Source organism: Lolium perenne, chromosome 4, assembly GCF_019359855.2.
Source record: "Lolium perenne isolate Kyuss_39 chromosome 4, Kyuss_2.0, whole genome shotgun sequence".
NCBI lineage: Eukaryota > Viridiplantae > Streptophyta > Magnoliopsida > Poales > Poaceae > Lolium > Lolium perenne.
Genome location: NC_067247.2, coordinates 148,050,359 through 148,121,199, shown reverse-complemented (window position 1 = coordinate 148,121,199; position 70,841 = coordinate 148,050,359). Strand labels below are relative to the sequence as shown.

Here is a 70,841-nt window from a genome sequence, read left to right as displayed (position 1 = left end):
GGCGCGGCAGGAGGCTCAGCCCGCAGTGGATGTCGATGCCCTGGACGGTGCACAGCGTGAGGAACACGGCCGTGGCGCCCGGCGGCGAGGACGTCAGGCCGGAGGCGAGGACGGCGAGCGAGCCCCCCGCCGTGTCCGCGATCAGGGCCTCCAGCGGGTGGCCGTAGATGGCGCCGAACGCGTAGGGCACCACGATGCGGTGGTGCCACGAGTGGAGGTGCCGGTAGATGAACCGGCTGCGGTGCGCCAGTCGGTGCCACGCGTACCGGTACGCGTCGAACACCACCACCGCCACAGCGATCTGCCGCGCCGCCGTCAGGTACGACGTCGGCGGCGCCGCCGTCACTCCTCCTCTTCTTCCTCCGGTAAGCTGTAAACATATAGGTACGTGACGTTCAGTGCCTGTGTGCACAACATCATAAGATCAGGCTGGGGCGGTGCCGGCGGCGAGGTTACATACCACGGTGAGCACTGCGACGGCCGCGAGCTGCATAGCGTGCTGCATGAGCACGTTGGCGAGAACGGCGCGCTTGGACACCATGTTCTTGCTGTCTTCTTCGTCCTTGGAGTTCAGCCTGTACTTGTCTATCACCCGAGCGTGGCCGAGCGCCATGTGGACGCCGGAGTAGGCCCAGTACACGACGATAGGAACGACGGCGGCCACAGCGTCCTCAACGGTCACCGCCGCCATGTCGATCGATACGTAAAGGTCGATGTGTTTTTCTTGATATCGAGTAGCAATTGCTAGCTAGGGGCTTGGCTGTAATGCACGACTGTTTGATGTCTTTTAGTTTGTCTTGTGAAATAACCTAGTACGATCCATTCTGTATTTATACATGCATGGTCGTGTGGATGACATATTTTGTATGGAGTTCAACTGTTTGACCGCATGTAAAGTCGTCACTGTACGGGTTGCCATGTTTGATCGATGTCAAGCGTGGCGTGGATGCGGTTATAACTAGGGTCCATTTCTAGTGTTTACCTTCTGGAGAACTTGTCAAGGTAGAAAGACATCCATTCGCCAAAAAAAGGGACAAGTAGCCGATGGGCCTAGAATTAGTAGAATGGTTTTGCTAATTTCCAGTGGACTAAGAATTCAGTTACCATCTAGTTTAAAAGCCATTAGATTTGCATCGCGTGTGCGTTCCTGTAGTTTGCAATTAATAAATTAGTAGTTATAACTGAAATTTTTGGTTGCGAGTGGGTTTCAACTGAGATATATTTTTTAAGATCCAAGTAAGGTTGCCACTAAGATTGAATGTCGTCATGTGATCGAGAATTAGATGCACCCTTGGTTTACATGAAATTTGGGGGGAAATAGAGGAACACTACTTCCAAAGCAAGAAAGAACCTTACCCTTCTGACAAAATTGCACCAAAAAAATTCATAGGATTGAAATTAGGGTGTGACTATTTCTCAGTCGACTGAGAACTAACTTCGTTCTCAGTCAGATGATGTCATCAAATCTCATTTGCAAATCATGTTGCAACTCATGACAAACTCGAATCACGATGCAAATTAAATGACGTAAGACTTGACTGAGCACGAAGTTAGTTCTCAGCTAGCTGAGAACTAGCAATTAAATCCCTTGAAATTATTAGCACGGAGTACAAATTTTGTTTAGGCGAAGATGAGCTCCAGCCTCATGATTTTTTTTTGTTACAATCACGTGTTTTTCTTCTCCCTGTGTTTCTCCTCGTTGCCGGTATTGAAGAACGGAAATACGGTTTGACGTGGCAAACAACAAAGTCGTACGGGGAAGCCAGTTCTCAAGCATGGATTGTCAAAGTCCACGTCTCCATCCGGAAAAAGAAGTCCATATCCCATCGGTCAGGCGTGCCGAGAGAGACTTCAAAGCGCGAAGATGGATCAGTCGATCGATATCCCGGCATCCTTCCTGGTTGTATATGAACGTACCAGTACCATCGACCATAGCGGCTGGATTCATCAACACTGATGTCAGACAAGAAATAGATGTCCTAGAAACCCACATATCAAACTTGCGGAGCAGCTTAACAACGCTATCCTATCAGGAACATTTCTGTACACACCATCCACAATTGTTTCAGTGGCGCATCTACGATTCCATCTTCTCGCACAGACCAACCACTATCAAAACTGCGCCGTCTACAAAATTGAACAGAAGGAAACAGGAATGCAGAAACCATGTTTAGCAAAAGGACAGCACTATACATACATTGGCACATCTCAGGGTGGGCATTCGGTTTTAACCGAAATTTCAGTTCGGTTTTTGCGGTTTTTGAACAAATTCGGTTTTCAAAAATGGTAACCAAAATTGGTATGAAAATTTAGGAAACCGAAGATTCGGTTAACCGACAAATTCGGTCCGGTTTTCGATTAGAACCGAATGAACCTACTCAATTGAACAAATAATAGGCATCACCGAAGAAAGCAAATAGTGATTGACATATCAACACAAAAAGCATCAACTGTGCAAGAAATAGACAAATGAGCACCAATCGTGGAGGGATGCTATTTGGTAGGCTGCGGCACTCGTGGTACAAGTGCATCACTCGTGAGCGATTAAAAGGGGTAGCTAAGACTTCGAGCGACGTGTTCTATTATGCAGGCTTCACGCTATATTCAGAAAAAGCTAGTACATCAAAGACCAAAGTCATACATTGAATGAATAATTTTTGGAACATCAAACGCAATTGGGTTTCTATGGAATGATCGGTTTATGCACAAATTGATGGTAGGTTACTCAATTCAGTCTATTCGGTCTTGTTCGGTTGGTGGGGCAAAAAACCGAATTCTACCGAATTTAATTCAGTTAGTATAAATGGAAACCAAAAAAATAGCGGTTAATGGAAAAAAACCGAGATTTCGGTTAGTTCGGTTTCAGCTTCAGTTCGGTTTTCGATTTCACGGTTTTTATGCCCACCCTGAGGCACATCTGTGCGGGCCTTTCACTCTCACTAATACAGCATCAAGTACAAACTACAAAGCCACACTACTCAAGACAATAGAACCGGTACAGCAAACACAGTAGTCATAGTCTCACAATGTCTTCTCGGGAAAAAAAAAAACCGAAGCAGAACACTTTAGTCGCTATACAAAACTGCGGTACAGACATACATTTCCCAGTGTCGTTCCATGATGATCTTCTGGGCAGTTGTGCAACCGGCACATGATGTCCCATGCGTAGGAACAACCTCCATAGCCCATCCTACTCTTCCACCCATCTGACTGACGACAACAAGACAGGGCAGGCAGATTTGATAATGCTTCTTTCGATTACGCGTGTCGGGTCGTTGGGTGGAAGATCCCGCTGCAGTCAGCTAGATGTATGGGGGGGTCTATGCCTAACTCGAGACAAGCAGTCTCATTTGATGGAGTCCCATTGATGCCCTGTGCCTGAACTGTCAGTCATCTTCTTTTGAGAACTAACTCTGTCGATGATCTTCTGCATGCCAGTCCAATCTTCCTCGTAACCTATGATCTGCATCACAAACCATTGGTTACATGAGCAGGGCAGCCGGACCAATGGTGTGACCTGCCAAGTGGATAAGTGTTGGTTGTAAGGCAGAATGTGCACCTGGGACTCTGTCTGTGTCTCACTAAAGGGTGCCAAGTAGGGAGTGGGGGCAGGGGCCGGGGCGGTGTTTCGGCTCTGGACCTTCTTGGCAGGGGGGATGTGTTGCTTCTTTCGCCTGAAGGGAACACAGGGCAGCACCAGTAAAGGGAATTATTTTAATGTGCAGGTAAGCAATACCACATAAGATAAGTTTTGTGTACGCATAACAATTACCAGTTGTCGTTTGAAAGATTTTCCATGGATGGGGAAGTGAAATTTGACACAGATTGAGGCTCCTCCTCTTGACCAACAACAGTAGCATCAGGTGCAGGATCCTGCATTAGCAGCGAAAAAGGTGCCAGGTTACCATTTTTATTCAATTTCATCTAAACATGTCCACCTCATGGGAACAGTGAAGTGCATGAGTCACCGTACCCTGGATGACTGGACCAGTAGGTCCTCTATGCAATCTGCAACACCAGGAATACAGCTGTTGTCCACATGCTTCTCAGTTCTTTCGTTGTTGCCAGATGTATCATTAGCCATGCCCGTTTCGGGTCTTCTTCTTTTGTGAACAGAAGGAGAAGCAGTTTTCTCCTTGGAAATAGAGGAGCCTGCAAAGCAAACAGGGTGAGAGTGTGATAATAAAATATTTTCACAAGTTGCGCAATGGACAATTACCAGAGCTGTGTTTTGAACTGCTTCTTGGTACTTGAAACTCACTAGGTGACTCAGGGCAGTCAATTTTAGAGGTTGTATCAGAAACAGAGGAGCCTGCAAAGCTCACATGGTGAGATTATGATAATAATATATTTTCACAAGTTGTGCAATGGACAATTACCAGAGCTGTGTTTTGAACTGCTTCTTGGTACTTGAAATTCACTAAGTGACTCGGGGTAGTCAATTTTAGAGGTTGTATTAGCAGCTTGTGTAGGAAATTGACTAACAGTACACAGACCAGCATCCCTGTCCTGAGAAGTAGGTGGTTTTGGTTGAAACTGATCATAAGGTATAATTGTGTCCTGCAATGACATTTTGTTGTACGAGTAGTTAACCCCATACTCACAAGCAATGATCAACAAGACAATAATTGGCAGGCAAAATTTGGATATGCTCAGAACTATGCATGGCATATGTATACCTGTCTCACGCATTCGAAGAGCCACTCTACAGTAATGGTTGGAATTTCCTTATGAAGGTAAGCCTCATACTTTGGACCGCTTGCGAATTTACAGATAAGATGAGTCACTCTCTTTGTTGCTTTGTCTGTAAATTTGGCTCCTAGAGTAAGGCAGAGGTTCTTCAGAAGAACTCTATCTTTGTCTTCATATTGTGAAACACAGAAACGAAAGTTCTCAAACCCTGGGAATGGGATGCGACAACGCAAAGGAGAGAAGATTGGATGACTTCCAACATCTTGCAAGTAGCCCACCTGTATAAGAACTTATATGTAAGAACTGGAAGCTTATAGAAATTTGCAAGTACAAGTGCAGGGTATGATGGACAATCGGCTTCTTGAATACACAGTAAAGAAGCAACCATGACAACATAAAACATATACCTCAAAACATGAGGCAATCCATTGAGTTGAAACAACGGTTGAATGAGAGAAGTCACATTGCATGCCTTTCTGTCCATGGCACTCGATTATGAAATCCGCAACAGTAGCTTGTGCGTCATCCACCATAGTGCCTCCCCCTTTTCTCACCCAATCGATAACCTCAGCTCTCTGATTAAGATGGACATAGGCACTTCATGTATAGGAAAGCAAATAAAGTGGCAAATAGAACACTTTGCATAACACTAAAAGAGAACAAGGCACTGCAAACAATGAATATGATTAGGCATTTCTTAGGTCTCATGTACTACACCGAGCATCTTTCATGAACAGCAATGTCTTAACAAGTTGATGGATCAGCCTCTGATATTATAAAGTTTTAATAGTATAATTTAAAGTTGGCCTGCTTGTCTCAGTCATAAGATTTAGTGAAGGTTGAAGGAGAAGTCATCTAAGTGGATTTTTTTTATGGCACAAATGAACTAGTGATAGCAGTAAAACAAACTAATTAAATAAATACACCTTAGCATACCCGATCATGAGAAAATGAATTTGAGAAACAAAATGTTCTCCCTTTGAAAGTACTTGAAGAAGCGCAACTCTGAGAATTCACTGCAGATGAAGTTGCGTTGCTGATAGTGCTCAATCCATTTTGTTGGCTTGATTTTGCAGACCTGGTTGCTGCTCGGCTATTATTCACATTTGCAAGTTTGTCCCTGGCTGGTTTTCTTTCAGATGACAGATCTTTCCCAAGCTGCTTATCATGTGAATCATTGACAGTTGGAACATGAAACATTCCACATGAACTTTTGGCTACCTTTGTCTCACGTGTAGCAGATGGTTTGTCCATGCCCAGAAACGAAAATTCTGAGTTCAGAAGGTAGAAAAATGATAAAAAGAAGTCAGCCAGGACAACATGTTTTCTCGTAACCCATTCAGCAATCTGAAATACAACTAGATATGATGTGTCCATACCTTTTGATAGTAAATCGTTAGCCAAATGAGCTGTGGATACTTTAGCTTCCGTTTTTGTTTTATTGCACTCTTCTAACCATGTTACCTTTACCACATTTATCACACCCCAAGCAGCCAGGCGTCTTACCTCCTTTTTCTCTCTGCTAAGGCAAATGAACATCACTAACTGCAATTGCAACCAGTTCACACCAAAGCTAGAATATGCAGAAGAAACAGTAACATGAACTTACTCCTCTGAAGGTGCGCCTAGAATAATATGAGTAAGCCTCTCACTTAACATAACATGCCGGGATCCACCACCATCGCGTATCATCATGACTAACCTTGACAACTCTTTCTCCTCAAAACCCACAAGAGAAATTCTGCAATTTGATAAGTAAAGATCATCATCTTCAGCCTCTGAGTCCTGAGCTACATGACTATCAACCTGCATTTCGTTTGTCTCTTCAACACCAGTTGTGCCAGCAATATCCGTGCTGCAGATTTTTGAAGCATAAGCAGAAGAGACTGGCGCATACTGTGATGTTGATACTGAATCATCAACTGATGCTGCTGGAACAGATTGAAAACTTGCACTACTTTTCTCTGGGTTTCGTTGCTCCTGGAGGGAACTTTTTATGCCATTATAATTCGTAGAACGCTGGCGAATGACATAGGCATTCTCATCTACGCAAACTGTGTTCCAAAGAAAGAAAATCACAAAGTTAGCTTTTAACCTCACTAACTTGTAGTAGTAATTTCTTTTGCATAAACAAGCCAAGAAAAGCATCAAAGTCAACGAAAAGCCCATGCATATTGATTGTTTACCTCTTCGAGCAACAGATTGGTCAACCCATCTCCGATCCACGATGTAAATGTTACCCCATTTTTTAGCTACAAGATACTTGTCGCCCCCAGGTTCGTAATAACATGTTAAGAAAAGTTCCCTCAAGATTTGATTCTCTGATAACTAAAAAGATACATGTAGCAAACCAGGTGGAGTATTTTGGAGAAAGTTGTAAGAGAATTGGAGAACATTTATCGATGTGAAGCAACATGTGCCTAACAAGTAACAATAAAGCCAAAAAAAAATCTGATAGTCTGATGTTTTATATCAGTGTGTCATCATTTTTCATTGTGGGAATAAATACAAACTGGCAAAAGGAATTTAAAGCTGACCTTTCCAGCAAGTTATATGGTGAGTGTGTTTGCATTCCTATGAAAGAGAGACTATGTATGCATATACTTTCAGGTTCCAACTACTTAAATTGGTATAACATTTTGCCTACTGAGTGCCTACACAAACCCTTGATAATAAATTTTAGTCACATTTCCATGGACGTGTCAACTACTCTCAAAGGTGCCTCACTCATAAATCATCGTTGAGACATCTTTACATGCTTAAATGTGTCATACAACAGAACCACTTTTTTTTGTAAAGCAAACAGACTGAAGTGACTGAGACATGAGCGGCATTGAAATTTACATCCCTGTTATGCTATATTCCCTATTTCATAGCAGTGTGGAAAATAAATACAGGGTGAAGGATCCCATCATTGGTCAATAACAAGGAGGTATCTCAAGGTCTATTCCACTTACAATCAAAAAGAGAAGAAGCCAGTAAAAATAATTTGATCAGATGAAATCTTAAACTTGGAGTATTAAAGGTCGAAAATACCAAAAGGATATATTTGCAACTAAATGAGTGCACTTCTTTGTAAGAGTTGCTGAATACTGGCCACCATTCTGCTCTATTATTTCCATCAACTCCTTACGTGTATCTGATTACATAAAAGAAAATGAGGCAAGACATATGAAGTAAACAAACAGAAAGATATATCATGTGGCCATGAGATATTAGTGATAGTTTCTTCATAATGTCACAGATTTTGGAAGTTTTACATTGCTATGGCGACTGACGAGCAGTTCAGTACCAAAACCAAGACCAGTTCATACTAGCTAGTTAAGAGGTACAACTGTTTCCATAGTGAAAAACTACTGTTTTTTCAAAGAGACGCAAGAGAAGAGTATATATTGATTAAAAGAAGCTCAAAGTTGCTTCCATCGATGGGCTAAATACCTGCATCTACTTTGGTAGCATATCTATTCAATGATTCAACCAAAGAACAAAGGTTTGTGAGGCACCTACCTGCCTCTATTTTGGTGATGCATATGCTCAACCCAGTAAAAGGAAGAATCCTGTATGGTTCATGAGGCACAACACGATGTTCGATCCAGCATTGCTCCAACCAGTTCATAGTGACAATAGGCTTCTTCAGATTATTCACAGCCCACTGCAGTACACAAAAACAATGAAGCATGTTCCCATTAGTCAGCCCAACAGTATCGATTCCCGCATGACATCACATGCAAAACGATTCTTGCTTCTGGGCCAGATTTACAGTAAAGGAGCCTCCAAATGTAAAGAAGCACTATATATAAACTTGCAGTAGGGAAGCTACACAAATCTGGCATGAAAAAGGCAAACAGCAAAAAAAATCTAGAAAACGCGAAGGACCTTTGCGTTCCATTTCATTATAAAGGTAGAGTTTTGGTTACAAGCTCTTAAGCAGTACATTACAGTACAGAAAAGGGAAAACTAGTGTACATCCTATGTCATCGGCATGGTGTCCCTGAGCCCAGTCGCGCCATGTCGTCGGCAAAAATATTAAAATCAACCCTAAGAAGATGAACGAAACAGCTCTGCTAAGCACTCAAAGTGTCAACCTACAATGAGCAATTAAAATAAACAGTAGTTTCATCTAAGGTTTGCAACACAGATGCTAAAATGCCAACAGCCTAGGAAAACATTTCCTTTAGGTTGTGGACTTGTGGGGAGCTAGAGATCAAATAAAGTGACTTCCATCAGATTTACGGGTTGGTTTGGCATGGTAACGCCTTATAATCTGCGATCTCAATTTACAATTTCAGTTATTTCAATAACTTAATTTTCTAGCAAAGAAATAACTGTCCTACAGAGACCCTGACAAAATCTGATTTAAATGCATTTGGGCTGCAAAAGCAATTCCAAATGATAACACCTGCTATGAATACACACAGAAGAAATATCAGAGGAATCCATAGAGGCCCAAATGGAGGAGATTAAAGAACAAGTGTGAGCAATGATTTTCAGAGTCATAAGAAATGTATGACACTGGGTGCTGTTGCAGAAAAGGCTGGCTATAATGGAGGCTGTGTCTGAACAAGTGTGAGCAATGATTTTCATATCCATAAATAAAATGCACGATGTTGGGTTCTGTAGCAAATTAAAAAAAAAAGGCTGAAGACGACTACATGCAAGGATGACTGACTTGTGCCTCTCAATATTTTTTCTTAATTTCTAATTGCCATCTCACATGCTTTGGATGCATATTGCAAGATGTACTGTCGGTCATCTACTGATGTGTAGGTGGAGCTAAACTGTATCCCCTACTTGGCTTGATACCTCTGTAGTTTTTGCGCATCTTGAGTGAGGTGTCTTCAGAAGGTGAACTATGGAGAAGTCAGTTTTTATTTTTCAATTTTATTATCAAAATTGGGATTAGCTGCAAAATATACAGCTTACTCGAGGCTTCTTTTAATAAGCCAGAGTAATTGTTAGGCTAGAAGACCTAAGAGGATAAGAGAGGAGACATGTGCAAGGAAAATAACAAAGCCAAAAGGGGAGTAAGGACAGTAGAATGATGACAGCAAAAGGACAGCTCAAATGAGTACTTTTAGAAGCACCAAGATTGCTAATAAACTAAACTACCACTATGTACAGCACAAAGCAGTACTTGTAGCCCTAGACAAAAATGAAGAAATTTTATGCATAGTACATAATACACTGGCCATTTCCGTGATAACACTATGAAGGAACTACTTGAGAACTTCTGAGGCTTCACACTAGATGGGCTACACAGCAAATTAGTAATCCATATTACCTGTTGGGTAAGCATATTTAACTTCTCATAGTAAACTGACTGCAATGGAAAATACTACCTCCGTTCCCAAATATAAGCCTTTCTAGAAAGCCAAACTGGCTTTCTAAAAGGACTTATATTTTGGAACGGAGGTAATAACAAATAATTTCCATCCCATATTAACAGCCTATGGAGCAACTTACTTTATATTTGGCAGCCAATACATCCTTTGCAATTACAAAGTTAACATCCATGGACACTTTAGCCTGCAGAAGACCTCCCATAGCTGTCACTAAGTGTTCGATCTTTTCCTGGAAAAAGAAAACCAAACTTGAGATAAATGCATGATGTGTTGAAGTGAAACGAGATATGGTGATATACCCTCTCATCTTTTTCGAAGCCTGAACAGAGTATTTTAACCCCATCCATTGCAAGACAACAAGTATAGCCTTGCTTCGGCAGGGAACGATGCTCCTTAGCACATGAAAGAATGCATTGTGGTCCTGTAAAAAAAAATTAACCTGGTCTTACAACGAACGATACACAAAATGGTTGTGGGAATACTTTGACTTGATTGACTACGGTTCCGACCAAACAAAAATGTGTACTACATCACTAGAAAACGCATCAAATTGTGGCTAGTATTAATCCAAAGCCTGGCAAAGTAAATGAAGCTCCATTTTAGGAGAAAAAATTGGTCTTCAATATTTTTCTGGATCATGGTCCTCAGTAACTGATGGCAACGTACTAGTAACATCGACACCATTGCAACATTGAGGTACCAGACTAGTAAATGATTCATCCACCTAACGCGGGTTCTAGCTTGGCATGAAAACTTTGAAAACCACAAAATAATTGGGGCCCTCGACTACATTAAATCTAAACTAGAGTAATAGATGGTGAGACTCTCAAACATGAAGGCACTAAAACAAGCGTGTTCATCCAAAAAAATTCTATGAGTGTTATTAATAGAGAAAATAGTGCACAGCAGAACAGAGTCCCAGATCTACAAAAGATTTGACAAAACTAATTTTTATTCAGAGGCCAGCTTTGCTGCAGTGTGAGTTGCAAACAAATAGTACTACTTATATTTGAAAAAAAATAGCTCAAAATTGCAAAATCCGATACGCCCCATAGAAAATCGCAGACTCTAGCCCATATATCTGACAATATCTCAAAACGTAGCGAATGGCATGTAGTGTTGCAGCATGTAACTAACAACAAATAGGTAATTACAAATTATCGTGTATATGAGCAACTAGCACGCAAAATCAAACATCGGTATGTTATCTGTTTACGGATTAAGGATGTGCAAACTCTAAAACCCTACCCACGAGCTCGCTAATTGCAGGGCTGAAACCCAACTACCTCTAAACTGCACTGGCTCGTGAGCTAATTCCACGGTTTCCACTGTAGATAAAATTCACAGTTTACAATTAAACGCAGAGATTAGCGGTCCCACCGCCGAACTGATGAAGTAAATCAGGAGCGCGCTTACCGAGTAAATTGCACCCTTTGGCCTTGAGATCCTCGAACCTCTCCTGCAAAACGGAAGGAAGGGGGCCATTTAGGGATCCGGTAACCGCGGCGAGATGGGGGAGAAGGGCAGGGGGGAAAGGGGGAGCGTACGTGTGCGGAGGAGGAGATGACGTGGTAGTCGAGGGGCCCCGAGCGGTCGGGGTCGGAGCAGGGGAAGACCTCGGCGCCGTTGAGGCGGAGCGCGTCGTGCACGGCGTGGTACACCTCCGGGGCCACCAGCTTCCGCGACATGAACACCTTCGCGCCCGCGAAGGTGGTGGTCCTCCGCCCGCCGCCGCCGCCGCCGGAGGAGGAGGAGGCCGGCGCGGCGGCGGGGGAGGGGTGCGACGGCGTCATCTGCGGGCGGGCGGGCAGTGTAGTGACGGGCGGGAGGCGGGGGCGGTGGGGAGAGGAGGCGGGAAGAGCTTCCTTGGGGGAATTTTATTTCGGGGACAGGCAGTACCGCAGATGGGCAGTTTCGTTGGCAGTCAGAGAAGTTTTGCGGCATGTTTTCGGCCGCGTTTGGTACCATGCATGCTCCTTGGTTCGCATAGCTTAGCTTTTTTCGGCCGTTTAGGACGTGTTTACTTGCTTGGGCCAAAAATCTGCATGCATGCGTCAGCGAGATGGGGGCACTGCGCGTTGCGAACGGCCATGGATCACTTTTGGCGGGTCGTTTGGTAGGCTTTGCGGCTTTTTGCGCGCCGGAGAAGAAACCTAGGCCCCATCGTTTGGTTGTCCGTTTCCAGCCCATTTTGCACGCAGGAAAACATGAATCTGATATTTGGTTGCTCAAATCACAAGTCCATATTCTTACCAGAATTCAAATAGGGTGAGATTACCATGCCATGACATCTTACATACGATCAGAGACCACTCAGAAGAACAAGATCCTGACAATCAGCACGATGAGGAAGACGATGATGTAATCTTTCAACCGACTAGGACGTACCTCCGGCGGTGCTCCTTGTAGAGCATGTACTTCCTCCGGCGGCAACTGTGCTAATGGCACTGCCTCATCGATGGCATGATCTTCATGCAGCTCCTCTTCCAGGAAGTTGAGGTACTCTTGTTGTGCCTCCTCCAATGTTGTATATCCTCGGTAGCTGTTGTTGGAGTAGTCATTGACCTAATCTTGACAGAGTCTCCATGAGCTGTAGATTCCTCGAACCCGCCCGCGAAACACCACATACCCCTAGCATGGCAAAAGAAGAAGTTAGCAATCACAACAATGAAGCAATTCAGAAATGAGCAATAGAACAAGACAAGTGTTGACAGCAAATCTGAAACTAACAGGGGCATGCATATCATTCCAAAAGTCATTCAGAAGTTCATCCTACACTACCGTGGTGTCGTCCTACCACCACAACAAAAGTGGGTGTCTCATCGTAACACCGCAAAGTTCACCATCACCTGAGGGGTTAGTATATACCACCTCATCATACTTACAAAAGGGGGCCAAATGTTTTTCATCCTAGCTACTGCCAGAATACACATCATCATCATCATCACCATCTCCATGCATGCAACCCTGATCCACCCCCTCAAGGGCACCACTACACCTTGTCGTGGTACTTGCCAAGGTAGTTCCTCAGCCAGAGGACGCGGTGTGGCTCGATCATGCCGACGAAGCTGGATCCCTGGGCCTTGTGGTCGACGAGGTGGCTGAGGGCAACCATGAGATCATCCTCGGTGAAGCCAAGCATGTCCATGACCGCATTGTACAGGTCTGGGTGCATGTCCGTGGGCTTGTTCGCCCTGATGGCATGTGCGACCTCCTTCATAGCAGCAGTCATGTTGGTGAAGGCCACCAGCTCGTCGTCCGCGAAGGCACCTCTCTTCCTCTTGCCGGCGGTCGGCTTCTCAAGCGCGTCGGCCGGCTTGTCAGCATCGAGGTTGACCGTGTCGGACTCCTGGGTGTCAGCATCCTCAGGTGCAGGAGATGGTGCAGGCAAGCCCAGGGGCTCACTGGATCCCATGGCGTACTTGCCGGTGGCGAGGCCGAAGGAGAAGATGGTGTGCATCTTGTCGTAGTTGGCGCTGGGCACATTCAGGAACTCCGCGTCCTTGGGGTGATCGTATGATACGAAGGGACAAACATGTTAGTTCTGCTCGTGGCTGATCAAAAAAGTTAGTGAGGAGGACTGGGTTAGTGAGGTGCTCACCGCGACGTGCCCGCAGTAGTGCTCACCCTCAAGGACGATGCATTTGGTGTCCTCGCACTAGTGAGCACCGCTTAGATCGCGGAGCCTGCTAATGGTGAGCCACCTCTGCCTCCACTTCCTCAGGTGGTTGTACACCTGAGTGGAGCAGACGGTCACACCACAGTGGTCAGCTAGGCCCTTCGCCACAGTATTGAGATGGACTTCCTTGAAGCCTTTGTAAGTTCTCACTCCGCTCTGGATCAAGCCGCACATCTTCTCCAACACGAAGCTGGACATGAATGGGAGCCATGTCATGGTGGCATTCCTTTCCTGCCCGGTCTTCAAGGCCCTCTCCACTTCCATGCGGTTCTTGTTCTTCTTAGAGGTGGCGAGCCTAGCCGCCACCTCTGCCGCTACCTGAGCCACTAGGTCAGACACCGGCAGAGGGGTGACCTTGGACTCAAACGTGGGCTGCGAATCAGGAACTTGGGATGGGATATGAGAGTCCCCAACGCAGACAAGCGCCTGGCTAAACTCATCGCAGAAAGAGTCCTACACACATCGTAGTACAACCTAAATTAGACAAGAAGTTCATTGCAACTGTGAATAGCACAAACCATACCAACAATCATCCTACATCAGACTAGCAGTTCATTGCAATGTTGAATAGCACGAACCCTTGCAAAATCGTGGCAGGTGAGCACATTTTGGACTAACCCCTGCTACTAGAACAAACCCTAGGCAAGATCATGGCAGTAGCATACGAAAATGTCGAATCCTAGCTAGATCATGATAGCTCACTACAATCCGAACTAACCCCTGCTACAAGACCAAACCCTAGGCAAGATCTGACAACTCCAAACCTAGATCCAAGCATCACCGCGGTACGGGGATAAAGGATGGCTTACAGTCATGGCCGGAGGTGAAGATGCGTTGGACCAGGAGGTAGCCCAGATGTAGTCACCGCCGCTGCCGCCGCTGCAACCGTCGCCGACCGGAGATGCGTGCGCCTCTTACCTGCTTGCCGACGGGAGGAGGAGCTCAAAATTTGGGGGGGGACAGTGGAGGAGGGGTAGAAATAGGCCATGGCGAGCGGCGGGAGGTGACGGAATCCTTCCCGCCCCCCTTTTCGCTTTTCGTCGATGCGCGCCGCAGCTCCCGCCATCTCCATTCTCGTCTCCGCCCGTGCGCCGAAGATTCCACTTTGCATCACCGGGCGTGGAGATTTGCCTGCATCGCTGGAAACTGCCGAACCGGGCGTTCCTCCAGGGCCTGGCCCGACACTGCTTTGAGAAGCGGTTCCTGCAACAATGCGACTCGGCCCAGGCAACCAAACGGGCCGAAAATTGTTGGCCCGATGCGAGCCAAGGGGGATGCGAGCAACCAAACGCGCCCTTAGTTACCTGGCCGAGCTCCCGTTTTTACATGAACCGCTTCTCAAAGCACCCTTGGGCTAGGTTCTGGAGGAACGCCCGGTTCGGCCGTTTTTAGTGAGCCACCGCCGTTTCCGCAGAACTGGAGAACGCCACGACCTCACAGAGCCACCGCGGGAGATGGCGGGAGTGTTGGAGATATGCCCAAGAGGCAATAATAAAAGTGGTTATTATATATCTTTATGTTTATGATAAATGTTTATATACCATGCTATAATTGTATTAACCGAAACATTGATACATGTGTGTTATGTAAACAACAATGAGTCCCTAGTAAGCCTCTTAACTAGCTTGTTGATTAATAGATGATTAGTTTCATAATCATGAACATTGGATGTTATTAATAACAAGGTTATATCATTATATGAATGATGTAATGGACACACCCAATTAAGCGTAGCATAAGATCACGTCATTAAGTTATTTGCTATAAGCTTTCGATACATAGTTACCTAGTCCTTATGACCATGAGATCATGTAAATCACTTATACCGGAAAGGTACTTTGATTACATCAAACGCCACTGCGTAAATGGGTGGTTATAAAGGTGGGATTAAGTATCCAGAAAGTATGAGTTGAGGCATATGGATCAACAGTGGGATTTGTCCATCCCGATGACGGATAGATATACTCTGGGCCCTCTCGGTGGAATGTCGTCTAATGTCTTGCAAGCATATGAATAAGTTCATAAGAGACCACATACCACGGTACGAGTAAAGAGTACTTGTCAGGAGACGAGGTTGAACAAGGTATAGAATGATACTGATGATCAAACCTCGGACAAGTAAAATATCGCGTGACAAAGGGAATTGGTATCGTATGTGAATGGTTCATTCGATCACTAAGTCATCGTTGAATATGTGGGAGCCATTATGGATCTCCAGATCCCGCTATTGGTTATTGGTCGGAGAGAGATCTCAACCATGTCTACATAGTTCACGAACCGTAGGGTGACACACTTAAGGTTTGATGTTGTAATAGTAGAACTTGAATATGGAATGGAGTTCGAAGTATTGTTCGAAGTCCCGGATGGGATCCCGGACATCACGAGGAGTTCCGGAATGGTCCGGAGAATAAGATTCATATATAGTAAGTCATTTTATAAGTTTGAAAATGATCCGGTGCATTTATGGAAGGTTCTAGAAGGTTCTAGAAAAGTCCGGAAGAAATCACTTTGGAAGGCGGAGTCCCGGGGGGACTCCAACACCATGGCCGGCCAACCCTAGGGGGTGGAGTCCCAGGTGGACTCCACCTAAGGTGGCCGGCCACCCCCTCCCAAGGAAAGGTGGGAATCCCACCTCAAGTGGGAATCCCACTTTGGGTAGGTTTCATGTCATATGGAAGGTTTTGGTTTGGGGTCTTATTCGAAGACTTGTAGACCAACTCTTGGGTGTTCCACCTATATAATGAGGAGCAAGGGGAGGGGGCCGGCCACACCAAAGCCATTGTGGCCGCACCCCCCATAGTGGCCGGCCACCTCCCCCTCTCCCAAACCCTAGCCGCCCCCTCTCCTCCACCTCTCCCGCAACGCTTAGCGAAGCTCCGCCGGAGTTCTCCATCGCCACCGCCACCACGCCGTCATGCTGCTGGATTCAAGGAGGAGCTACTACTTCCGCTGCCCGCTGGAACGGGGAGAAGGATGTCGTCTTCATCAACACCGAACGTGTGACCGAGTACGAAGGTGCTGCCCGATCGTGGCGCCGTGATCAAGATCTTCTACGCGCTTTTGCAAGCGGCAAGTGATCGTCTACCGCAGCAACAAGAGCCTCATCTTGTAGGCTTTGGAAATCTTCAAGGGTGAGTCTCGATGATCTCCTCGTTGCTCCCATCTTCTAGATTGCATCTTGGCTTGGATTGCGTTCTCACGGTAGGAAAATTTTTGTTTTCTATGCAACGAATCCCTACAGTGGTATCAGAGCCGTGTCTATGCATAGATGGTTGCACGAGTAGAACACAATGGTTTTGTGGGCGTTGATGCTTATGTTGTCTTTAGTTTGAGTACTTTGCATCTTTGTGGCACAGTGGGATGAAGCGGCTCGGGCTAACTTTACATGACCGCGTTCATGAGATTTGCTCCACGCTCTACATGCAACTTGTATTGCATAAGTGGCTTTGCGGGTGTCTATCTCTCCTACTATAGTGAAGATTCAATTTACTCTTCTATTGACAACACTAGTATCACCGTTGTGGTTCATGTTCGTAGGTAGATTGGATCTCACTCGAAAACCCTAAACCACGTAAAATAAGCAAACCAAATTAGAGAACGTCTAACTTGTTTTTGCAGGGTTTGTGATGTGATATTGCCATAATGTGATGATGACTATGTATGAGATGATCATTATTGTATTGTGGCAACCGGCAGGAGCCTTATGGTTGTCTTTAAATTTTATGTTGAGTAGTATTTCAAAGTAGTTGTAATAGTTGCTACATGGAGGAAAATCATGAAGACGGCGCCATTGACCTTGGTGCTTCGCCGACGATGATGGAGATCATGCCCGTTGATGATGAAGATCATGTCCGTGCTTTGGAGATGAAGATCAAAGGCGCAAAGACAAAAGGGCCATATCATATCACATATGAACTGCATGTGATGTTAATCCTTTATGCATCTTATTTTGCTTAGATCGCGACGGTAGCATTATAAGATGATCCCTCTCACTAAAATATCAAGATAATAAAGTGTTCATCCTTAGTAGCACCGTTGCCAAGACTTGTCGTTTCGAAGCATCTCGTGATGATCGGGTGTGATAGACTCAACAAGTGCATACAACGGGTGCAAGCCGCTGCACATGCGGATACTAAGGTGGCCTTGACGAGCCTAGCATGTACAGACATGGTCTCGGAACACGTGATACCGAAAGGTAGAGCATGAATCATATGATTGATATGATGAACACTTTGAGTGTTCGCCATTGAAATTACATCTTGTCTCGTGATGATCGGACTTGGTGTGGTGGATTTGGTTCGTGTGATCACTAAGACAATGCGAGGGATATTGTTTTGAGTGGGAGTTCACCTAGTTTTTAATTATGTTTAATTAAAATTTGAACTCAATTTGTCATAAACATTAGTCTAAACTATTGCAAATATATGTTGTAGATATGGCGTCCCCAATCAATTTTAACCAGTTCCTAGAGAAAGAAAAGCTTAAGAGCAACGGTAGCAACTTCACCGACTGGTTCCGTCATGTGAGGATCTTCCTCAATGGCGGAAATCTGCAATATGTGCTTGATGCACCGCTAGGTGACCCTCCTGCAGAAACTGAAACCGATGAAGTAAAGAATGTTTACGCGACTCGGAAAACTCGGTACTCTCAAGTTTAGTGTGCCATCCTGTGTAGTCTGGAAGCCGATCTTCAAAAACGTTTTGAGCACCACGATCCACATGAGTTAGTCAATGAGTTGAAAACTATCTTTGAAACTCATGCGGCCGTGGAATGCTATGAAGCATCGAAACACTTCTTCAGTTGCATGATGGAAGAAGGCAGCTCCGTTAGTGAGCACATGCTCGCCATGACCGGGCATGTGACAAGGTATCAACTTGTCAATGCCTATGGATTGTAGGCTAGGGTTTAGTTAAAAGTAGAGGGCAAGTAGATCTCGAAGGTTTCAGCCGAAAAGTACTCGACGATTATGAAAACTAGGGTTTGTAACAATGATTCGATTGCCTCTTCGTCCCTCGACTCCCCCTTTATATAGGAGGCGGAGCCGAGGGCTTCGTTTTGTACAAGTTACAGAGTCCGGGACGGTTTCTAACTCATCCCGCCAGATTTACAAATAACACTTCCTATTACAATTCTAACTTTCCTTGATACATCTTGGGCTCCCGAATCTTCTTATTCTCCGGATATTGGGCCTTCAGTAAACCCCGGGTACTATTTTCGGCAGGCCCATTTGGGATGCCTATGTCAGTAGCCCCCGAGATTTTGCTTGAATCGTAGAGTCAGGGAAAATCTCCACTGTTTATTTTTATTCGAGAGTTTTAACTTTTTTTATATTTCTTCACATGAAATTCTATATTGTACAGGGATAATGGTAGTTGGGGCTAGTTCATCTGACGGGTCAGGTACTAGTTAACTGCTCTAGTGGCAATCAGCAAAAACCTACTTCAAGACCACGTCCCTGGACATGATCTCGGGATACTGGTGTAAACTTCGACAGGTGCCGCTTAAGGTCTTACCATTACAGCCGAGTCCCGAGTCAAATTTATCGAGTACCTAACGCGTCCGTTAGGATTTTTCTTCGTATCTGTTGATACGGATAAAAATGTGAGCGCAGTCTTCGGCGATGCCACGCCCAGCAGAACGGATCTGGGATCTTACCTTCACAAATTTGCGGCATTCAGAAATTGATCGCAACTTTGGCGTTCTGAGAATATATTGTCGAGTGCTTTTCCGGCTGTTGGAATGGCACATTTTATCGAGTCAAATATGACTTATATTGCTCTCCCGATGGGAGTATATATAGAGTTAATTATAACTCGAAATATACTCTCTTGCTTTTCTATCTTTTCTTTTTTTAATTTCATCGGGTACGCGAACAGCGTTCCGATGGGAGTAACCGAGGCTACAGCCAAGGACTTGTGCTTGGTTGTAGGCTCAACATTTTAGTCCACCTTGTCGCCATATTGTCATTATTTCCCAATATGATGTCTCTTCTTTTTTTTATCTTTCGGGTGCGCGAACAGCGCTCCCGATGGGAGTAGCCCCCGAGGTTAGAACCAAGGACTTGTACTTGGTTGTAGGCTCCCGTAATTTCTATATTGCCATACTCGAAATTTTTCTTTTTATCGAAGTAGCCCCCGAGCATTTGGGCAAAAACTTGTATTTGATCAAAAGCTCCCGAAGTATTTAATAACTTCTCGTGTCGCCAATCTTCTTTTATTTTTCTTGTCGGCATGCTTCCCTTAATCAAATTTACTTCATCTCTGTTAGTAGTCGTGGTTTTCTGCCTTGTAGGTCCATTGCTTCCACCACGTTGACACGTCGTGTAAGTGGGGGACACACGTCCTCCGCTTTTTCTGGCGTACGTACAGTAACGCCTATCTCAGTAAAAATACCTTTTTACCCTTTTATCTAGAAGATCTTTTTTCACCACACGATTTCTTCATCCAACGGTGCATTGCTTCGCCCGATTCTTATATAAACCTTTCTTCAACCTCCGTTCACTCCTTCGCTTGCGCCGCCCATCTGTTCCTCTTTGCAAAAACTTCCCCTGCGCCCAACTCTCTCTGATCTTCCGCAACCACGAACATTGCTTTTTCCATTGCCGTTGATGCCACCGCGCACGCGACTCACTCGCCACAGCACTCCAGAGTCCAAGATGGCCGCCGAAGATCTTGAGTGGGAGAGATCTAAAATCTCCAACCAGGATGCCAACACGCTGAAGAGGCTTGGCCTGATGAAGAAAGAAGACGCCATCCGCTTTCCCAGCGAAGAAAGCTACCCCAACCCTCCAATGGAGTACCGGGTTAGTTTCGTTGATCACCTCATCCGCGGCCTTTCGGCCCCAATTCACGATTTCCTCCGCGGCCTTCTTTTTGTTTACGGGATTCAACTACACCAGTTGACCCCCAATTACATCCTTCACATTTCCATTTTTATCACACTGTGCGAATGCTTCCTTGGAATTCCTCCTAATTGGGCTCTGTGGAAACGCATTTTCTGCCTCCGCCGCAATGGCTCCCACAACGCCACCTATAACATAGGCGGCGTTGTTATCTGTGTCCGAACTGACGTTGATTATTTCGACGTCAAGTTTCCTGATTCTGTCCAAGGATGGCGCAAAAAATGGCTCTACATTCATGAAGAAAGTGCCAACTCTGTGGAACACAACATAATCCCTTTTGACGGAAGTGCCAAAATTCAGCGCCGCCGTTCCTGGGACGCTGAAGCTTCCGAAGAAGAGAAAAAGGCGACAGAAGCACTTATGTCTCGTATTCATCAGCTTCAAAATACTCGAGGCAAAGAACTATCCGGTGTTCAAATCACTGCCTACTTCCTTAGGATTAGAGTGCAGCCTCTTCAGGCTCGCAAAAATCCCCTTTGGACGTATTCTGGTGAAAACGACGCCAATAGAATCTCCAGTGATCTTTCTGCAAAGGACTTGGAGAAATTGATTCGAAGAGTTTCTCGCCTAGCCAAGAAGGATCCTATTCCCTCCTCTTGTCGAGTGGAACCATACAGCGCCGCCAATCCTCTTCCCGAGGTATTTTGTCTTCTCGAGTTTCTGTCTTGTTCCGAACTTTCCCTGCATCTCACTGTATTGGTATCTCTCTAATTTTTCTTTTGTCGCTATTTTCTTGCAGAACCATCCTACTATGGCTTCCCTTCCTCCTCTTCCTGAGGATGGAGAAGTCGAAGAACAGGCTATCGTTGCCGAAGACACCCAAGGTTCTTCTATTCCTGAAAGTGAAGTCGCAGGTTCTCACAAATCTGCGGCTTCCCATGAAAAAGAAGTTGAATCTGAAGCCAGCGAGTCGACGCAATCCCTTCCTCCTGCTGTTTCCCCAAGGAACAAAAGGAAAAGGAATGATGCCGAGGATTCTGGCACTTCTAAGGCTGAAAAAGTTGTTCCTTCTCATCCGAAGGCAACTTATGATCCTTATATTGAATCCCTCGTCAGCTCGTAAGTCATCTTTATTTCTCCCTATTTCTGTACTCGAGATGTTTATCTTGTCTTGCTTTTTATGCTGCCGATTTTTGATCAACAGTGATGACGAGGAAGAAGTACCAACTGTTGACGTGGCTCCTCGGACAAGCACGTCACATACTGTACTTGCCTCAGACACGCTAGTTGAAGGAGAAGAATCCTCGCCTCCTCAACAAAACGTCGTCACCACAACTCCGCCAGCAAGCCCCCTTGCTCCTTCACCAAAAAGGACAAGGGTTGAAACGATTGTTGAACCTGCCCCTCAATTGGGCAGCTCGTCGACTCTGCTCTTAGATGATGTAAGTTTGTCGATATCTATATTTCTTCTATTTTGTTTTTTCACGCCTTCACTCTCTTTTTCATGCCGATGTTTCTTTTGCTGTATTCTTCTTTAACAGCCCATGATCAAAGAGCTTCTCCGCATCGGATCCCAATTTATTGGGTACCGTGAATATGCTAGCAGAGCCGAAGGTAACAACTTTTATACTTGCCATTTTTTCTTGACTTTTTGCTCCTGTTGCTTGTCGCGGTTTTTGATCTTTCTTCTCTTTTTTTTTTTATATCTCGACAGAAAAACTTGCAGAGGCCAACAAACGTGCCGACGCACTTGCTCAAAAACTTGAGCAAAGTGAGGCGGCTCGCAAGAAAGCCGAACTTGTTGCAAACGAAGCCAAAGCCGAGGCTGATGAAGCCAAAGCAAAAGCTGCTAGTGTCGAGGAACTGCAGAAAAAACTTGAGGATACTGCATCTGCCTTAAACGAGCACAAAGCTGCACAAGCTTCTCGTGAGCAGGGGATCCTCAAGCGCCTGAAATCACAAAGTCGACGCACTTTCAGTAATATTATTGATCCCTTCTATTTTTATGAGAGCCGCTGTTTCTTGTTGTTTGACCAACGTTTTGTTTCCTTGGCAGATCAAACAAACCAAGATTTTGATCTGGAGAATCCTGTCGATGACCCTCTCATTGACGCACTTTCCTATCTGGAGCTGCATGGGTCCGAAATTCGTGAAGGCGTGGCCAATGCTAATGCAGGATTGTCGGCGCTGTTCCCCTACTTCTTCCCGAAGAAAGAGGAGCCCCCGACTTTCCTTGCCCTTGCCAAGATGTTCAATTCACCAGAAGACCTTGGACTGAAGATGCGCCAAGAGAATATGAAAATTGTTGTCGAAAGCACTGTTGCTCACAGTTGCGACGATATGACTGTTGATTGGACGAAAGTTGGCGACACCGAGCAGATAGAGCAATCAAGATGGAGGTCCCTAATTAAGGCAGCCAAGCCCAACACGAAGAAGATCTTGGCTTATCTCGGGATCAAACCAGCTTCGACTCCTAGCTCATCAAGGCCGGAGGTCTAGTTGCATGCTTCTTTATTTTTCTTTCTTTGTCTCTTTTGCTCTTGTCGCCAAAGTAGTTATTTGGCGACACGTACTTCATTAGCTCCACTGTAAGGCCTTTGTAATTATTCCGAAAGATTAATGAAAACTCTATCTTTTGCGTGTTGATTGATGTTGTCTTGCTTTGTTAAATTTCAGTTGGTATTTGATAACTATACTCCATCTTCCGCTCCTTCCAATGTTTCGCCTTCTTCTTCTCACCCAAGGAGACCTCTTGCTGATGCTGCACCTGTCGAAGATTCCTTGCCGCGAGAATTGGATGAACTTCGGCAGCAACTTCAGTATGCGAAGAAGCAAACACTTGTGATGATGGAAAAATCTCGCAAGTCATCTGAAGCCGAAGAAGTTGCACTTCAGCAAGCTCGTGAGGCCGTGGCTGCCAAGGAAATCGCTGCTTCCGAGGCTGAAAAGGCGACTACTCGAGAAAATTTCATGCTCGAGTTGATGAATGAAGCCAGTGCGGATATGTCGGGTATGCTTGTTTCAACCTCAATATCTTCCGTCTTCCTGCTATGTCTCTTAAAATTTTTCTGCTCCGTTGTTTTGATAGGTTCCTTTACTGATGCTGTTGCCGAAGAAGAGAGGGTAAATACTAGGACGAACCTCCTCGTTAATCTTTCCCTTGATCATGGTTCTTTGTTTTGGGCTACCCCAGAGAGGACCCGCCGCAGTTGTCGATTTCGGGATCGCGCTTCTCAAACTCGCGACTTCCTTGACTTCTGTACCAAGACCCTGTCCATGGTTTATAATTCCATGTTTCCTCGGAACGTTCAACCAAAGGTTCTTCCCGAGTTAATGGAGAAATTCAAGGATGCCCACAGGATCCATGATTTGTGAAAGCTCAACTGGTAGCTGGCGCCAGATTTGCTCTTATCATGCTTCAGATCTGCCACTCAAATCTTGACCTGACCCAAGTTGTTGCGAAAGTCCATCAGAAGGTAAAGCGCCGAAGAGTTGGTGTCGATCGAATTAACACGAAAGTTTCGCCTGTAGCCGAAGAAATGATTGAAGACCTTCTTCGGATGGATGCCGACTTTTTTGCCGATGGTCATTATGCTGACTTTCTTGGCGCTGCTCCTGAAGAAAACAGAATTACCCTTGACGACATACTGAATCAGGACTAATTATTTTCTTTTTGTAGATAACTCTTCTTTGTAACCCATGACTGTGATTATATTGTGAGGCAATCATTATATTTCTATATTTATCTAGCCCCCGAGTGTTTCGGTGGCTATTTACTGTATTTGTATATTGCGAGGTTTTGAACCAAGGCATTTATGTAATATGTATCTATTGCGAATATCAGCCCCCCGAGCTTCTTTATTGAGTACTATTTTGTATTTTGATTGACTCACGAGGTATTTTAATACCAAGGCTAGGCTTTTCTTTTTCGATGAACTATATTGAAATTCGTCGGGTCAGAGACTTTGAACATGTCGATAAAGAAAAGTGATATTGACACTATCTTTATTATATTGCAGCACCGCGAGCCCGCCTCATTAAAAACCTTTCCCGGCCCCACTCGGTGCCCCGGAAAAGGAAAAGAGCGCGTCTGAAAACTCGCGGGCGTTTCAGTACATTGAAGTTTTACAAGGACTATATTTCGACTCTAGGCGTAGAACCGCCGGAGTTGCGCCACGTTCCAGGGGTTTTGCTCCTCCACCCCTGTCTTCTTGTCCTTTATCCTGTATGCTCCTCCTCCGATTACTTCCGTGACAATGTAAGGGCCAAGCCATGGTGACTCGAGTTTTTCATGACTTTTTTGCGTGAGCCGAAGAACTAGGTCTCCCACCTGAAAAGATCTTGGCCGCAAGCGTCGACTGTGGTAATTCTTCAAGTCCTGTTGGTATTTGGTTACCCTTGATAGTACCTCGTCTCGAGCTTCGTCGAGTGCGTCGACGTCGTCTTCCAATGCTATCTTGGAAGTTTCTTCATTATACTCTGTGACTCTGGGGGAGTCGTGCTCTATTTCTATTGGTAGTACTGCCTCTGCTCCATGGACCAGGAAAAACGGTGTCTCTGTGTCGGCTGTATTTGGTGTTGTTCGGATGCTCCACAACACACTTGGTAGTTCTTACGGCCAGGTATGTCGAGCTTTTTCCGGTGGTCCCTATGGTCGTTTCTTGATGCCATTGCGAGATGATGCCATTGGCTTTCTCGACTTGCCCATTGGTTTGAGGATGTGCAAGCGACGCGAAGTGCAACTTGATACCCACTTCTTCGCAATAATCTTTGAATTCGTGGGATGTGAAGTTCTTGCCATTGTACGTGACGATGCTGTGGGGCACTCCAAATCTGAAGACGAGTCCTTTTATGAATTTTACTGCGGATGCTCCATCTGGTGAATTTATCGGCTTCGCTTCTATCCACTTTGTAAATTTGTCGACAGCTACTAACATGTACTCCTTTCCTCCTGGCCAGGATTTGTGTAACTTACCCACCATATCAAGTCCCCATTGTGCAAAGGGCCATGACAGTGGTATTGGTGTTAGTTCTGCTGCTGGAGAGTGGGGTTTTGCGGCAAACCTTTGACACGCGTCGCAAGTTCTTACTATTTCCTTAGCGTCCTCGATTGCTGTCAACCAGTAGAATCCTGCCCGAAAGACCTTGGCTGCAATAGCTCGACTACTTGCGTGGTGGCCACATATTCCTTCGTGTACATCCTTCAAAATTATTCTTCCTTCTTCGGGTGTGACACATCTTTGCAGGACGCCTGAAATACTTCGCTTATACAATTCTCCTTTGACCACCGTGAAAGCTTTGGAGCGTCGAATTACTCGCCTTGCCTCAACTGGATCATCAGGTATTTTTTTCCTGAGGATGTACGATATGTACGTCTGCATCCATGGTATCTGTATCACCATGACCAGGTCCTGATCTTCTTCTTCTTCCTCTTGCTTTTCCTTGGTAGCCCCCGAGGGTTTCTTCTCCTTCTTTTTTGATTTTGTCGATTTGGTGGATCTCTCTGTTATCTCTTCCCAGAATACACTGGCGGGGACCTGCAAGGCATTGCGACCCGATGTTTGCAAGAACGTCGGCTTCGTCGTTGCTCAATCTACTAATATGATTTACTTCGCATCCATCGAACAACTTCTCGAGCTCGTTGTATACTTCCTTGTATGCCATCATGCTATCATTGACTGCGTCACATTGGTTCATAACTTGCTGAGCCACCAATTGTGAGTCGCCAAAGATTTTTAGTCGAGTTGCACCGCAAGCTTTCGCCATCTTCATCCCGTGTATGAGAGCCTCATATTCTGCTTCGTTGTTAGATGCGTTGGGGAACGTCATCCGAAGGATGTACTTCAACTTGTCGCCTTCAGGTGATATAAGTACTACTCCTGCGCCAGCCCCTTCTAGTCTTTTGGACCCATCAAAGTTCATGGTCCAGGTTCTCGACAAGTCTGGAGGTCCTGTGTTTTGCAACTCCATCCACTCTGCGATGAAGTCCGGCAGAACTTGCGACTTGATTGCTTTTCTTTTTTCATACGTGATGTCCCGAGGGGAAAGTTCTATTCCCCAAAGGGAGACACGACCCGTAGCTTCTGGGTTGTTTAGTATATTTGACAAGGGAGCTTCATTGACCACTATGATCGGGTGTGCCGAAAAATAATGGCGCAATTTGCGTGCTGTTGTGAACACTCCATATGCTAGCTTTTGGTACTGAGGGTACCTTTGTTTTGAGGGCGATAAAACTTCGCTGACGAAGTATACTGGCCTCTGCACGCCGTGAAGTTTTCCTTCTTCTTCTCTTTCGACAACTAGCACCGTGCTCACCACTTGGGGCGTGGCTGCAATATACAACAGGAGAGGTTCCTTTTCCTTCGGCGCCACCAGAATTGGTGGTGTCGAGATTGTGCGCTTCAAGTCCTCGAAGGCTCTATCGGCCTCTTCGTTCCACTGGAATTTATCTCCTTGCTTTATTAGAGCGTAAAATGGTAACGCTTTTTCTCCCAACCTGGCGACGAATCTGCTCAAAGCTGCGACTCGCCCAGTTAGCTGCTGTATTTCTTTCAACTTTGTTGGCTTCCTCATTGTTATGATAGCTTGTATTTTGTCGGGATTTGCTTCAATCCCTCTTGCTGAGACTAGAAATCCTAGAAGTTCTCCTGCTGGGACGCCAAAGGAACACTTCGTCGGGTTCAGCTTGAGGCAGAATTTGTTGAGGTTGTCGAAGGTTTCCTTGAGATCCTCGATCAGTGTTGCCCCCTCTTTTGACGTTATGACGACATCGTCGATGTACACTTGCACGTTTTTCCCGATCTGTGTCGCCAAACACTTCTGCATCATCCTCTGATATGTTGCTCCCGCGTTTTTTAAACCGAAAGGCATTGTTCTCAGAACGAGAACACGCCGTAAGGTGTTATGAACGCCTGTTTTGGCCTCTAAATCTTCTTCTTTCAATCTGATCTGGTTATAACCGAGTATGCGTCCAGGAAGGAAAGACGTTCACATCCAGCCGTGGAGTCGATAATTTGATCGATCCTCGGGAGGGGAAAGTGATCCTTTGGACAATGTTTATTGAGACACGTAAAGTCGACGCACATGCGAAGGACTGTCGTGTGTTTCTTCAGCACCATCACTGGGTTAGCTACCCATGTGGCTTCTGTAGATATCTCTTTGATAAAACCAGCTTCCTCCAGTCGATTTACTTCTGATAGCATAGCTTTGCGGTTTGGTTCCGAAAAACGCCGCAAAGGTTGTTTTATTGGTCTCGCTAATGGATCCAAGTTTAGGTGGTGCTCGGCAAGTTCCCTGGGTACTCCTGGCATGTCAGCTGGACACCATGCGAAGATTTTCCAGTGCTCACGGAGGAACTTGACGAGCGCGCTTTCCTATGCGATATCCATGTCGTTTGCGATAGATGTCGTCTTTTTCGGGTCTGTCGGGTGAATCTGCACCTCCTTAGAATTTTTCCTGGTATTGAAAGTTGATTCTTTATTTGGTCGTCCAACGTCTGGCAGTACGTCGTAATCGGTCATGCTTTTTGACGCCAAATACTCGGCTTGCATCCCGAAAGTTTCTGATAGCCGATGAAAATCCTTATCACACTTATCGGCTAAGGCAAAGCTTCCTTTGACTGTGATTGGTCCCTTTGGTCCAGGCAACCTCCACAACAGGTATGTATAGTGTGGCACCGCCATAAATCTAGCATATGCTGGTCGTCCCAACAGAGCGTCGTATTGCGACGGAAAATCTACGACTTCGAATTCCAGCCTCTCGATTCTATAATTTTCTCGGGTCCCAAACTGAACGTCGAGATTGATCTTCCCCAATGGATAACTTGGTTTCTCCGGTGTGATGCCGTGGAACCTTGTGTCTGTTGGCTTCAAGTTTGCTAAAGATATGTTCATCTTCCTCAATGTATCTGCATACATAAGGTTGAGGCTGCTGCCGCCGTCTATGAACACTCGAGGGACATCAAACCCTGCGATAACTGCTGGCAGAATAAGTGCTGACTGCCCTGGTCGAGGAACTTGCTGCGGATGATCTGCTATGGTGAAGCCGATATCCTGTCCTGACCAATTAAGATACTCAACTGTTGGTGGAGGCATTTTTTCTGCCATAAACACCTGTCGTGAGATTACTTTCTGAGCTCTATTGGACGGCCTTCCCTTCTGAATCATTGACACCGCTCCGTTGGAGTTAGGATCAACATAAGGTGGTGGTGGAGGTGCTGCCGCTATTCTAAGCTGATGCCGATTGTCGTCTGTAATCGCGGGAGGAGGCGGCAAGTGAATCTCGCTTCTGGGTTCTCGAGGATTTCTCTGTGTTGCCCGCGCGTTAGCGTTCTCTGCATACCTTAGCATTGCCTGAAAATTTCGACAGTCTTTCTGCAGGTGCCCTGACTGTCTTTTACCGTTGCTATCGAGGAAAAAGTGCATTTGACACGGCCCATTCATCATCTCTTCAGGGGACACGAAAGGCCTTGGGAACCTAGGCCCGCTATTTTGTCTGTTGTTGCGAGAATCATCCCTGTTATCGCCTCGCTGTTCACTGCTTCTCTGATAGTCATCTCTATTGCTTCCTCCTGTGTTTGCCCGAAAACCTGCCGAAATTTGCCCTGGAGCGTCATAATTCGGGTACTGCCGAGGAAATCGTCGCCTCGGTTGATAATTTCGACCACGGTCCTCCTCTGGCGACCTGTGCCGTTTGTTGTGGACAGCGTCTTCTCCATCTGCCCATCTGTTTGCTATCTCCATTAACGCAGATACTGTCTTTGGATTGGTCCTTCCTAAGAGCTCGACAAAATCTCCACGCCTGATTCCTGCTACAAACGCATCTATTGCTCTCTCGTCAGATATATTTTCTGCCGAGTTTTTGATGATATTCCACCTTTGGATGTACTTTCTCATTGGCTCATCTGGCTTTTGTCGACACGCTCTCAACTCCTCTAATGACGCAGGTTTTTTGCACGTGGATCTGAAGTTCTTGACGAACACATCCTCGAAACTTTCCCAGCTGTCGATAGATCCTGGAGTGAGTTTCTTTATCCAAGATCGTGCGGCTCCACTCAAATGCACCTGGATGCTTTGCATAGCTGTTGCCCTGGTTCCTCCTGTGAGCTTCACTGTCTCGAGATAATCAACTAGCCAATCCTCTGGATCTTGAAGGCCGTCGAACTTCTTGAAGTTGTCGGGTAACTTGAATCCTGAGGGGACTCGAGTTTTTCGGACTCTCCTCGTGAAGCATGGCAGGCCGCACATATCTTCGTCATTAAGCTCCGGAGATTGCCGATGATCCCTTCTGCTTTGCCGCGCTCTGTCGACCCTTGCTTGTGCTGCTGTGTCTCTTGCCCCACTTGGTCCTTCAGGTGCTGCCGCTGTTGCTGCTGCAGGTCGTGGACTATTTTGCCTTGCCGCTCCTTCGGGAGGCGTTGATACAAATGCTGTCCCCATAGCTCCAACTCCTGCTACCGCCATATTGTATAGTGTTTCCCTTGGATCACCTGGAGGTGGTTTAGATGCAAGGATAAAAGCATGTGTCGCCATATACCCAGCCTCTGGTGTCTTAGGGATGATATTTCCTCTTGTATCTATCGACATGAAGGACATGTCGAGGTTTTGGACCAAGTGCTCTCTTTCTGCCTCGGGTATATGTTGCAACCTTGATCTTGCTCTGTTCCGAGCCTCTCTGTGGCTATCACCCGAAGTTCTAGATTGTCGACTTAGATCTGCCCTTCTCCTGCTGGATGCAGAAGCTGCCTCCTTTCTCCTGTTTAACTCGGCTGTCTGTTTTTCCAATTCTCTGGCAGCTCGTGCGAGCCTATATTGATATGCTTGTAATTCCTCTGGTGTGGCCGTGGTAGCCATTGGTTCTGTACCGTTCATAGCTCTCGCGGCTCTGTCCCACGCTGCTTGTGAAAGTTGAACTCTATCTCGCGGCTCTGGTCCGACGTATTTGTTGCCCAGGCCTTGTCGCAGATTGGAGGGATCGACGTATGGGTTTCCCAGATCGTCGAAAGCCTCAGATGTTTCCTCTTGATCCTCAATGGCATAAATCTGATGATATTTTGTACTCAGATCTATGTTGGGTTTGGTGACATCATCGTTGAGATTGATGAAGACCTTGCCCACTGTGATAGATTTGTCGATGAAGTCGTAACTGTCGACATCGCTTGAGCCATCGCTTATATATGAGTCCGCAGATGACTCAAACGACATGTCGTTGAAGATCTTGGCGAGTTTCTCTCTTGCTCTGGTGCTAACGTAGTGTGTCAACGAAGTTTCTTCTTCTCCTGACTCGGTTGTCGTTGCATAGCTTGAAAAATCGGAATCGACTGCCGACGATCCCGACGAAATTGGAATCTCGACACGATACGATCCTTCCTTCTCGACGCGAAAGTGAAACCTTCCAAACGTCATCTCCATGGGCTCCGCCAGATACGCATATGCATCCAAACGGGAGGGTGGGTGAGGAACAAAATCGACAAGATCAGCAGCGATCTGTTTACCTCGATCCATTGTGTTGCTTGCGGTTGACGATGTCAAAGATCTTGAACGTGCCATCGAGATCAGATCCTTACGCCTCTAGTTCCCACAGACGGCGCCAATTGACAAGGTATCAACTTGTCAATGCCTATGGATTGTAGGCTAGGGTTTAGTTAAAAGTAGAGGGCAAGTAGATCTCGAAGGTTTCAGCCGAAAAGTACACGACGATTATGAAAACTAGGGTTTGTAACAATGATTCGATTGCCTCTTCGTCCCTCGACTCCCCCTTTATATAGGAGGCGGAGCCGAGGGCTTCGTTTTGTACAAGTTACAGAGTCCAGGACGGTTTCTAACTCATCCCGCCAGATTTACAAATAACACTTCCTATTACAATTCTAACTTTCCTTGATACATCTTGGGCTCCCGAATCTTCTTATTCTCCGGATATTGGGCCTTCAGTAAACCCCGGGTACTATTTTCGGCAGGCCCATTTGGGATGCCTATGTCAGCATGCGAAGAAACTCAGTGATTTGGGAATAGTGATTCCTAACCGACTGGGGATTAATCGTGTCCTTCAATCACTGCCACCTAGTTACAAGAACTTTGTGATGAACTACAATATGCAGAACATGAACAAAGAGTTACCTGAACTCTTCTCCATGCTGAAATCTGCTGAGATTGAGATCAAGAAAGAGCACTAAGTGTTGATGGTCAACAAGACCACCAGTTTCAAGAAACAGGGCAAGTCTAAGGGAAAATTCAAGAAGGGTGGCAAGAAAGTTGCCACGCCTCCTGTGAAACCTAAGACTGGCCCTAAGCCTGATGCTGAGTGTTATTACTGCAAGGAGAAGGGACATTGAAAGCGTAATTGCTCCAAGTATTTGGCGGATCTGAAGAGCGGCCTTGTCAAGAAGAAGAAAGAAGGTATATCTGATATACATGTTATAGATGTTTATCTTACTGGTTCTCGCACTAGTACCTGGGTATTTGATACTGGTTCGGTTGCTCATATTTGTAACTCGAAACAGGAACTAAAAAATAAACGAAGACTACTAAAGGATGAAGTGATGATGCGCGTTGGAAATGGATCCAAAGTCGATGTGATCGCTGTCGGCACACTTCCTCTACATCTACCTTCGGGATTAGTTTTAAGCCTCAATAATTGTTATTTTGTACCCGCGTTGAGCATGAACATTATATCTGGATCTTGTTTAATGCAAGACGGTTATTCATTCAAGTCTGAGAATAATGGTTGTTCTATTTTTATGAATAATATCTTTTATGGTCGAGCACCTGAAAAGAATGGCTTATTTCTATTAGATCTCGATAGTAGTGATACACATATACATAACATTGATGCTAAGCGAATTAAATTGAATGCTAATTCTACTTATATGTGGCACTGTCGTCTTGGTCATATTGGAGTGAAACGCATGAAGAAACTCCATACCGATGGATTACTTGAATCACTTGACTTTGAGTCACTTGATAGATGCGAAGCATGTCTAATGGGAAAAATGACTAAGACTTCATTCTCTGGTATTATGGAGCGAGCTACTGACTTATTGGAAATCATACATAACGATGTGTGCGGACCAATGAGTGTAGCATCGCGCAGTGGTTATCGTTATGTTCTAACCTTCACAGATGATCTGAGTAGATATGGGTATATCTATTTCATGAAACATAAATCCGAAACTCTTGAGAAGTTTAAGGAATTCCAAAGTGAAGTAGAAAATCAACGTAACAAGAAGATTAAATTTCTACGATCTGATCGCGGAGGTGAATATCTGAGTTATGAGTTTGGCATGCATTTAAAGAAATGCGGAATACTTTCACAATTGACACCGCCGGGAACACCTCAACGAAACGGTGTGTCCGAACGTCGTAATCGAACTCTCTTAGATATGGTTCGTTCTATGATGTCTCTTACTGATTTGCCGTTATCATTTTGGAGTTATGCATTAGAGACAGCCGCATTCACTTTAAATAGAGCACCATCAAAATCCGTTGAAACGACACCGTATGAATTATGGTTTAATAAGAAACCTAAGCTCTCATTCCTAAAAGTTTGGGGTTGCGAAGCCTATGTAAAAAAGTTACAACCGGACAAGCTAGAACCCAAAGCGGAGAAATGCGTCTTCATAGGATACCCTAAGGAAACTATAGGGTATACTTTCTATCACAGATCCGAAGGCAAGATCTTTGTTGCTAAGAACGGAACCTTTCTTGAGAAAGAATTTCTCACTAAAGAAGTGACTGGAAGAAAAGTAGAACTCAATGAGATTGATGAATCTTCACTCATTGATCGAGGTAGCGCGATCTGGAAGATGTTCCTGTGCCGCCTACACCGTCAACAGAGGAAGCTAATGATGATGATCATGAAACTTCAAACGAGATAGCTACTGAACCTCGCAGATCGACAAGGGAACGTGCCACTCCTGATTGGTATGATCCTTGTCTAAATGTCATGATTGTGGACAACAATGATGAAGACCCTGCGACGTATGAAGAAGCGATGATGAGCCCAGATTCCAACAAATGGCAAGAAGCCATGAAATCCGAAATGGGATCCATGTATGATAACAAAGTGTGGACTTTGGTAGACTTACCTGATAGCCGCAAGGCTATCGAGAATAAATGGATCTTCAAGAGAAAGACAGATGCTGATGGTAATATTACTGTCTATAAAGCTCGACTTGTCGCAAAGGGTTTCCGACAAATTCAAGGTGTTGACTACGATGAGACTTTCTCACCTGTAGCGAAGCTAAAATCTGTGAGGATTTTATTAGCAATATCTGCATTTTTCGATTATGAGATTTGGCAGATGGATGTCAAAACGGCGTTCCTTAATGGAGACATTGAGGAAGAGTTGTATATGGTACAACCCAAAGGTTTTGTCGATCCTAAAAATGCTGACAAAGTATGCAAACTTCAGCGTTCAATCTATGGACTGAAGCAAGCATCGAGAAGTTGGAACCGACGTTTTGATAAGGTGATCAAAGACGTCTAATAGGGCTATCACAGAGTACATACCTGGACAAGATTGTAAAGAAGTTTAGAATGGACGAAAGTAAGAAAGGATTCTTACCTATGTTACCAGGCAAGGTCTTGAGTAAGACTCAAGGTCCGGCTACGGCAGAAGAAAGAGAAAGGATGAGTCAGATCCCCTATGCCTCGGCGATGGGCTCTATCATGTATGCCATGCTATGTACTAGACCGGATATAGCACATGCTGTTAGTTTGACTAGCAGATATCAAAGTGATCCAGGAATGGAACACTGGACAGCGGTCAAGAATATCCTGAAGTACTTGAAAAGAACTAAGGATATGTTTCTTTGTTATGGAGGTGACCAAGAGCTCGTTGTAACAAGTTACACCGATGCAAGTTGGAACACTGATCCTGATGACTCTAAGTCACGGTCACGGGTACGTGTTTATATTGAATGGTCCTGCGATGGCTGGGCAAGCTTGAAGCAGTGCACGGTGGCGAAGTCATCAACAGAATCGGAGTACATAGCGGCTTCAGAGGCTTCATCAGAAGCGGTATGGATGAAGAGGTTCATTGTAGAGCTCGGTGTGGTTCCTAGTGCATTGGACCCACTAGTCATCTACTGTGACAACATGGGTGCCATCGCCAATGCACAAGAACCAAGGTCACACAAGAGGCTGAAGCATATCAAGCTGCGTTATCATTCGATTCGCGAGTACATCGAAGATGGAGAAGTAAAGATTTGCAAAGTACACACTGATTTGAATGTAGCAGATCCGTTGACTAAAGCTCTCCCTAGGGCAAAGCATGACCAACACCAGAATGCCATGGGTGTTAGGTACCTTACAATGTAATCTAGATTATTGACTCTAGTGCAAGTGGGAGACTGTTGGAGATATGCCCAAGAGGCAATAATAAAAGTGGTTATTATATATCTTTGTGTTTATGATAAATGTTTATATACCATGCTATAATTGTATTAACCGAAACATTGATACATGTGTGTTATGTAAACAACAATGAGTCCCTAGTAAGCCTCTTAACTAGCTTATTGATTAATAGATGATTAGTTTCATAATCATGAACATTGGATGTTATTAATAACAAGGTTATATCATTATATGAATGATGTAATGGACACACCCAATTAAGCGTAGCATAAGATCACGTCATTAAGTTATTTGCTATAAGCTTTCGATACATAGTTACCTAGTCCTTATGACCATGAGATCATGTAAATCACTTATACCGGAAAGGTACTTTGATTACATCAAACGCCACTGCGTAAATGGGTGGTTATAAAGGTGGGATTAAGTATCCAGAAAGTATGAGTTGAGGCATATGGATCAACAGTGGGATTTGTCCATCCCGATGACAGATAGATATACTCTGGGCCCTCTCGGTGGAATGTCGTCTAATGTCTTGCAAGCATATGAATAAGTTCATAAGAGACCACATACCACGGTACAAGTAAAGAGTACTTGTCAGGAGACGAGGTTGAACAAGGTATAGAATGATACCGATGATCAAACCTCGGACAAGTAAAATATCGCGTGACAAAGGGAATTGGTATCGTATGTGAATGGTTCATTCGATCACTAAGTCATCGTTGAATATGTGGGAGCTATTATGGATCTCCAGATCCCGCTATTGGTTATTGGTCGGAGAGAGATCTCAACCATGTCTACATAGTTCACGAACCGTAGGGTGACACACTTAAGGTTTGATGTTGTAATAGTAGAACTTGAATATGGAATGGAGTTCGAAGTATTGTTCGAAGTCCCGGATGGGATCCCGGACATCACGAGGAGTTCCGGAATGGTCCGGAGAATAAGATTCATATATAGGAAGTCATTTTATAAGTTTGAAAATGATCCGGTGGATTTATGGAAGGTTCTAGAAGGTTCTAGAAAAGTTCGGAAGAAATCACTTTGGAAGGCGGAGTCCCGGAGGGACTCCACCACCATGGCCGGCCAACCCTAGGGGGTGGAGTCCCAGGTGGACTCCACCTAAGGTGGCCGGCCACCCCCTCCCAAGGAAAGGTGGGAATCCCACCTCAAGTGGGAATCCCACCTTGGGTAGGTTTCATGTCATATGGAAGGTTTTGGTTTGGGGTCTTATTCGAAGACTTGTAGACCAACTCTTGGGTGTTCCACCTATATAATGAGGAGCAAGGGGAGGGGGCCGGCCACACCAAAGCCATTGTGGCCGCACCCCCCATAGTGGCCGGCCACCTCCCCCTCTCCCAAACCCTAGCCGCCCCCTCTCCTCCACCTCTCCCGCAACGCTTAGCGAAGCTCCACCGGAGTTCTCCATCGCCACCGCCACCACGCCGTCGTGCTGCCGGATTCAAGGAGGAGCTACTACTTCCGCTGCCCGCTGGAACGGGGAGAAGGACGTCGTCTTCATCAACACCGAACGTGTGACCGAGTACGGAGGTGCTGCCCGATCGTGGCGCCGTGATCAAGATCTTCTACGCGCTTTTGCAAGCGGCAAGTGATCGTCTACCGCAGCAACAAGAGCCTCATCTTGTAGGCTTTGGAAATCTTCAAGGGTGAGTCTCGATGATCTCCTCGTTGCTCCCATCTTTTAGATTGCATCTTGGCTTGGATTGCGTTCTCGCGGTAGGAAATTTTTTGTTTTCTATGCAACGAATCCCTACAGGGAGCTCCCGGGACAGCGAAATCTCAGCGGGATGAATTCGGTCACCGCGCTTGAATTTTTGCCACCGTATATAGGGGTGGCTCTCTCACCGGCAAATCCAAATCCCCCATTTTGAGTTCATCCACCGTTCCCGATCTAGCGACATAGCCGGCTCTACCTCACCCGCACGGTTGGCGAGGCTTGCGGCGGCGACTATGGCTGTGGCGGCGGCGAAGGTGGTTGCGGCGGCGGCTACTAGCCGCGGATGGTTGTCTTCTTCCTCAGCGTCGATGACTTCGGTTGTGGTAAGCTTCTACAAACCCTAGCCTTGGATCAAGATCTTTTGGGTACACAAGGCGGTCTGAACGAATCCATTGTAGGACATTCCTTCGTCGCCGATCGAGGTTGTGGAGGTTGTCCATGTTGCATCTGACTCTACGACAGGGACCGTTGTCGCCGTTGACTCTTCCACTAGGACGGTGATGCTGCCTGCATCTTCGCCAGGGTCCCATGCTTCCCCGACCTTGGTGCTGCATGTGGCTCCTTTGACTGTAAGGTCGCTCTTACTTATCTCGATGTTCATTGATGTGGTATCGCTTAAGGATGTGGATGTGGATGTGGTACTAGTAGTGGTGATAGTTCATTGATCTGCTAGTGCTTAAGGATGTCGATGTGGTAGTGGTAGTTCATTGATCTGCTAGTGCTTGTCATGTAGGCGATCATACCTTTGGGCTCCCCTGATATGTCTGCGTCTATTGTGAATGCTCAGCCATGTCCGATTGCAAACAAACCAGCCATGGTTTGGAAACCTGAGCTATCAGAGTTTATGCTGAACCGGTTGGTTCAGCTTGTCTGTAGCGGCGTCTGCTTCAACATGGGATTCATGGAGCAACAGATGAAGAAGGTAGCCGCGGATGTTCTTGCATTCGCTAGCGTACATGTCACCACTCTTCAGTTGTACAACCACATCAGAAACTAGAGGAGGAAGTGGAGCGTCATTATGAAGATGAAATCCGATCGCATTGTAGACTGGAGCGAAGATGGTTACTGCTTCTACGGCGGTGATGAAGAGACGGTGGACGAGTACATCCAGGTACGAAGCCTCATTGAGTTCCTGCATAAATCTGAAAGTATATATGTGAATGTCATCCACACTAACAGTTGTTCCTTGTGGATGGAAGCGCTACCCGAATCACCGTCACTATGTCGGCACCCTGATCACGAACTATGTTCAAATGAAGACGATCTTCACGCCCCGGTTTGTGTGCAAGGCGCAACTGTTCCAGCCTAACTTGCTGGTCAACAACGGAGGAGAGTATGCCGAGTACCATAATCTGCAGCTACTACAGAGGAGGAGTTGGTTTAGGACCTAGCTCCGCAACCAGTTTCTTGCTTACTGCTTCTGCTTTCTTCGTCATGATCTGCTGATTTGGGAGGTGTGTGATACGTTGCAAACGTATCTATAATTTTTGATGCTCCATGCTTGTTTTACACCAATTCCTCTATGTTTTATGTGCACTTTGCATCATTGTATGACATTTATTGGACTAACCTATTAACAAGTGCCACAGTGCCAGTTTCTGTTTATTATGTCTGTTTATTGCAGAAAATGTCCAAAATTGAAAGTGCTCCGAAAATTCTGGAAAAATCACAGAAATTCTAATATACCATAAGACTCCGGGAGCCAAAAGAGGAGACGGAGATGTGCCACGGCGCAGCCATACCAGGCCCAGGCGCGGGCCCAGGCCTGGTCACGCCTGGAGGTTGTATGGGCACCCCGTGCACCCCCTCGCGTCGCCTCTTCGCCTATAAGACCCCTCTGACCTAAGAACTCGGCAACATATCACCCTCCGTCCACGAAAAGTTCCATAGCCACCGTCATCGCCGAAACCAAGTTTTGGGGGACAGAAGTCTCTGTTCCGGCACCCTGCCGGGACGGGGAAGTGCCCCCGGAGCCATCGCCATCGACTCCACCGCCTCCACTTCGACTCCATGATGGTTTGTGAGTAGTTCCCGCAGGGACTATGGGTTCTTGGCTGTAGCTAGATGGTACTCTCTCCCATATGCTTCAATACAATGATCTCATGAACTGCCTTACATGATTGAGATCCATATGATGTAATCGGTGTTGTGTTTGTTGGGATCCGATGGATTGATCATTATGTTTAGTATATCTTATAAGTTTGTGAAGTATTTGTTGCTACAATATTGTTATGTTTAATGCTTGTCACTAGTGCAAGAGTGGCATGATCTTAGATCTAGGCTCTATAATTGTTGCTTAGAGTGTATCTACAAATTGTATGCACATGTCTTTGTCCGGAACCCGAGGCCCCAAAGTGATCTCGAATTGGGATAACCGGAGGGGATGGCTTTGATATGAGGATCATATGTTTTCACCAAGTGTTAATGCTTTGCTCTGGTGCTCTACTAAAAGGAGTACCTTAATTACCAGTAGTTTCCCTTGAGGCCCCGCTGCAAACGGACTGGTAGGACAAAAGATGTTATGCAAGTTTCTCATTGCGAGCACGTATGACTATATATGGAAAACATGCCTACGATATTAATAGACTGGATATTTTGTCTTAATGCTAAATTCAATTCTATCAATTGCCCAGCTGTAATTTGTTCACCCAACACTTGTTATCTGAAGAGTTACCACTAGTGTAGATCGTCGGGAACCCCGGTCCTTTATTTCATCATCATTGCTTTTCAATCAACTGCGCGCTAGGATATTTTCCAGTGCCATCTCCTCTGTGTTACTGCTACTGCTGTGTTATTATTGCTCTCATATTACTGCCGCATCACATTTCCCTGTCAACACGCCATCAAAGTAGTACCAACTATTTTCTGGCGCTGCATCATATTACCACTACTTTCTGAAAGGATGAGATGTCGCCTAGAGGGGGTGAATAGGCATTTAAAAACTCTTGCGGATTTGGCTTGTAAGAATGTGGAATTAAACTAACGTTTAGTTTACAAGCACAACTCCTAAATATGCTAGGCTCAACTAAGTGCAACAATAACAACTAGAGCTAAGCAAGATAGGCACAAGATATATGAAGCACAAGTGATAGCAAGATATATGTACTTCAAGCACGATGGCTATCACAAGGAAAGTAAGCTCGGGTATAGAAATAACCGAGGCACGCGGAGACGAGGATGTATTCCCGTGTTCCCTTCCTTTGCAAGAAGGTACGCCACGTTTGGAGGAGTGGAGGTCCCACGAAGGATTCCCCAACGCCACGAAGGCTCACCCTATTCTCCGAGCCACACCCACGAAGGATAATGGCCCTTTCCTTATGGTTAGCTTTTCCTCCACTCCGGAGATGGCAAGCTCCACAACCACTTCACAAGCTCCACGAAGGAGAAGCCCGGGCCTCTTCACAATCTTCCTTGAAGAGATCACCGGAGCACCAACCGCCAAGCCAACTAGGAGGTCTCCCTCCAAGAGTAACAAGCTCACGGTCTCTCACTCGAACTAATCGTGGTGGAGAGCTCAACACTATGCAATGATGCAAAGCAAGAACACGAGAGGTGTTCAAATCCTTCACACTCAAATCCCACCAAAGCAACAAATGCTAGGATGAGATTAGAGAGGAAGAACAAAGAGGAAATCAACAAATGACTCCAAGATCTAGATCTAAAGAGTTCCCCTCACTTAGAGGAGAGATGGATTGGTGGGGATTGTAGATCTAGATCTCCTCTCTTAGATCCCTCAAGAATGAGCAAGAATCATGGGGGAAACAATAGATAGGGAAAGTTCTTCAAAGGCAACAATGGAGGAGAGAGAGTGTAAGAACTTATGCAGCCCAAGGTGGAAGAAGGGCTATTTATAGCCCAAGCCGAAAAATAACCGTTGGGGAAATGTCCAGCTCAGCAAAACTTCGAGGAGCCCGGTCAACCAGGCCTGGGGCCGGGCCGTCCGGTGCAGGACCCGGTCAGACCGGGCCACAGACCGGACCAGCCGGTCCAAACCGGACCTGGCGCTGGATCGTGACCGGGGCAGGTCTTTGTCGCGCAGAACCTGCGCCGGGGAGGTCGGTCCACCGCCCGATCAGACCGGACGAGGGGCCGGACCCGGCCGATCCAAACCGGACCTCAGGCCGGACCAGCACCGGGCGAAGCTGGAAACCTTACTGGATAGTGCCCGGTTGGCACTAGTCTAGGGGCCGGTTTGAACCGGGCCATCCGGTGGGCCGGCCGGTCACGCCGGGCGAGAAACCGGGCCAGTAGGAAAACATGTTATACAAAAACTGTGATAACTTTTGTGTCCGGACCCCGATTGACATGAAACCAATTTTGTTGGAAATATGGAGACTCCTCACAGGATATTTTTAGATGTTTTTAGAGAGGGAGTCTCCCACCGTCAAGAAACGGTGAAGACGTCCAAACTCGAAAACGCAATAGAAGATGCATGCAGATTCCTTTTTCGATGAACTTAGGCTTGTTGTAACGCTAGCAACAAGCTCAAGAACCTCTCACAGAGAAACACTAAGAAGCAATAGGGATATGCAAAGTATGCAAAGGATTGAGGTCCCTAAGACGATGTGATCAAGTTACCCAACCGAATGCCCCTCTTGATAGTGCGGCTATCTATCCTATAATCCGGTCTCCCATCAACCACCTTGAGACCGGTAAAAGGAAAACCTATCAAGGTCATACCTTTGCCTTGCGCATCCCGCTTGATCTTGATGATAACTCTTCAAGCTCCACTCAAGCCGGAATGCCTCACTTGATCATCGTTACTTCGTGAAGACTCACAAATGCTCCCCCATACACCATGATGGGAAAGCTCCATTGATGCACATCTTCACGTGTCCATTATCACCAAATGGACGGCAAGATTCAAGCATATCATCCTCTTGAGATGGTCAACTTGAACTTGCCCAACTCAACCTTGATGACGATCACCACTTGATGTCATCCTCTCATGGGCTATATGAGATCTCCCTTTTGATGCATGCCCATGGAAAGATACCTAACCCACATAGACAACACAAGGGCACATATATGATGGGTTAGCTCAAAAAGCATAATTGACAAGGCTTACCATACCACATGACTTCACGTGGCACATTCTTCATGCTTCATGTGTTGATCAAACTTGAATCTATTCTTCACTCTTTGTATTGGCCTTGTATCTTCTCATGCTCTTATCATACTATCTTGAGGTGTATAAAGAATTCTTCTTTTGCTTGCATGCTCTAAATCTTAGTCAACCATAGCTCAACTTATGAGACTATCATGACACCGACTTAGAGCCATAGCTTGAATTCTTCACTTGGAATCAAACACTCAAGATCTTGATCATTCATTGCTTATCACATAAGCTAGAGCATGGCTAATATTGAGTTCCACATAAGAACTCCATCTTCATTTCTTCTTCTTGATCATATCACATATATGTCTTCAAATCGATGATCTTGATGCCAATGCTCAAGGTATATATTTATCTTCATGGCATCCATACTTGAATCCAACACATGGACTACAAGTAGTACCTATGGAATATTCCTTCATATAAACTCAATGAAAACATTAGTCCATAGGGGTTGTCATTAATTACCAAAACCACACATAGGGGCAATATACCCTTACACTTTCACATCACCCTGTTACTAGTGCTTTTCCAGGTGCAGCTGAATTGACAACTCCATTGTCAAGACTTATAATTATTCTTTGGCCCCCCTTGTGTCGAATCAACAAATTTGGGTATTACTTCCCTCGAAGACTGTTGCTATCCCCTATACTTGTGGGTCATCAGTGTGTATCCCTCCATTAGCTAGGACTTGCTACAACCTGATCCCCTGTCTGTAATGATGAACTTGTTCGAGGTGGTATATACTAACCCCTCGTGTGATGAACATGTGATGCATCACGAAGTAGTTGCTTTGCTCGTGATGCGTCACCCACTAAGTAGTTGTTGTGTATTACCAGCACCTTTTGTGATGAACTGAATCTGATGTGTGTTGTTATTCAGTACTGGGTAACCTCACCACTCTAAGTGAAGGAGTTGCCACAACACTTAGCTATCTGCAACCAAACAAGCTGTGGGCTGCACGAGCAGGGAAGAAAGTACCACTCAAGAAACACTTTTTCCTGGTCCATGGCGTCGAGGTCATGCTTCCAGTGGAGATAACCCATGAGGATCCTCGAGTCACGGAGTATGAAGAAGTCACTTCTACGAAGGCACTCAAAGATGATGTTGATGTACTAGGGGTCTGTTCGGTTTTTGGATGGAGTGGAATGGAATGGAATGGTTCCGTTCCATTCCATTCCATCCCATCCCATTCCATTTCATCTAGGTGTTCGGTTGATTTCAGAAGATGTGGAATGGAATGAATATAATTAGTATAAACACCCAATTAATTAGACCCTAATTTAATCTAATCAGTCTAAACATCCAATTAATTAGACCACAGGAGAGGAGCAAGGTCGCACCACGCCTGCGCCCGCGCCCGGCGACCTTCCACACAGCGCCCACGCGCGCCATCTCCCGCACCACCTCCGGCGACGCCGCCCTGCCGCACACCGCCGCCGGCCACGCGCACCGCACACACACGTCGGTGGCCGCGGACACGCGGAGCACCCGCTTCGCCACCACGGCCGCCCGCCCCTCCGCGCAGGCGCACAGCTGGGCAAGCAGCGCCATGACGACCTCCGTGACGCGCCTGCTGCTGCCGTCGGGGGACGAGGGCTAGGACGCCAACTCCCGTCGATGGGGGAGAAGTGGGGCGGCGGAGCGACCTCAAGGGGGCTGAGGGAGGGGCGGCCCGCCGGCGCGCAGGAGGAGGCGGGGCCGGGGAAGGAGGCGAGGGTGGCGGCGAGCATGGCGGAGGGCGGCGGGCATGTCAGAGGGCGGAGGGCGGCGGGCATGGCAGAGGGCGGATTATCTTCTCTCCCAGAGTTGGGCGGGGGCGCGAGAGAGGATTAGTGAGCCGTTCCACCTCGTCCGGCCGATTTGCCCGGACGGGTGCGTTCCGCATCTGGGCCGAATATTCCCATTCGGGGAACGAGCTCATTCCATCCTACCTACCAACCGAACGCGAGAACGGCTCCCAGGAATGGAACCGTTCCATTCCGTTCCATCTAATTCCACAACCGAACGGACCCTAGATGAAGCAAGAGACATCGTGCTCGCCAGATCAACGACGTATCAGCAGAACCTGCGCAACTACCACAACACTCGATTTGTCCCAGGTCCTTCAACGTGGGGGACCTGGTCCTACGTCTCAAGCAAGGGGGCCACCGCAAGCTGGAGTCGCCATGGGGGACCCTACATCGTCATGGAGGTGATTCCTGGAGGAGCCTATCGCCTCCAAGACAAGAAGAGTGGAGCCGCAATCACCAACCCGTGGGATGTCACGCAGCTACGTCGATTCTACCCTTAGAATTTAATATTCAACATTTACTTCCAATAAGGCCTAGGGCCAGGCTACTGAGCCAAACTGCATACTCACTGCAAATATCGGCCTATGGCCAGGCTCTTAAAGCTAAAACATGTACTCCCTCTATCTAAAAATAGATGTCTCACTTTTATCTAGATAAGGATGTACATAAATTCATTTTAATTGCAAACAGAGCTTGGCTCTGATGGTTAGGTTCCATGTGGTGGAACCAGCCCACCCAGGTTCAAGTCCTAGACTTGGCATGGGTGTTTGCATTTACCTGGATTTATTCCAGGATTTATCCGGCGCATGCTTTCAGTGGTAGGTGACGTGCCCGTCAACAGCGAGGCGCCAGTGGTGACTTCGTCAACCTCAAGATATGCCGGCTCAGTCCCTCGGAGGTGCTCATAGGGGTAGGGTGTGCGTGCGTGCGTTCATAGGGGTGTTTGTACGTGCGTATTTGTGAGCGTCTGCGTTATACTGTGTTCTCAAAAAAAAAAAATTCATTTTAATTAAAGATACAACAATATCTAGATAACGTTAAGACATCTGTTTTTAGACAGAGGGAGTACTTTCGTAGTCGTCATCACTAAAATCTAAGTTCTCTATATTGGGTATCATTTTTTTTTATCTTCACTGTCATCAAACCCGATACTCGGGGGCTGCATCACTAAATCTAACACAATAAACCCGATACTCGGGGTTGCATTGTTCAATCATTATCATCATATGTTATCTCGATTCCGCAGGGTAAACGCTCAAACACGTTTTTACCCAGGTAGCTGATACAGCCTAAAAGGCATCAGGCTAACGAAAAGGTCTCACGTCGAGCGAAAACAAAACTGAATTACAAATATTTTACATCATGTACATGTCTTTCTAGCTAGGGCTCAACTCAATACTTACACATGAAAATAAATAAAGAAGTCATGATCCTGATCAAGCAAATGGCTAGGACGGTGAGACGTCCGGTGCGTCACAAATCTTTTTGGGGGACGATTTGAGGGGCGCGGTGCATTCCAGGACCCGACGAAGAGTTCAACACATGGTTAGAGTCTACTGCTGTAAGAGTTGTCCTTCTTCTCCACAAAGCAGCCATGCCCATCATCATTCTTTTGCTTTGGAAGATTTGAAAGGCCCGCAACAACGTCGTCTTCGATGATAGCCCCCAAAGCTAACTAGATGCATCTTTGTCGATCTTGGATGAGGCCCGGCTATGGGTCTTGGCCGGTGCCAAAGGGCGTCTTCTCGGCCTCCTGATGGAACCTGAAACATCAGCAGGCTAGCAAAATGTTCTTTGCTTAAGTAGCGTGGCTATTAATGTTGTATTGTACACCACCCATCATCTTGACGGGTTTTCTTTCTAATATACAAAGATAATGTGTGTTGGAGAACAAGTTAAAAGCCTTCAAAACACTCATGCTTGGTTCCAACTTATTGATACTCCCTCCGGTCCATAAAACGTGTCGTCGCTTTAGATCAAATTAAACATTTAAACTAAAGCCACGTTCAATTACTATGGATCAGAGTGAGTAACAACGTGTGATGCCCAGGTTGTACTGTTTGTTGGAACCCTGCGACTTGCTATGCTGTTGACCGTCATCCATGTGTCACCATTATTCGCTGTCGATCGACAGGTAACTGATCACGGCCTTCCCAGTGTCGGCGTGCACAGCACAGGCAGGGTAGTTCAATTTCCTGAGAATCTTGCAATTGTCGGATGCACAGTTGCGCGCTACCCTCCACCCGGAGTTTGGTCCATGTGATATTGCGATGCCCACATGTGACGCAACATGTCCCAACTGTGCGATCGCCAAATGATTTTGTAGCTCTACTTGCCCATCATCTTTCCTTTTTAATGATGATGAGTTCTGGTTCATTGGACCGGCCTGCGGGCCAAGCATCATGATGCTGAAGGCGACACTGGTTACTTAATAATACTGACACTTGATTGTTTTAATAGATGCAGAAGCACATTCATGGATCACGAGCCTAGATTGATTATTAGTATTCGGGTGTGAATGCTTCTGAATTTACAAACATACCCTCCACAGACCTTGATTTTTCAGATGATTTGGAACCATTTGATGGATATACTACAAGGCAGCAGATGCAGTTCAGCACCCACAGTGAACTTCAGCAGTAACTATTGTTCATACTAGCAAACATTGCAGTTCCAGTTTCAGGAGCTAACTTAGCTCATGTCTACAATTTTATCCTAAGTTCTGAACAACAACCCACACTAACATTCTTCCTACTTTATTCCTCATCCTTTGGGCGAGAGGATTACCGGCTCACCCACAAGAAAAATAAGACATGATCAGAAGATCGGCCTTGAGGAGGGCACTGGATGTGCCGCCTCTCATCCAAGGAGCACAAATTAAATTAGAAAAGGAATGGGGGGAAAAGATCTATACACAAAATTGGGGAACTCTTCCATGGGCAGTTCAGTCGAAGCTTGATGACCGACTCCACCGTCCCTGTAGATACTGTTCCAGCGATGTGTTTGCGGTGATGAAGTCGTTGCTGCTGACGGAGGCGGAGTCGTCGTCGACATCGAAGGCTAGATTGATGTAGGACTGGATGTTGGTGTTGTTCTCCGGAGGTGCAAGCGTAACCGCATCTTCGTCGCCATCGCTCTCGTACGACAACCCGACTTGCGATCTAGCCCACTTGAGAGTATCATTGTCGCCATCAAGTAGCTTCACAACCTGATGTTCTCAGATGGATGGTTGTAAGAAGGAGCACAAAGGAAATACACAACATGATATCTACACATCAGAAATGTAATCTCACCACTGCGACGTGAGGACGATGTTGAGGTGTTGATCTGATGCAGAGCGAAGCAGCCAGTGTCATCCTCTCAACTTCATCGGTATGGCCTTCAGTAGGCAAGCTAGGATCTGCCAGTTGCGTGAGCTTACCTCCTTGGATGACAGAATTCGCCTATACAATACAGATAACCATTATTTCTCTGTTAAAACTACAGAAAGAAACCACTTGGCCCATTTTTAGTTTCAAACAAGAAAAGGGGCATTACACCTACCCACATAACTAGGCTCTCCTGGCCCTTTGGACAACCAGTGCAAAGTGGTTTTCTGCCCGACACGAGTTCAAGAAGAACCACACCAAAAGCAAACACGTCAATCTTGTCATTCACCTTGCCATGCATGAAGTATTCAGGAGCTAAGTACCTGGCAGAAGGTAGATACATACATCTTTAAAAAAACTGCTGCAGCAGAACAAAAGGCAAAGTAGTATGTACACGTGATCAGCTAACTAACCCAAAAGTTCCTGCGACATCATTGCATGTGGTTTGGGGTGTTGCATCAGTGGCCCAGAGCGCAAGACCAAAGTCTGATAACTGCATCACACCAATATAGATAATTTGATTCAGCTACATGATGTTGCACATAGCCGCAAAAGAATGTTGCACAAGAACTGAAGCATGTTCTGGAATTGGATGATAGGTTACCTTCGGCTCAAAATCCTCCGAGATGAGGATATTTGACGACTTGACATCCCTATGGATCACTGAGCGAGTGTTGCCGTTACCATGGAGATAATCCAGTGCATGAGCAACACCTGCCGCCACATTGAACCTCTCGGTCCAACCAAACATGTTCTTGCATTCTTTCTCTCCTATACATCACATAAACAATAAGATGAGTTTGTACATGGAAATGGCACATGGAGAAAACGTGATACAAGATACGGAACATACCATGCAGTATTTCTTCTAGGCTGCCTCTTCTCAAGTATTCGTACACCAATAGAAGGTCATTGTCCTTGAAGGAGAAGCCAATGATGGATATGATACTCTTGTGACTGAGTGAGCTGAGAATCTCGATCTCTGAGATGAACTCCTTCAGCACCTCATCAGAACATTTCAGGATCTTCACTGCCAACTCCTTGCCACATGTTGAACAGCCTTTGTAAACTTTGCTCGTGCCACCTTGTCCAACTATACACTCTGCGCACAACAACCATTTATTTGATGGGTAAACATGAAATATCTAGAGAAATGAAAAATAACAGAAACTATTCTTAAAAGACATACCAGGTGAGAAATCGGAAGTGATCTTTGCTAGCTCATCGTAACTGTATGAAGAATAAATGGATGAGAATTTCTCTTTGAGTGAGATAAGCTCCTCTGGGACTTCTGTATCCAATTCCTCGATCACCACAGAAGAGCTTTCTGAATTGGTTCTGGAAGGTATGACAACTACCCTGTCGCGCAAGGTATGACCGGCGCTAATGGTTGAGTCTGGTCTCGTGGTTCTGTGCTCCAGATGGGCTGGCGAAACAGCTGAATACCTGCTCGGAAGCCGCATCGCCCACTGCACCACCGACATCTTGGGCTTGTCAGACAACGCACCCTGTCGATTGGGCAGTAACTTCTTCCTTAGGAATGGCCAGCCAGTAACCACTTCTGATGATCCACGTTGGCAACCCTTAACTGGAACTAATGCCAATGAAAGTTCCTTTGGCCGTGCGGGAGACCTCGATGGCATGGTAACAGCCCGAGAAATGCACCTGTTATCCTGTGCACACTCGTCCGGAAGTTTCTCTCCCATCAGGGAAGTCAGAAGCTTACGGTAACTCCTCCTTGGAGTCTCAGGGGCTGCATTCCAGGTACAAATTTAAGCATACTCATGGCAACCACAAGCCAGGAAAGCGAACAAATGCAAATGAAATTGTTTTACCGACTTACGTGTGCCGGTGCTACTGAATAGTTGGTGGTGTGCCGTATCTCCTTGGTAAATGATCTTGCCGTTGTTCACAGCTAGAACCGAGCAACTCAGGGGGACCCTCTTTGCGCAGTACTTGGCAACTGAAGTGCAGGAGGATCTAATATTTGGAGGAAATAGGAAGCAAATATTACGAGGAACAGATTAGTTTGGAGCAGTTTAGCAACATGGAGTGGAGGATGTGGCAAGTTAATTAAGTACCCAAAAGACCGAGAGTTCTTGGCGACGCCGAGGATCAGATGGGAAGCTCCACAGGAAGCCGCTTCTTTCACCAGGGATTTCCTGATAGACGATCCTCCGCAGACCTTGAGCTCCAGGTTGATCTGAACATAGCGACAAACAAAGTAATGAGAGTTTTGCAGTAGCAGTAGGATCAAAGCTGTACAAAGTCCTGGCTCAACGACTTTTTGCAGCTTGACAAACACTTACAGTGAAAATTTAATTTTTGGTATAGAAGTTGCCAAATTCAAAGCTGCCAAAGATAGAAAAACAGAAAAATCGGACCACCCAGCTGGTAAAATAAATAGCGGGCAGCATCAATGGCACGGCATCGGCGGAAAGTTTTAAGTTTGCGCTAAAATTGGGCGGACCAGCAGTTAATGACGGGTCAAATTGGGAGCCATCCGTGACCAAAAAAGGCAAGAGCTGCGAGCCGCGGCCATTGAATTAAGATCCGAAAGTAACTCGCGCATAATAAAGTACTACCACTGTCGCAGAATAACGCTCTTTATTTTTCGGGGTTAAGGAACTGAAGAACAGAGGACGCTCCTGGGAAGGAGGCAGCAGGCAGGAGTGCAGGACGGACCTGCTTGAGGTTGCAGAAGCCGTCGTACACGGCGAGCACCGACGCGAGCGAGTCCGCGGCCTTCCCCTTGCTCTCCGATCCGGCCGCTCCTGCGCAAGGAGAAGGAAATTATTGATTTTTCGTAACAGAATTGAAGAAAAAAAGTAACATTTCTGACTACGGGACTCTCCGGTGCGGTCAGTCCCAGGAGCAGACTCTGCTACGATCCGGAGACCGGAGGAGCGAAACAGAGAAAGCCGGCAAGCGAATTAGAGACGCGCGCCGGGGTGGGTGGGGGGCGTGGAGGGCGGATGGGAGGGGGGAGGCTCACCGGCGGCGACGTGGACGGCGACGACGCGGTCGCCGGCATTGGCGACCTTGACGAGCGCCCAGGTGAGGAGCTCGCGGCTGGCGGCGTCCCTCCTGATCCCCACGGCCACCGTCCTCCCGCTAGCCCCCGCGGCGTCCGGCGGCGGCTCGGAGGGGCGGTGCTGGCGCGCCGCCTCGGACGAGGGGCGGCGGCAGTGGTTGCGCGCCCCGTCGGGGACGAGGAGCCTCATGGCGGCGTAACGTACGTTCCCTCCGCCGTGCGCTCCTTTGTTGATTTACGTTCCACTTGACTTGTCGCAGAGGCAGAGAGAGAGAGAAGGAAGGGAAGACGATGATCCGAGTCCGAGGGCGGGGAGGGGGGCTGCGTTTTATGCGGCTTTATTTTACTTTACTTTTTTGGTTGCCTCGCCTCTGCGGTTAAGTGGACCACAATCTTAACGGCCGAGACATGCTTATTTATTTTTAGAGAAAAAATAGTAGTGGTTTTTAAGCACTCCTTACTATTACTCATTTTGTTTATGTTTTACTCTGCATATCAGATCACTCTTCTTTTTTTTTTTACTTTGCATACATAAATAAAAATAAGCGGTTACTTCTGCGGTTAAGATACCACTTTCCTAAATATAATTAGTTTTCGGAGTTCAGACAGAACTCCGAAAACGTATTATATCTATAAACAAAGGTTGTAGTATGGGTAAAGCACTGCTCCCTCGGTGATGAAGGCTTGTTTTTTTACATGCGCGCTGTAATTTTTTTTTATCTTAGAGAGTAATTTTAAGATGACACCTATTTTTTTACGGAGTACTTAAAAGTATCTATTAGTTCTTTTAGTATATGCCAATATAAATTAATGGCCATAATTAAATGACAAACTTTGCCAGTATCCAAAACGACAAGCTTTCATGATACCAGAGTCTCCGGTTCTTCTCTCTTTTCCAGATCGATAATCAAAGGACCGGGCTCATGTACTTATATATCCTGTAACACAAGCGGCATCACCTTCACATGTACCATTCTCGGTCCATTACTTCAAAGAAGACCACTTTACTTTCCTTGGATTTATTCTCCTGCTTGCTTGATCGGAATCTATTCACATACAGAGGTTTAGCTCTACGAAAGATGGGTCTAGGGGGAATTGAAGGCAAACCAATACTGTTGTACTATAAAATATAGACCCGGGTGATAAAGGAGGAATTCGGTTAGGACCAATAAAGTTTTTAAAAAATATTCAGCAAACATAGTTATCAGATTAAATACCTAATTATACTAGTTTTCAATCCAAGAAAATGAACCTAAGCTTTTTAGGTGATGATATGGTACATTAGCCTCTGTATCAGATGTAAACAAGTGACTATGTGACATAACCACAAAATATGATACACATCCTAATTATATAGGAAATCTTGTCCTTGGTTAAGCTCAGAGTTTGAACAAATATTACCAACTACTGTGGGGCTTGTCACGCACAATGGTTGATGTTAATAGATTTGTATTCAAAAGTGATAACGATGCAATTCCCTCTCACGCGGCGTGGGATCATCAAGTAAACCAAAATTCAGGAAACCACGTACTATGAACCTGTATTATGAAAAGTTGTACAAACCTATAGGTAAGTTAGAAAAGTTACAAACAATACAAATGTAGACAAAGAAAGACAATTGTCCATATACGGCCATTGTGAGTGGGATGTAGAATAAAAAATGAGATATCGTACAATAGATTATGCGTGTAGTTCTGTCTGTATTCCTTAACTAGCCATGCTTTGTACTCCCTCTGGTAATAAAAAAATGTTGTAAATTATCTAAATTTAGATGTATGTGATTTATTTAGTGTTGTTTCCCTTATTAATCGGCTCAAATATTTTCTTCTTCGTGACACCGTATGATTTTTTGCCCTCTTGACGAGGTTTGTAAGATATAGACTATGGTACATGTTACATAACCGACGGTGAAAAATAAAACCGTCATAACAGCTCTTGTATAAATTTTTCTGAACCAAAATCAATATACATGAACATAGTTGTCCTAGGTATCCATTATATCTGTATGCAAGTATGCAATGCATTATTACAGTTTCTAAAATCACATATGTTCATGTTTCAACTAGAGGTTTTCCAGGTTCCAAATTGCAGATGCCTAGCTTGATTCGGTAATTTCGGTTACCCGCCGATTGGGATGTTAGAATCGGATGAACCTTGGGGCGGGGGTCACATGGGAAGATGCCTCGCCCATATGCACGATCTTACACTGTTTGTCTTCTTAATGGCCCTGTTATCTGGACCCTGGTGCATGATGCAGAGCATGGCGCTGACTTTGGCGACCACGTGCATGCTGTCTCCATGTTCGATGACATGAGTTGGGAAATGGCCGTATGCACGGTGAAAATCTCTAGTAAAACAATTTTACTCGGTAACACTCGATCAGACAGGAAATATAAACTGCTGAGTTCATAGCAGGTTCCCATAATGTCACTGGAGTTTGATTACCGGGACCGTAACCCGTCCTGGTCAGTTGTGGAACACGCGCTGACCATAGAGACCGGACGTGGTCCAGGTCACGGATGCTTCCGATGATCAGATCCATCTCGACGGCCAGCTTAATTACTTCGATGTGACTAATTGTTCGGTCGAGTAGTATGAAAGTGGGGGGCAGCCCATGTGAAGTTGAGAGGTCTACTTTTCAGGGTGAAAATCCAAGTTCTGGTCTTAATTGGTTGTGCCTGACAATAACCTTGCTGATGACATTGTTCTGAGAGTGGAGACTATATTCAGGGTGAAAACCTAAGATCTTTGATCAGGCGACGACGACGATTGTGTACTGTTATCTTCTTAGAGGTGTCGCTTTTGGAGAGCTTGAATTTCGGATGTTGTCTCAGTGGTGGTTATATTGTTGTTGCTAGAGCTGAAATAATGTAGCGGGACTTTTATTTCTTACTTTCTTTTTCTTATTTTTGGTTGTGTACATCCATATTATCATTAGGGTATTGCGTTGTTGTAGAGGCTAGGTGTATTTGATATCTTCTGATATTAATATATTTTCTTTATTGGAAAATGAAGCAATCTAATAGTCATAGCCCAAGCATTTTCTCCTCGGGTGTAACTAGAAAAATATCAGATGCAGCTCGACCTAATATGAACCGCAAGTTCTATGGTTTAGAAATCGAATGGAAATTAAAACAAAATATTTTTTAGTCGACTGACAATTAGCGAACCGTAATGACTTAGCTAGCTAGCTCGAGGAGCTGTCGGAATTAGTTGATCACATGCATATTTTCTTTTCTGGCAGTAAAGTCGCCGGAAATTATGTCAGGGCCAGACTATCTTCATTGATTCTCCGTCGTGGAATTTGATTTCCTGCATGCATGTGTCCAGTTTTGAAGTCCAAGAAGAGGAAAAATAGTTGGTGGAACACGAGCTTGTGGCACCTGTTTCATACAGTCTCTCAGTGTGAATCTACTACTGATCTGATTTTGTCCATGTGGGCTGCGGTGATTAGCCCCCATGCTAATTATCATTACGTGGAAGTTGATCCACGTACTTTGTAATTTTTTACCTACTTGTATTTGTATACCTACTACTAGCAGGCAACCAACCTTTAATCTGGATACCACTATGAGCGCGGTTTCATCATCTGACAATCTGAATATCTCGTGGAGGAGACGAGATGACGGAATGAGCTGGATGATTCGATCGATTGCACGGCTAGTGTCACGTCACCGGCATGAGCACGCCCGTGAAGTGAATCATGTGCGGCAAAGCCTCCATCGGCCATGAAAAAGATTCATGGACAATGACCTCAATGTGACTCCACCGACGCCCGTGGCCTATCCGAACATGGCAGATTGTTTCCTCCCTGTTCTATCCCAGCAACTAAGGACATCTCCAACCGGGCGACCCAAACGGACGCGCTGGGCCGTCCGTTTTGGGCCGTGGAGGAGGAGCGCGCGGACTCGCGGTGGGTCGCCGACGACGAGGCGCTCCGCGTCGCTGCCGAGGCGGCGGCACAGAAGGCCAGTGACGCGGAGATGGTGGAGGCGGCCGCGGAGGGCTGGCACGAGACCGCGGACGGGCGGTACGAGGCCGCGGAGGAGGGCGGCCGCCGCGGAGGAGCCCGTCAACGAGGAGGACCTCGCGCTGGCGAACATCAACGCCGCCATCGAGAAGCGACTCGCCGACCTCACGCGCGTGACGAAGGAGCACGAGGGCATCTGGCGGGCCGGCCGCCGCCGCTTAGGCGACCTCCTCGGCCGTAAGAACGAGCTGCTCGCTATGCGAGCAGCCCGTCACCTCATCCGGATGCCGTCCCCGAGCGGCGCGCCGGGAGGATGCTGAGTCGGCGGAGCGCGGCCGGCAAGAGCGCATGCGCCGGCGGCAGGAGAACCACGAGGCCCAGGCCCCCGCCCGCGTCCGCATTGAGGCGCGCACCGCTGTGGAACGCGCCGCTCTGCAGGAGGTGGAGCTATGCGGGAAGCGGATGATTCCGCTGCAGGAGGCGGAGCGCGAGCGCGCCCGAGGTGCGCGGACGGAAAGGAGGAGGATGATGGCCTCCGTCCAAGCTGCCGAGGCCGCCCGCGCCGCCGCCGACGCGCCACCCAGCCCGTAGTAAGCTGGAGTGGAATCCTCACGCGTACAGGCCGCCCGCGTCGAGTGAAATCCACGGCCCCGACGGCGAGCCGGCGAGGAGTCGCCGGCGAGGCCGCCGGCCCCGTACGTATTTAGGATAGAAGTAGTAGCTAAAAAAAATGTAATGAGTTCTTTTTAATGAAAAATATTATTTATGCCTATGACACGCAGGCCAGGGGCGGACAAGGGGCGGACGCGAGCGACCAGCCTTTCGCGTCCGCGGCCACGCAAACCCGGCCAAGATTTGGGCCGGGTTTGCGTCGATCCGGACGCCGCGGGCATCCGTTTTAGGGATGGGTCCGCGCGCTGGGCCGGGTTTTTGTCCGGCTGGACCCATCCGGACGCGCGGGCGCGGGATGGGTCGCCCGGTTGGAGATGCCCTAACTTGCCCAATACGATGACGTGTTTGGCATTGCGCTGGATCCTAGCCATGGCGGCTGCGTGGGGGCCGGCCGTTCCGACTTTCATGGTGGTGGTCCTAAGGTTCTTCTTTCACGAAGATAAAGACGTTTTGGATGCCGATCTTTTTTCATCTAGCCGGAGTGATGAGTTTCGGCAGGCTCCGACAGCGAATGTAATAGTGCATCTTTTGCCTGGAGTTCACACGATCGGGTGGTATTCGGTCGCGCGTAGCCATGCTTTTATTCCGACCGTTTGATTCTGGAGGGTGTGTTGACATCAAGAGACTTCCGGTCCATGGTGAAGAAGCAGAGAATATCATGAAGGTAGGATTGGAGGATTAGCTAAAGAAGGTTCAAGTCTTCGTGATGTTGAGGAGCTTGCTTGGTGTTCCGGGATTCGCAGCAGTGGTATGAAAGTGGGGCGACAACACAGGTGAAGTTCAGAGTCATACCTTTCTGGCCTTAACTGGTTGTGCCTGGCAATAACCTTGTTGGAGGCATTGTTTTGAGAGCGGAGACTATTTTCAGGGAGAAAATCTAAGATCTTTGATCGGGCGACGACGGCGCTGGTACACTGTTCCCTTCTTGGAGGCGTCGCTTTTGGAGAGTCTGTATTTCAGGTGTTGTCTTGGTGGTGGATGTACTGCTGTTACTAGGCTTGGGATACTGTGGCGGGACTTTTATTTCTTAGTTTTCATGCACTAGCCACTTGAACCAAAAGTCCGAACTGATGGAAAGGGCTAGGCAATCCACATATACACTTCACAACACCCCCACTCGCGTGTGACGGGAGAAGAGAAAGTCAACACGTGAAAGAAGAAGAGCACACCAAAACAGGGCATCAGCGGTGACTAAAGAGGGGGGCAACAGCAATTTTTAGGCTTAATTGCGAAAACCATGTGAAAGCCAGGATTTGAACTCGAGACCTGGGGCTCTGATACCATGTTAAGCTTCATGCACTAGCCACTTGAACCAAAAGTCCGAACTGATGGAAAGGGCTAGGCAATCCATATATACACTTCACAACAATTAGGATGGTGCGTTGTTGCAGAAGCTAGGTATAGTTGATATCTTTTGATATTAATATAATCCCTTCATCGAAAAAAAAAATTTAGTTATGCAAATGGCTATTAGCCAGGTGCTCCTGAAACGGATATCTCTAGGTTAGTTATCCTATACAAATCGTATCATCGTTAGTGCTTGAAGGAACCTCATTGTTCAGATCGAAGGGTTAGTTATTTCAATAGTATCAAAAGCACTGATCTATTTATCCATCTCCTTTTAGGGTAAATAAATCAACACCATATACATGATGTTAAATTTGCAATATTGCCTAAATAGAAAAAATAAAAAATAATTCCTATTTTTTGCACAATGAAAATGAATATGTGTTAAAAGCCTGTCAAAATTCTGTGTGAAATGATTTATGTAGTGGCATGTGCAAAAGGACAAATCCGAGTGTTGTCAACAAATATGGATGTTCTAAACAACACCGTTCCTTTTTTGCATAGACTACCACACATGTCATTTCTCTGCAAATGTTGCATGCTGTTAGAACATATTCTCATGTTTGTTATTCGAAAATTCGTTTTTGTTAGTGAAGCGGGAGCATATGAGCTCAGGTTCAAATGTGAATTTTCATATTTTCTATTCTCAAAAAATTCCACTTGTTTTAAAGTACAATAGCGAGAAGTTTTCAATAGTTCAGTTTAAAAATCCTCCGAGGGGGCATTACCAGTCTTAACAATTCAAACTCTACCAGTGGTTACTGTGCTAAGTTAAACTTCTGCAAGGGTTCATCATGGAAATAAGCAAGCACTATTTTACCAAATGTTAATAGTTGAACAAATGAGATTATGATCATTAAACACGCTGCTAAACACAAATTCAGCAGCGTTACTCAGGCTGATAACTACAACATCGTAATTTAAGTTGTAGAGTACTAACCAGATCTGGCTCACCTACATGCGTATAAGTTTCACATTTCAAGATGATGCAACGTAGCGCCGTGCACGGCAACTTAACCGATCAATTAATGCACTTTTAGATCGTTGGAGTTGTTTCAGCGGTGTGTGTATTGCATCAACTGCTCTAATTTGGCTTCTTCGATCAGACATGGGCATGCCGTCTGCTTAATCATCTTTATCTAACCAGTAGTCCAGTAGTAGCAGCACCGTTAGCTAATGGTAGGTCTCCACTGGAAGCTTTACCGAAGAAATAAAAAGGACCATCTCAATTCCCTATTGATTTCTTCAACTGCTAGTAGCCCATATTCCCACGACCTTTCTCTTTTGGTTCATCAAACTAATTAACTATAAATAAGATCTCATTGTGAGGCAGGATCGCATTTCGCTTTGAAATGGAAAAGGGAGAATGATTACGTTGCCCTTTCCTTACAAAATCCTAAGAGTTCAGAACGGGGTTTCTTTTCCCCAAGTTGAACAGGAAGCTATCAGCCAACAACCCAATACAATATCAGAAAAAGACAACATAGTATTGATCACGTTGCTCCTTCTATTGAATTTTGTAACCTACTCGATTGACTGAGTTGAGGTCATATACAAATTGACACAAGAGAAAAGTTAACCAAACTGACGCAGAAACATCATACTTGAATACTTGATCATGACGAACCCACTCGATCTGGCCACCTTGAGACCTTGGCCATGGTTGCATGCTTTGATGCCATGGTGAAAATTGGCTAAAAACACCAAACATAAGAGTGGCAAGAACGACATGTTCAAAATTAAACGCTTATTGCCATCTTGGCATTTCAGATACTAACTGAAAACTAACCAAAAAGTGGCAAAAAAGGATGGTCCTAGTTTAAAGATTATTTACCTTATCACGTTCATCTGATACCTATGTGATTATATGTTTCTGCATTTTTTTAAAGAAACCTTCATGTCCAATTCACCCTCTCTTCCCAGTCCTCTCATCTCTCGCCCATCCTCCCATTGGTCATCCATTGGTTACTATTCAAACGTCCATATAGTCATTTTTCATAATTAACTTGCCATAAATACATCTTGTTAGTTTCAAAATATAAAATATGTATGCCCATACAAACGCTTTGTGTCTTTGTAGAACAATCGTTCAAAATAATAGGACCACGACCTAAGAACGGTGATTAAGATAGTGTTCTAGTGCCCATGGTTCTTTTGCCTATTGGCCTCTCATCTATGACGACCTTTCAGAAATTTAGAGTAAGTTTTATGAAAAGAAATATGGCCACCTGTGCAGGCTATGTGATAGTCACAAGATTATTTTTATGGTTAAAGGTTGTGTAACTCGTGTTTTAAATATCATACAATGCGGTATTTGGTTCATGTTTTTTTGCACACCTCAAGATGTTCATGGTTTGGAAGGGGGGAGGCAATATTTTTTATGGACACGTCTACCATTTGTCCACATTTAAAGTGTTAGTAATAAAAAACGGAGGCTCTCATTCTATCCCCTTTCTTCTCTCTCCTATGAACAGTAGTTGGGAGCTCTCTTCTCCATCCCGGGCCAAGCCAAGGCCATCTCCGGTGGCGATGCCGTCTTGAGAGGACCGAGGCAAGGCACCAACCACTGTGTGCTGAATATTAGGTGTGAGTCTAGTAGTCTGGGGTGTGTAGTGGTTTCCTTCGTGGAGATTGGCACCATGCCAAAGGGATCTTGGCCATGGATGCAACCGAGCTGCATCTCGAAGCTGGTGGTGGTGCTGCTCTTTACCATGGTGCTTCGGAGGTCGGAGTCGAAGATGACAGCGAGTTTGCCTGCTACTCCCCTGCTAAATAATCTTGAAGGTCTGCCTCCAGATCTGGAGGGCAGGTTTGGAGCTCTCACTGTTCATATTTCTTCTTCCTCTTGCTACCATGGTGGCGGAAGTTGGAGGATGGATTTGGAGGGGGAAGCTTGGGGGTCGGTTTATGAAGCTATTCTTGAAGCTCGCTTGCGGAGTTCATCCATCAAGGCCAAGGTCGCTGAGGTGATTCATGGCCACCAGAAGACTCTTCGTGCTGTGGTGTTGGGCCGGCACCACAACTTCTACTTCCTCCAGGCCGATGGGGCGACACGGAGAATCTTCTCGACCTCAGAGCGGCGCTCCACATTGTCGACGACCCAAGTGGTGCAGTCCTCGGTGTCGACGACGGTGGTCATGTCTCGAGATCTTGCTAGAGCTGTCGTCGTGGTGAACAGACAGATGCCATAGGATGGCTTAGATTGGGGCCGAATGGACGCTAGAGGATTCGGGGGAGGGTTTGCGACTAGATGGGACGAACTTCCGGATGCTTTCCTCAAGAACACAACCAAAGGCCGGTATGCAAGAAGAGAGACAAGAGGAAGAACTCTTTACTAGATCGCTTGCTTCATTGATCTCAACATGGTTGCAGGTGCTTGGATACAAGTTCTATCGTCTAATCTCCTCTGTGGACACACACCTGTATGAGGCAGTACCCCCTCTCCTTATATAGGGGAGAGGGTGGCTTACAGAACAAGAAACCCTAATGGCATCTTTGACTGGACAAACTACTTTACAAAGCTACTTTAAACATAGATGACGCCGGAGTCTTCTTTAATCAGGGACGCTGACGTCCTCCGGCTTCTTTCAGCGTCATCTCTCTCTTTGGCGCCAGGGCTCTGATTAAAGCCGCTTTGCTTAGCTCATCCTTGTCTTCCTGCTCTGAAGAGAATCTTTGACCAGTCCTGCCGACAGGCCCTTCTCTCCGGTATCTTCTTTACCGGGTTCCGGCATACCCCCTTTGGGATACCGGCTTAGCTTCACTTAGCCCAAACTCCTACCTTTGTGTTCCGGTAAGAACATTAAACCGGTATCTCGATGGCTCAAACCATCCGGTTTGGCATGCCTTTGGCATACCGGGGGTTATCCCCCCAACATTAGTCCCCGAAGCTGGTATAGTCTGGCGGATTCTATCCTACAGACCATGCCAGGTTTTCATGTTTTTAGGATACCGGATTAATCTCTCCGGCTTTGAGCTTGGATCCGGCATCTTTGCCCTTATTTGTCTTTTTTCTCTTTGCAAGGCATTCCCCGGCATCTCTTTTCTCCGGTATCATTCGCATTTACTCTTTCCTCGGCGAAGTCGAGAATATTTCGGGCCCCGCGCCTGTCAGTGACATGCGCACTGTCAACTGGCGCGCCAGTGTCAGATGTCACTTCGCTTCGACTCCCGCGCGTTCATTAAATGCACCACTGCGGATCCCACTAGCCACTTCGGATCTCGTGTGTGCCTCCGTGTGGCTTCTTATTTTTTCGCGTGTATTTCCTCGCCACGTGGCGGCCCGTGGTGCGAACCGTCGTGGGCCGCGAGGCGAACCGCCGCGGCCCGGCGGTTTTCGGCCCATCTTCTCTCTTCTTTATAAGGACAACTGCCCTTTCTTCTTCCTCTTCTCACATTCCCCAACCTTCGCGCACAGTGCTCCTCGCCTCTGCGCCTTCGCCGCTTTTCGTCTGCCGTCGTTTGCTTGAGCTCTGTCGCCCGGCGAACTCACGCCGCGTTTCCGCCGGACCTCGCCGTGCGGAAATCTTCCGCAGCACCTCCGTCGCGCCCGCTGCATTCTTGCTTCTTCGCGTCCTTCTCCGCTCCACCGTCGACGGTGCTCATCGGCGACAGTAGGTCCGCTCCTTCTCCGGCGAACATCTTCCCCAGCGACTGCGCCGCTCGAGGTTAGTGCCAATCTCACTTTGCTTGCCATTTGCTTGTTTTCTAGATCTTGGGTCGATAGTGTTCTTATCTCCTCTTTTTCTTTGATTTTCTTCTTACTCGTAGATCTTCGCGCGGGGTTCAACTGTGGGATTCCTGTTTTTTCGCCTCCAAACCAATGTCTGGCGAGGAATCTTCCTCTGCTTCTTCTTCTTCCTCCTCCGGTAGCCGGCATAGACAACCTTCTGGTGGATCTACGGCTCCAGATCCGATGGATACCGATTTCGGCAACCAGCAGGGATCCGGTAGCCGCCAAGACTCCGGTGGCCATCTAGAATCCGGTAGCTCTAGCCAAGCATCTGGTAGCCACCTAGAGACGAGTAGCTCTAGCGAAACATCCGGCGGAGAGCCCTCCCCCATCACTCGTGGAGCCTGGATGGGCTCCAATGTTACCGAATACGAGATCGATTGGCTATACCGGTCCCGCAGGATTCTGGAAGGAGTAACCTGCCGGCTTCCCGGTGACGAAATTGAACCGGAGCCCCAGCCCGGTGAACATGTTGTTTTCCTTGCTCATTTTGAGCGTGGCTTCGGCCTTTCTGCCTCGCCTTTTTTCCGGGAGTTCTTAGATTTCTATGAACTCCAACCTCATCACCTTCCTGGCAATGCCATCTTTTACCTTTCCTGCTATGCCACCTTCATGGAGGCCTACATCGGCATTCGTCCCACTCGTGAGACGTTTGCCCGCTTCTTTTCTCTGAAGATTAATTCCGTTCAGGGCAAGGAAATTCCTAAGCCCAAGCCACCTTTGGAGTGCGGGTCCTGCATCGTTGGCTCCCGCCAGGGGAGTCCTTTCTTTAAGTTCACCGGCCTCGAGTCCTGCCGCGCCTGGCAAGGAACTTTCTTCTACGTGAAGAACAACGGCCGCGCAAATCTCATTGACCTTCCGCCGTTCAAGGTGGGGCCTCCCAGTAGAGCCAACTGGAGTTATAACCCGAAGACGGATCATGCCGAAACCAACCGGGTGGTACGCTTCATGGCCTCTTTGAAGAAGGATACCAACATCTGCTCGGATGATATCATCCGCACTTTTATTTCGCGCCGGGTGCTTCCTCTGAAGCGCCGGGTGCATAGGATGAGCGAGATGTACGGTCCTGGCGATCCCACCAAGATCACAGGCCGTCCCCTTAGCAAGAAGGACGTCGTCCGCAAGGCTAAGCAGATCTGCCAAACTGCCATGCCGTTTGACTGGGAATGGGGCCTCCTTCCCCTCAGCACTACTAACCCTCCGACCCAAGAAGTAAGAGATTACGCAGTTAGGGTCGGTTTTGCTGGTAACTTTTTGCTCCTGTTAACCCTCTTTTTTTGTGTTTCAGGCCAAGGACCGCTTCCCCCTCATTGAAGCAGAGCGGCGTGGGATCTGCGTGAAACGCGCCCTTGACTCCGTCGACCCAGATCCTTACATTTTTTGGAAAGATCTGAAGATGGGCAAGACCCCAGCCTCGCGCCTTGGCAGGTCTCCGCCGAAGCCAACCGGTTCTTCGGATGATCTGACCATGCTTGAGGTATTTTTCTTTTCCGGTTTCTTCTTCTTTTTTCATTGCTGTTTTTTCGCGAATCGCTTCTTAGCCATTTTTAACTCATAGGTCCACGAGCACGTGCCGCCCTTGCGCGCCGAGGCTGGCTCCGAGTTTGTGGACAAACTCATGGGCCAGGGCCAAAAGAACAAGATGCCGGCATCTGATGCCGGTTCCAGTCAGGCCCCTCCCTCCAAGCGCTTCCGGACTGAACCCTTGGGGGAGAAGGAAGTGGGCGTGCGCCGCTACGGGCGCAAGCAGATGCCGACTGCTTCCGGGTAAGTTTCTTATTTTCTTGCTTGCCTCTTTTTGCCAAGTTCTTTTTCCGGTTGCTTTTCTCCAATTGTTTTTCTTTCTTTTTCTCAGCCCCGCGCTGAAGCTTGGCTCAAGGCCAGCGGGCTCTGAAGGTTCCGCAAGGACCTCAACCCCTCCTCCTCGCTCAAGCCCGGCATCATCTGGTGCCGGCAACATCTCTGCCTCCCCTTCGGGGGGCACAACAAGTTTGGGGCGTGCGGCCCCTACATCGCCAGATCACCGCACGGAGGAGGATCTTTCCTTCCTTCCAGAGAAACAGGATACCGGCGCCAGCAACATCGGCGCCGAGGAAGAAGCTGCCGGGCGGGCGGAGCCTTCGGCTCCTCCCGTCCTTGAAAAGAAGACAACTTCCGCGCCGGGAACTTCCGCGCCGGAAGGTTCCAACCCGGTTGACGCGCCTAGCGCTCCCCCTTCTCCACGAACCATTCTAATGCCACCGCCAGATGCTCCTCGCATCAAGCCCTCCGGGGCTGCTCCTACTGCACCGCCGCCCAAGATCTCAAAGCTTATCAAGGGGAATGCGACGGCCTCCAACGCCCCTTCCGGCGGCCAGCAGCCCCTGGTGCTGCACGTCTCTAAGGCCGCCAGTGCTGCTAGCAAGAAGGCCACCGGCCTGCTTGGCCGCATCACTGAGTTCCAGCGCAGGGGCCAGGACCTGGGGCATTTGCTGCCCTACGCCCAGAAGTGGAACGCCGCGGATATGACTCCGGCGACCCGCGGCTTGGGCAAGGATAGGCTGCCGGCACCTGACCCTGTTGGGGACCGGTCTTCCGAGGAGCACTTCATGCGGCTTCGCTGCGCCGTGAAGGAGCTCGACAGCGCGTGGTATGATGCCACGAACAACTTGATGGTACGCTTTACTAACTCTTTTCAACTTTTACCGGTTTCCTTTCTTCCGGATTTTTTCTAACTTTCTTTAGTCTGATGCCGGTTTCTCTCTTGTCTATCTCCCCAGTCCCCGAGTTTTGTGGTGAGAGCGCAGCTTTTAGCACAAAACTTAAACTTAAAAACTTAGCGTGAAACCGGCACTGCCAGTCCCCGAGTTTCGGGTTAAAAACGCGCAAAACTAGCACTACCAGTCCCCGAGGTTCGGGTTAAGAACTTTGTTCTTAGCGCAAAACTTAGCTTAAAAACGCGCAAAACTAGCACTGCCAGTCCCCGAGTTTCGGGTTAAGAACTTTGTTCTTAGCGCAAAACTTAGCTTAAAAGCGCGCAAAACTAGCACTGCCAGTCCCCGAGTTTCGGGTTAAGAACCTTGTTCTTAGCGCAAAACTTAGCTTAAAAACGCGCAAAACTAGCACTGCCAGTCCCCGAGTTTCGGGTTAAGAACCTTGTTCTTAGCGCAAAACTTAGCTAATCTCTTTTTCTTGAATAGCTCACGGCTGACGCTCGGAAGGCCCTCTTTGAGGAGCTTCTATGGGAACATCGGGACCTCGCTGAGGCACATGATAAGTGCCAAGGTAAGTTTTTGTACCACCGGCATCTTCTTACCGGAAACCTTTTTTTTTTCCTAACATTTATAATTTTTGCTTAACAGTGATCCCGGAAGCTTCCATTGAGGCTCTCAAGGAGCAGCTCGCTGCCGCCCAACGTACAATTTTTCCTCTTTCCTGTTAGCTTGATTTTCTTTTCATCTTAACCAGCACAATCTTGTTAACACCTTCTTTTCCGGTTTACAGGGGAGAAGGACCAGCTCATCCGGCGGCATCAGGAGGAGCTGAGCGCCCAAAAGACCAGCTACTAGGAGCTCAAGTCCCAGTTCATCCAGCTGGGGCTTGATCATTCTAAGGCTCTCAAAGCTGCTGAAGCTGATGCAGCGGCCAACATGGTGTTGCTAGCTGAGCTGAAGGAGCTGGCCAAAGCCCAGAAGGTTGCCGAGGAGAAAGCTGCACGGCTGGAGGAGGAGCAGAAGGAGTGCAACCGGCTGATCCTGCAAACTGACACACTTGCCTACCGTAAGTCCTTTCCTTTTGCACTTTCTGACTACTGCCCACAAGCCTTTTTTCTTCCGATCACATTTTCTTTTCGTTATCTTTCCTTCCGGTTGCCTTTTCTTCCGGATTCCTTTCCTTAGCCTTTTTCCTTTCCTTGCACAGGCCTCTTCCCGGACTCTCAGAGGTTTGCTGTTAAGAAGGTTGACGAGCGCCGCACTGCCCAGGGCCAAGAGAATCTTGGCGTGCCATGGACCCCCTATGACCATCTGGTCGCGCTGAGTGCGCGGGTGTCTCATATGCGCGCCATAGATCGCAACCTGTCTGACATTCCTGATGTAGCTACCCAGCTCTTCAGGACTCTGTGGCCTGGCGAGGAGGTGCCGGATACATTCTCACTGATCAGCGACCGCCTTAAGGGCGCCGGCAAGAGGATCCGCGAGTGGCAGTGCTCTGCTGCCCGCGCTGGAGCAGACTCTGCCCTCCGCGTTGCTTGCTCATGGTATCCGGAGCTGAACTTGGATGCCCTCACCGGAGTGCGCGAAGGCGCGGAAATCGATCTGGACCCGATTCTCACCGCTAAGCGGCAGGATCGCGCGTACCACATCACGGAGTACGCCGATATGCGCACCTTCATCCCTCCCCCTCCTGACGTCCAAGACTATCTCGACGAGGAGGAGGATGAAGCCGAGGAGGAGCCTCTGGGCGACGCTGGTGCTGGCGATGCCCCTCCTGAAGCCCCCGCTGCCTGATTATCTACTTGCCTGAAGATTTACCTATGTTATGCTATTTGGTCCTGCGTGTCTCAAAACAATGTCCCATTAAATTCTACCCCGGTATGCCGGGGTTTATGATGTAAAACTTTAAGTCCGCTTTTGGTTGCCGTACAACAGTTTGTGCCGGTAAGTTATACCGGTAGCTAATTATCTTAAGTTTGCCTTATCATATTTGCTTTTGGTTTTGCTTTTATCCTGCACTGCAAAGATTCCAAATTGTTTCCGCATCCAATTCGATGCACACTTGGTTCTTTTGCCTTGGCTCTGCCTGCCTTCTCTGGGCGTTCTTTGGCGTATGAGCACAAGGTTCTTTCACCAAACAAGCATTTTCTTGAATTTAGAAATAACTTCGAAATTTTGCAAAAAACCGGTTTAACCGGGGTTAGTTAAATTTCCGGATTGTTCTTTCCTGCTCTCCCTCTCCGCAGTTCATGTGCTTATCCCCTACCGGTTTATCTTGCTTGCCATGCCGGGTTGCGGACAGCAGCAGAGTCGAATACTCCGGTAGGGTTTAGCACACTACTAAACCGGAAAGAAAAAACGTTCAATAAGCAACCGGTAAACTGAAAAAATAAACAAGTTACATGCAACCTTATTGGGGTAGTCCCTGAGATTCATTCAAGGTTCCGACATCTTTTATTCATAGCAATTAAGGTACAAAAAGGAACTTCTTACTCCACAACTTCAAGAGTAGAAAGGACGCAATAAAGCTACGTTCCACGGACGCTTGCTCTCTTCTCCGGACCTGTCCGCCTTTCCTTTTTTCCACTCCTGTGCATCGATCAAGTAGTATGCATCATTGTGAAGCACTTTGCTTACAATGAAGGGACCTTCCCATGGTGGTAAGAGCTTATGCCGGCCTTCAGTGCGCTGCACTAGGCGTAGCACGAGATCTCCTTCCCGGAAAACTCTCGGGTTAACCTTCCGGCTATGATAGCGTCTGAGATTTTGCTGGTAAATGGCTGTTCTTGCCAAAGCCAGCTCTCTTGCTTCTTCTAGCAAGTCCACATCATTTTCTCTGGCCTCTTTGACCTCTTGCTCAGTATAGAGCTGTACCCTTGGTGAATCATGAATGATGTCAGTTGGTATGACCGCTTCTGCTCCATAAACCATGAAGAATGGAGTGTATCCGGTAGACCGGTTTGGAGTTGTTCTTATACTCCATAGTACTGATGGTAGCTCATCGAGCCAACACCCCGGTGACTTTTTCACCGCATCAATGAGTCTCGGTTTGATACCGGAAAGTACCAAAGCATTCATTCTTTCAACTTGGCCATTGCCTTGTGGGTGTGCCACTGAGCACAAATCCAACCGGATGTTGTTGTCCTCACAAAACCTTTTGAACTCACCTTGAGCAAAGTTGGTTCCATTGTCAGTGATGATGCTGTGCGGGTATCCATACCGCAAAATGACATCTTTTAAGAACTTCACCGCTGTATGCCCATCACATTTTGCGATAGGTTTCACTTCTAGCCATTTGGTGAATTTATCCACCATAACCAAGATGTGAGTCATGCTGCTTCTTGCAGTTTTGAATGGGCCAACCATATCGAGGCACCAAACGGCAAACGGCCATGTTAATGGTATTGTTTTTAAACCGGACGCTGGGGTATGATTTGGCTTGGCGTACCTCTGGCACCCGTTGCATTTTCTTACTAAATCCTCAGCGTTTTCCAAAGCAGTGGGCCCATAAAACCCATGCCGGAATACTTTTGCTACCAGGGCCCTGGATGAAGCATGATGCCCACATTCTCCTTGGTGAATCTCCTCAAGCATTTCTTTCCCTTCTTCCGGTTCCACACATCTTTGAAGGACACCGGTAACGCTTCTCTTGTACACCTCACCATTGATGAATGTATATGCTTTGGACCTTCTTTGGATTCTCCTTGATTCATTTTCGTCATCCGGCAAGGTGCCGTTGATCAGGAATTCCTTAATAGGTTTAACCCACGACGGTGTTTCTCGAACCAAAAACACCGGTGCATCTATCTCCATGCTATCTACCAGCATTGTTTCTTCCGGTACGGCTGCAGCAGTCCCCGAGCTTGTGGGAGCAGTCCCTGAGTTTCCTTCATCGATATCCATGGGTACTACATGCGATTCCGGTACGAAAATTGATTCCGATTCCGGGCTTGGTTTGATCGATGGTGCTCTCAAGTGAGCTAAAGCTATTCCGGGAGGAATTTCTTGCCTGGATGAGCCCAGCTTGGACAAAGCATCCGCGGCTTCATTTTCTGCGTGCGGCACATGGTGAAACTCACACCCTTCAAAGAATCCGGCAATCTTTTGCATGTGAAACCGGTACGAGGCCATGTTGGCATCTTTTGCATCCCAATCCCCGGAACACTGTTGTACCACAAGATCTGAATCTCCATAGCAAATGATCCGGTGTGCACCGATTTCTTTTGCGACCTTAAGCCCATGGATCAAAGCTTCGTATTCAGCGACATTGTTTGATGCCCTGAAATGTACTTGCAAAACATACCGAAGATGATCTCCTTTTGGTGAGGTGAGCACCACACCGGCACCTAGACCCTCTTTAAGCTTGGATCCGTCAAAGTGCATCTTCCAGTATTCTATCTTCTGATCTGGCGGTTTGTATTGCATCTCCGCCCAATCGACGAGGAAATCAGCCAAAGTTTGTGATTTTATGGCATCTCTTCTTTCGTACGCTGGTACATATGGTGAAATCTGGATTGCCCACTTTGCAATCCTTCCGCTAGCGTCCTTGTTGCATATGGTATCGGAGATTGGTGCTTCACCCACCACCTTCATAGGATGCTCTTCAAAGTAATGCTTGAGTTTTGTGGCGGCCATGTACACGCCATAAGTCATCTTTTGGAAGTGAGGGTAGTTTTGTTTTGAGAGGGAGAGCACCTCGCTCAGGTAGTATACCGGCCTCTGGACGGTTTTTCCTTCCTCTTCTCTTTCAACCACAACCACTACGCTCACAACCCGGTTTGTTGCTGCTATGTATAATAGCATCGGCTCTCTTTCTAGAGGTGAAGCCAATATAGGTGCTGTGGCCAGCATTGTTTTCAGTTCTTTAAACGCTGCGTCTGCCTGAGGGGTCCAGACGAATGTGTCAGATTTTTTCATGAGAGCATAGAGTGGCAGAGCTTTTTCTCCCAACCTGATTACGAACCGGCTTAGCGATGCCAAGCTACCGGTAAATTTTTGCACATCTTTTAGTTCTCGTGGGATAGTCATTCTTTCTATTGCCCGGATTTTTACCGGATTGATTTCAATGCCCCGGCTTGACACAAGGAAACCGAGCAGTTTGCTGGCAGGGACACCGAAAGTGCATTTTGCCGGATTAAGCTTCATCCGGAACCGTCTTAGGTTATCGAATGTTTGCCGGATGTCATCGATTAAGGTGTTCTTTACCTTAGTTTTTATCACAATGTCGTCTACATAGACTTGCACATTCTTTCCGATCTGATCAAACAAGCATTTTTGCATACAGCGCTGGTACGTTGCACCAGCGTTGCGCAAACCAAAAGGCATAGTGACATAGCAATAAGCCCCGTGCGGGGTAATGAACGCAGTTTTTATTTGATCTTCCTTTTTCAAGGGAATTTGGTGGAAACCGGAATACGCATCCAGAAAGGACAACAACTCACACCCAGCAGTTGAATCAATCACTTGATCGATCCGTGGCAAAGGAAAAGGATCTCTTGGGCAAGCCTTGTTTAGGTTGGTGTAGTCGATGCACATGCGCCACACCTTTGGAGCTTTTGCCTCCAGGTTCTCATCTTTTTTCTTTTCGACCATTACCGGATTGGCCATCCACTCTGTGTGCGTGACCTCCACAATGAATCCGGCAACAAGTAGTTTGGTCACTTCTTCTCCAATAATCTTCCTCCTATCTTCAGCGAACCGGCGCAAGGGTTGCCGCACCGGCTTGGCGTCTTTCCGGACATTTAAAGAGTGCTCAGCCAGCTCCCTCGGAACACCCACCAAGTCATCAGTTGACCAGGCAAAGATATTCCGATTCTCACGGAGGAAGCTGACGAGCGCGTTTTCCTATGCTTGATCGAGTCCGGCACCGATGCGAACGGTGCGCTCTGGGTAAGCTGGATCCAGCACAATGTCCTTTGTTTCATTTGTCGGCTTGAATGCCGGTGAGCCCAAGCTTCCATTCATTGCCGCTAAACTCAACTGTGAGGATTGAGCGAGCGCGACCGCGGTTTGCATTCTTCTTTTTTCCTCCGCGATTACCAGCGATTCCGCTAGGTTTGATCCGGCAGATGCAGTTTCCAGTGAGACCTTATAGTTCCCCACCACAGTTAAGGGTCCAACGAGGTGCCGACATCTTCATCTTGAGGTAAGCTGTATGAGTCGTAGCCATGAAAGCTGCCAACGCTGGTCTTCCCAGCAACGCATGGTAAGGACTGTCTAGGTCCACCACCTCAAATTCAACGTTTTCAACCCGGCAATTGTCACGTCCTCCAAATGCTACGTCCACCCGAACTTTTCCTACCGGAGCACAGGACAAGCCCGGAACGATTCCGTGGAACGTTGTACGCGTTGGCTGAAGCATGTTTTCTGTTATGCCCAGCGTATGCATGGTGTGCTTGTACATGATGTTTATGCTGCTACCGTTATCTATCAGCACCTTGCTGAATTTTACTCGGGTTTGCGGCCCTTTCATGATTGGGTCCACAACAAGAGCATATCCACCCGGATTCAGCATGATTTTGGGGTGATCCTTAAATGACCAGGTAATTTCCTGATCTGACCACAGCATGTATTTGGGGACTGCCGGCATCACGGCGTTTACCTCCATGGAGCGGTGATGCACACTTTGCCTGTCTGTCGGCTCAGTGACAAAGACAACACAGCACAGATGCGGGCCCTCGTAAACATTCCGGCCTAAAGGTGCCGGTGGAGGTGGTTGATCATCGTTCTGCTCCACCCGGTTAACTTGCTGGTATTGTTGCCTATTTGGCTGATGCTGTACCGGTAAAGCATTTGCCCCGGTGAGTGGTGGCGGTGGCGGTAGTTGTTGCTGACGCAGCATATCTTGTGGCGGTGGCAACACTGTTGAGCACCCTTGTGCTTGCGCGTCCTTTACCGCTCCCTTTTGCATCAAGTACTTGGTCCAAGAGCAATCCTTCGTCAGGTGATTTGACGGGTGATCCGGGTTTGGCGTGTGCCACCGGCAAGGTTGATCCATGGCGGCTTCCATGGTGTATTTTACGGGTTCCTGCCAATTCTTTTTCTGGCCCCAGGGTTTCTTTTCGACCCACTGCTTTTTTGGACCCGCCCATGGCTGCGATCCGGTTTTCTGCCTTTGGCTGCCGCCGGCATCATAATTTTCTTGCACGGCAGCGACGTGCTGCGGAGCGTACCTTCGATCCGGGAAATCTTCCCTTCTCTTGTTGTTCCGGTTGTCCCGGTATTGTTCCTGTCGCTGCTCCGGCTCAGCTTGTACTGCTGGTTGCAATGGGTCTCCCAATGCATAGCTATCCGCCACACGTATCATTTCTGCCAAGGTTGCTGGCATGCTTCTCTGCAGTTTTTGCCACAGCGGTGATCCTCTCCGGCATCCTTGACTGAACCAAGCAATTGCTTGTGCTTCAATCACTCCTTCGCACGTGTTTCTTGTTGAGTTCCATCGGGTAAGATAATCCCTGTCTGTATCCCCGGCACGTT

General features: G+C 46.9%; 3 protein-coding genes and 1 long non-coding RNA gene across 5 annotated transcripts in view; 1 reads left to right on the top strand and 3 right to left on the bottom strand.

The window, feature by feature from the left end:
* LOC127348807 (sphinganine C4-monooxygenase 1-like) overlaps positions 1–691 on the bottom strand; it is a 908-nt gene extending 217 nt beyond the window's left edge. The window contains exons 1-2 of the mRNA XM_051374706.2: positions 437–691; positions 154–370 (exon numbers count right to left, since the gene is read on the bottom strand). Coding sequence (XP_051230666.1) covers positions 154–370; positions 437–691 — 472 coding nt within the window. The remainder of the gene's footprint in view (positions 1–153; positions 371–436) is intronic.
* Positions 692–2,123: 1,432 nt separating this feature from the next.
* Positions 2,124–3,084, top strand: LOC139830541 (uncharacterized). Its single transcript, XR_011742910.1, has 2 exons — positions 2,124–2,201; positions 2,912–3,084. It is a non-coding gene; the product is annotated as an uncharacterized lncRNA (long non-coding RNA).
* LOC127294818 (uncharacterized) lies at positions 2,911–11,873 on the bottom strand. Of its 2 annotated transcripts, none has more exons than XM_051324713.2 (18): positions 11,582–11,873; positions 11,451–11,493; positions 10,334–10,455; positions 10,156–10,263; positions 8,200–8,344; positions 7,740–7,831; positions 6,879–6,972; positions 6,302–6,746; positions 6,072–6,214; positions 5,629–5,963; positions 5,100–5,267; positions 4,680–4,970; positions 4,380–4,560; positions 4,220–4,312; positions 3,974–4,152; positions 3,773–3,873; positions 3,560–3,674; positions 2,911–3,463 (listed from the first exon to the last, which is right to left on the bottom strand). In XM_051324713.2, exons 1-18 carry the CDS (start codon positions 11,825–11,827, stop codon positions 3,347–3,349), a joined length of 3,018 nt encoding a protein of 1,005 aa, XP_051180673.1. In that variant the 5' UTR covers positions 11,828–11,873; the 3' UTR covers positions 2,911–3,346. The 2 variants fall into 2 exon arrangements, with proteins under 2 accessions (XP_051180673.1, XP_051180674.1); XM_051324714.2 differs by having other exon boundaries at positions 6,072–6,211; positions 11,582–11,872.
* A 34,308-nt stretch (positions 11,874–46,181) lies between these two features.
* Positions 46,182–50,228, bottom strand: LOC127294821 (protein kinase STUNTED). Its single transcript, XM_051324717.2, has 11 exons — positions 49,913–50,228; positions 49,603–49,691; positions 48,999–49,120; positions 48,761–48,897; positions 48,107–48,670; positions 47,771–48,019; positions 47,522–47,688; positions 47,331–47,410; positions 47,093–47,240; positions 46,843–46,992; positions 46,182–46,757 (listed from the first exon to the last, which is right to left on the bottom strand). Exons 1-11 carry the CDS (start codon positions 50,139–50,141, stop codon positions 46,494–46,496), a joined length of 2,199 nt encoding a protein of 732 aa, XP_051180677.1. The 5' UTR covers positions 50,142–50,228; the 3' UTR covers positions 46,182–46,493.
* Between the last annotated feature and the right edge of the window lie 20,613 nt (positions 50,229–70,841).

Coding starts and splice junctions, on each gene's coding strand:
- LOC127294818 (XM_051324713.2), bottom strand. CDS start 11,827: ATGACGCCGTCGCACCCCTCCCCCGCCGCCGCGCCGGCCTCCTCCTCC. Junction 11,494..11,581: donor TCATCTCCTCCTCCGCACAC/GTACGCTCCCCC, acceptor TCCGTTTTGCAG/GAGAGGTTCGAGGATCTCAA. Junction 10,264..10,333: donor GCTTCGAAAAAGATGAGAGG/GTATATCACCAT, acceptor TTCTTTTTCCAG/GAAAAGATCGAACACTTAGT.
- LOC127294821 (XM_051324717.2), bottom strand. CDS start 50,141: ATGAGGCTCCTCGTCCCCGACGGGGCGCGCAACCACTGCCGCCGCCCC. Junction 49,692..49,912: donor CGCCGTCCACGTCGCCGCCG/GTGAGCCTCCCC, acceptor CTCCTTGCGCAG/GAGCGGCCGGATCGGAGAGC. Junction 46,758..46,842: donor ATCGTCCTCACGTCGCAGTG/GTGAGATTACAT, acceptor TGAGAACATCAG/GTTGTGAAGCTACTTGATGG.